Source organism: Lactuca sativa, chromosome 4, assembly GCF_002870075.4.
Source record: "Lactuca sativa cultivar Salinas chromosome 4, Lsat_Salinas_v11, whole genome shotgun sequence".
Taxonomy (NCBI): domain Eukaryota; kingdom Viridiplantae; phylum Streptophyta; class Magnoliopsida; order Asterales; family Asteraceae; genus Lactuca; species Lactuca sativa.
The window spans coordinates 82,117,095-82,189,183 of NC_056626.2; the positions used below are offsets into that span (position 1 = coordinate 82,117,095).

General features: G+C 34.7%; 5 protein-coding genes and 1 pseudogene across 10 annotated transcripts in view; 2 read left to right on the forward strand and 4 right to left on the reverse strand.

Moving 5' to 3' along the window:
* Nucleotides 1-7,646: 7,646 nt before the first annotated feature.
* LOC111894986 (homeobox-leucine zipper protein ATHB-52) lies at nt 7,647-8,261 on the reverse strand. Its single transcript, XM_023891074.3, has one exon. The coding sequence runs from the start codon at nt 8,231-8,233 to the stop codon at nt 7,730-7,732; it is 504 nt and encodes a 167-aa protein (XP_023746842.1). The 5' UTR covers nt 8,234-8,261; the 3' UTR covers nt 7,647-7,729.
* An 18,939-nt stretch (nt 8,262-27,200) lies between these two features.
* On the reverse strand, nt 27,201-29,194 carry LOC111894995 (pentatricopeptide repeat-containing protein At5g46100). The gene has a single exon (XM_023891081.3). It carries the CDS (start codon nt 28,744-28,746, stop codon nt 27,325-27,327), a length of 1,422 nt encoding a protein of 473 aa, XP_023746849.1. The 5' UTR covers nt 28,747-29,194; the 3' UTR covers nt 27,201-27,324.
* A 1,247-nt stretch (nt 29,195-30,441) lies between these two features.
* On the forward strand, nt 30,442-31,396 carry LOC111894987 (uncharacterized). The gene has a single exon (XM_023891075.3). The coding sequence runs from the start codon at nt 30,496-30,498 to the stop codon at nt 30,925-30,927; it is 432 nt and encodes a 143-aa protein (XP_023746843.1). The 5' UTR covers nt 30,442-30,495; the 3' UTR covers nt 30,928-31,396.
* Nucleotides 31,397-40,573: 9,177 nt separating this feature from the next.
* Nucleotides 40,574-41,391, reverse strand: LOC122197470 (photosystem I P700 chlorophyll a apoprotein A1-like; annotated as a pseudogene).
* Nucleotides 41,392-41,998: 607 nt separating this feature from the next.
* On the forward strand, nt 41,999-43,610 carry LOC111894998 (protein NUCLEAR FUSION DEFECTIVE 6, mitochondrial). 6 transcript variants are annotated; one of them, XM_023891083.3, is made up of 4 exons: nt 41,999-42,215; nt 42,501-42,625; nt 43,123-43,183; nt 43,338-43,610. In XM_023891083.3, the coding sequence occupies exons 1-3, from the start codon at nt 42,046-42,048 to the stop codon at nt 43,140-43,142; spliced, it is 315 nt and encodes a 104-aa protein (XP_023746851.1). In that variant the 5' UTR covers nt 41,999-42,045; the 3' UTR covers nt 43,143-43,183; nt 43,338-43,610. The 6 variants fall into 6 exon arrangements, with proteins under 6 accessions (XP_023746851.1, XP_023746853.1, XP_023746852.1 ...); XM_023891085.3 differs by having other exon boundaries at nt 43,424-43,610; XM_023891084.3 differs by having other exon boundaries at nt 43,123-43,179.
* A 28,194-nt stretch (nt 43,611-71,804) lies between these two features.
* The window catches only part of LOC111894985 (uncharacterized protein At4g28440), a 981-nt gene continuing 696 nt past the window's right edge, over nt 71,805-72,089 (reverse strand). The window contains exon 2 of the mRNA XM_023891073.2: nt 71,805-72,089. This exon is cut by the window's right edge and continues 103 nt beyond it. Coding sequence (XP_023746841.1) covers nt 72,005-72,089 — 85 coding nt within the window. The 3' untranslated portion in view covers nt 71,805-72,004.

Below are 72,089 nucleotides of genomic sequence, written 5' to 3' on the forward strand. Positions count from 1 at the left end.
ATGTACAATTCAAGCCCAACCACGTAGACCTATTCGTGTAATTTACTATTTACTTTCTTGTGAACTTCATCTTCAAATAGTTATAAAGTGATGCGTAAAGACCTAATAAAACTTAGGTTCGTATCAACATATTTTTTTTCTTATATATTTATTTTTGAGTTGTCATATCACCTTTGGCTTTCCTATGTGATTTTGCATTATTATCCTTATCAAGTATTGTCATATAAAGACATATATTTGACTATATTGCATACTATTAGGTGTAAAATAAATGAAAATACAACGGTAGGGTTGGCTGATTTGTAGGGATCAAATAGTGGTTGGGGCCATGAACATTTCATTGTGTTAGTTGACGGATTGTTTTGTATGCATTAATAAAATACTATAATGTAAATTTGGTCCAATATAAAAGAAATAATGGATAAGGTCTAAATTTTATTGAACTTGCATGACAATCTGAAATCATATTACTATTTTTTTTTTTTTTTGGTATCATACCCTCTTAATTTGACATTCGCAATTTTTCTATATATTTTAATATTTTTATAATTTAAAAATAAAAAAATATCAACCCGTGGTTACCTCTCTCTCTCTCTCATACTTAAACCTAATGTCGTCAGCAGCTTCAACCTCCCATCTCTTTTCCTTTCGTATTCCTCATCTATCATCACCCAACCTCATCAGCAAACACCCACTAGTTGTCCTCAAACACATACATGAACAAAGAATCATCAGATCAATGAGTTCGATTTGATGATGGTGTTTCTATCAAAATTAGATGTTATTGGCCCTTTAGGAACAAGTGTGATTTTATAATGAGATGATGGAATAGATGCGTCTACACTCAACATATACGTTAGATGATAGTCGGGGGTATGGGACCACAAAGATATTATTTATTGTTCAAAATACAAGAAATTTGTTGTCGGTGATAGAGAAAGAGGGCATTTGACAAACAGAGGAAAAAAAGAGGATAGACAGAGACATGTTTCCTTTGTTTCTGGTGGGTATGTTCTTCGCCAGATTCTTCTCCTAGAAGCCGAAGTTTTGATGTCCTTGGCATAAGTTGTAATCATAATCACCATCATAATCAAAGTCACCAAAACCTCATGGGGGCCATTAGGGTGGTTGATTCCTAGTGAAACTTTCTCACTAGCAACATAGTCAATCGTATAGAGTGTGACTGTGTGATAAACATGTTTACTCTCATGATTGCTTAAGTTGTATATCGATGCTTTGCCGATTTAAGTTTGGGGTATTCTTGTTCTTTTTTGGGTAGGTGTAAATTATGTCGGTCTTTGTGTGGTTCTTGGTGCAAGAGATGAAGAATAATTTGATTGAATAGACGACGGAGAAAGGTGTGAAATGGAGGAGTAAGAAAGAAGATGATAAGATGAATGGGGAAAGAGAGATATAGATATAGATATAGATATAGATATAGATATAGATATAGATATAGATAGAGAGAGAGAGAGAGAGAGAGTGTGTGTGTGTGTGTGTGTGTGTGAGTGAGTGTGTGTGTGTGTGTGTTGGGGGAGGTGGGTAAACGAAGACCATAACTACAAAAAAAGATCTGATTTTGGACCATTAATGCAAGTCCAAAAGATTTTGGACTTCATCTATATTTTATTTCTAACCACATAAATTTTCAGTATAGTTTTAATAATATTAAGATTAAATTATATTTTTGGTCCTTGTGGTTGGCATACATTTATAGTTTTAATCATAATTTGAAAAATTCTTCATCATTGATCTTTATGGTCAGCAAATTCTTCAGTTTTGGTATCTATCTCAATTATCGCCAGTCCACCTCCATTAAGCTCCTATGAAATGACCGTCTTATCCTAGAACCAATCATAAACAAAATCTCAATCATATGGAGCTAATTTGGAAATAAAGACCTAAAAGCCCTAATCAGATTAGTTAACCCACACACTATCCTTTCTCCTATCCACGACTTCACTCAACCACTAGGACTTCTCTCACTTTCTTTAGCGGTCCCCAACAGAACAATCGATGTCACTAACCTCCACTTTTTCTCCATCGCTCAACTCCACATTTCTCTACATGTTGTCTATCCTCCTCTATCTCCCTCTCTCTCTCTCTCTCCTCTTCCACCAGATCTCTCTCTACTTCACGATGTCCCGACGCCTTACAAATCCATTGAATCAATGTTGTCATCTCCTTCTCCGATGATTTAGCTACTATCACCCACCTTCTCGCTTACAACCTCTCCTTCATGTTCGATGGTCAATGACACTACCATCTCTATCCCTGGTCGACGCAACCACTGCCCTTCTCATATTCCACCTGTGATCTCTCTCTCTCTCTCACATATACAAAACCATCATCGAATTGATTTGGTCCGTTTCAGGTGGTAATATACGGTAGTGGTCCATTTCTGATTTTGGTTTATTTCAAGCTATATTGTAATATGATTATGAGTTGCATGACGTGTGTAACGACCGAAAAATTTCAACCAATTTAAATTTTCAAAAACAACCCGATTCCATTAAAGTTATTACAAAAAGGTTTTCAATACAATTTATTTAAAGTATTCCCAGAATCACATCACGAAAAAAACATGAGGAGCGGTACGATCACGTCTTTGCCTTGCCACGGTCTCCTGAAGAACCTGAAAAACATAAAACCACAACTGTAAGCCCGAAAGCTTAGTGAGATATCCCTAAAATACCAACCACATATACCATACATGCAAAACATGTCATAACATATCCGATCACCGAACAGCCATGCATTTCGGGTCTACTGTGTGACTGGTCCGCCGCACCGGCCAACAGTCCACCTGGTCCACCCTCCGAGTCTAGCCATATACATCGAGTCTGCAGAGTGATTGGTCCGCCCGCACCGGGCCTTCAATCCACCTGGTCCACTCTCTGAGTCTACAGTATGACTGGTCCGCCCGCACCGGGCCGTCAGTCGGCTTGGTCCACTCTCCGAGCCTCGGCACGTCTGGTCCGCCCTCTAGGGACCTATAGCCTATCCGGACCGCTCGCTGGGCCTTCGGGACAACCGGTCCGCCCTGGGTATCTTTGCCTACAGCACAAAGCATGACCCGCCTCAACCCAACTCCTTTCCAAACAACCATGTGCACATAAACATACAATCATATAACAATTCACAATCAACAAACCGATCAACAGATCACATAACATATCATCATCCTAACCAGGATACCGACCTAACAGGTCACTAGCATAGCATCACCCTACATCTCAGAATACCGATCTCAACCAGGTCTCTAACATATACCATCCTAGCTACCAGGATGCAACATATCAAAGCAATAACATACAACAAATACCTGGATCTCAATCCGATAAAGGGCCGGCCTTGGTGCCTTAGACCCTGTTGATATAGTGAGGATAACTCACCTCGAAACTGCCGACTGAACAGATAACCCAAGCTGCTCCGATCACTGATACGATCTCCACCACTGGATAACCACCAAGGCACTGAACTCAAAACAATATCTAACAATTACCAAAATGCCCCTGGAAATCACTGGTCAACCCTTGGTCAAAGTCAAAGTCAAAGTCAACCCCTGACTGACTCTACTCGTCGAGTCAACCCGATGACTCGCCGAGTCCCCATGCTCAGAATTTCCCCAATCCGCGACTCAACTCGCCGAATCACCCCGAGACTCGCCGAGTCCAACAACTCTGAGTCCACTCGCACATAACACACCGAGTCATCCCTTGACTCACCGATTCTCGGCTCAACCAGAAAAGATTGGGACTCTTCGACAAGATTCGCCGAGTCCAAGAACAGACTCGCCGAGTCTAAGGCCATCTTCAGCCAACTCGCCGAGTTGTTCTTCCAACTCACCGAGTTCCAGCCTATTTTCAAGCAACTCGCCGAGTCCACCCATGTGACTCATCGAGTTCCACCGGATCTGAATCCATACAGAGGCTTTCCAAGCCATGCAGATGATCCAAACCATAGATCTACCCTTCCTAAGGCCATCCATCACGTAAAGTGGCAAACTTTACGTGAATCCAAGGAGATCTAGGCATTTTCACTCTAGGGTTTGGGTTTGGGACAAGATAGCTCCATCAATCACTCACAAACAGGGACTTTCATGCATTCCAACCCTTCTCCATTCCAGATCTGAGGTAGCAACCTCATATCTAACCTCTAAACTCCAACACATCAAAAGATATGATCTCTAACACCCCCAAAATGATGAATCTAGATAATAACAGCTCAAACAATGAAATATTACCTCAAAAGGAAGCCCCAAGAGAAGGTTAATCCGAATCCTTGCAAAGCCCTTTGACCCAAGACTCTTCTCCTTCAAGATTTCTTCAACAATCACTCCTCCAAGCTTCAAATGCACTCTAATCCCTCAAAATCTCGCCTCAAGGCTTTCTGGACTTCTACAGGGGGTAAAGAGGCTGGGGAGAGAGTATAATGTTCTTTATATAGGGCTCATCCTCCGGATTTAGGGTTTTCTCCACTTAGCGCCTACTCGTCGAGTCCATCCATTGACTCGCCGAGTCGGCCATTTAACACGCGACCAAAGTCGCGACCCTACTCGTCGAGTCCACCCATGGACTCGCCAAGTTCTCCTTTCATACTTACATCTTGAACCCTGAACTTGCACTTCTGAACTCGGGATGTTACGACGTGATGAAAACAATGGTGAAAAATGATAGTGGTGAAAAATGATAGTGATGATGGTGAAAAACAGTAGTGGTGGCCTGTATTGAAAAATAATGTTTTGATATTATTTAATAATAATTATAATGAATAAGAAATATAAATTGGATAAAAGACAAGTTTTTAGATATTTTAATTATTTCATATGCATTTAACATAAAAGTATTTGACAATAAATAAAACAGGGACCAAAACATATAGATTTTTCAATCATACCACTAATATAAAATTTCAAAAATAATTCTAAACTAGCATATTCATGTTAGCCAACCAAAATTTAATTTACTCTAATATTAGTAAAAGATAAATTAAATATTCTTCTATTTTTTGTTTCTATCAATCATCATACATATTTAAATGATGACATATATCACATTAGTATTAATTTTCATTAAATTGATATTAAATATTACATATGTCACCATTTAATTGGATACAAAGATTTATAAAAAATATTTCATTTCTCTTAGTAAAATTATGTTTATACGTGTTTCCTGGGTACAAAGGGTCTAATAGAGTCTTTTAAAGTTTATTCAAAAGTCTTATCATGTTGATATCGAGTTTTAAGACGTATAGTCGTCAAGTTTAAACTATAGGATTCTGGATGATATTATATCATCATTTTATATATTATAAAATTGTTGATACATATCGTACATCACTGAGCACTTCTAATCTTTTTACATGCATGTTTGGAACTGTCTTTGATCACAACAAGAATAATTTTACTTATATGAGCATACCAACGATTCTTAGCTTCTATGATTCAAATAAACATCAATACTCGAGCGCTGCCATTATATGATACTTTCAAGTGGGTCTAAGTAAGGATGGAAATGGGAAAGGTACAAGACGGGTTTGACCATCCATGTTCCCATTCCCAAGCGCGTAACCTCGTCCTCATCCCCGATGGATGCGGGGAATCGAATCCCTTCTGCTTTAAATTTTGGGCTTTTCACCGGCCCATCCCCAACCCATCCTCTCTCTCTCTCTCTCTCTCTCTCTCTCTCTCTATATATATATATATATATATATATATATATATATATATATATATATATATATATATATATATATAGAGAGAGAGAGAGAGAGAGAGGTAGGTTTAAATGTTTTTCACATCTATTATATGTTAGAATGCACCAATAGGAATTTCGTATTAATTATATGTATATTAAATGTTATCCATACTTATAACTCATTTTTATGGAAACTAATTAAATTCGTCATTAATGTCAACAATAATATTCTTTCAAAATAAATTCATATCTAGATGAATAAGAGTGTATTGCAGCAGAATGAGAGTGTATTCTAGTAGAATACACGCTCGTTCTTCATATTCCATACAACTTTATTGTATTTTAAGTGATTGAGTCTTGAAACAAAGTACGAACTCGTATATAAAAACCTAGATGCAAATTCATTCTGAAAGAATGTTATTGCTGGCATTAACGACAGATTTAATTAGTTTCCATAAAAAGAGAATTAGTATTATGGATGTCATTTAATATAAATATAATTATGGAAGTCATTTAATATCTATAATTATTTAATTAAATAATTATTTGATTTACTAAATTTCTATTGGTGTAATCTAACACACAATAAATGTAAAAAACAAAATAACCTAGCCCTATATATATATATATATATATATATATATATATATATATATATATATATATATATATATATATATATATATATATATATATATATATATATATATATATATAATGTCATCAATACGGGGGCGAGGCGGGTTGGGGATTGGTATACTCGGCCCCGACCCCATCCCTAGATTTAGCATAATGGGGATCCCCGGCCCCATTCCCGGTACCCGTTTTTGCGGGGAATGTTCATCCCCAATTGAGGCCTGTCAATCGGGTTTTCCATCGGATCGGATGAAATTTTCATGCTTTGGTCTGAGGTTGAATCATATCATTTTTTATTTGTTTTGTCATTTAGCTTAAGATATATGTTTAGATCATAGATATACCAATATATAGATTGAATTTCAAAGTTCCAAAAATGAATATCTTTATACTTGTCATCCGGTTGTTCTATCTAGTTAAATGTTTGTACTCGACCAACATGATAGTATAAAATTTCCTTCAAAAAAAAAAACTATATAAGTCCGTTTGAAGTAAGTTGTATGTTTTCCATATATAGTTTTCTTAACGCCGTTCTGATAATAGCTTCTTTAACATTGTTTACCATGCATGTAAAAATCACAATATACTATTATCCAAATATAATAATCAAAATATTTACAATATCCTATAAGAATATTGTGTAAGTTCCACAGTCCACACACACAAAGGCGTAAAGTTTGGACCCGTGATTAAAAATATTTAGAGCTATTGTATTTGTACGGGCCAAGTGTATTAATGCTCCAAACATACTTGACCACAATCTTGTTGCCATCGGTGTGATATTTGATTGTTCATGAATAGGATCTATTCACCATAAGTTGTGATGTTGTGTCTACATAGGGAACCCCATCATTAATTTCTCCAAAGGAACAAAACGGTTCGGGTTATGAACCATATATATATTCGTGATTTTTTTGGTTTTCTTACTTAATGACTTGGTAACGTGACTGACATCTCTATGATGATAACATGCATGACCAACATGATAGATGTAAATCATCTTATCCCAAAAAAAACATAAAAGAGTTTAGGTAAAAATACGAGTGAATTTCAAAGATATGCAAGGAAAATATGGATATCACTAAAGTGTGAATTCTGTACATTCTTTGTCATTTAAACAATACTATATTTAACAGAATTGTGAAACAGAAAGTAGAAAAATTATTTTTTTATCAACTACATTTTACTCGGTTTTGACTTTTGACTTGATATATCTGTATCACTTACCAATCAAGTAGTAGTTCGTTCTCGACCATTCGAAATTGCAATTCATATGATTCGACTAACCAACCATGATAGACCTCTCGATCATCAAAAGGAATCAATCAATTAAGCAAAGACTTTTATTTGTTCCAAAAAGCATAGATCTAATCACACACACAAATTGATGATCAAGACATGGTCCTAGCAAAAAAATCATGCCCATTGGATTTATGATCAAATTGATGATCATCAAAACAAACATAGAAATCCCCATGATCACCAAGCAAGCTTGAGCTTCCAACATCATCACAAGAACTTGAAAAGGATGGTAAAGATGCATAATTCATTGACTTTGATGACACCAACAAATCTTTAGCCTTTTCCAACTCACCTTTAAGCCTCTCAACCTCTCTTTCGAGTCGGTTTTTGTCACTTGACACTCGTTCAAGCCGCTGTTGAAGTGTCTTGTGTTCGGTCTCTAGGCTCTGGTTCCTCCAACGAGCTCGTTTGTTTTGGTACCATATGGCAATCTGTCTAGCCGGCACACCAAGTTCTTGAGCGAGTTGACTCTTTCGAGTTGAATCGAGCTTGTTGTTGAAGTTAAAACTTGTTTCTAGGAGCTTTACTTGTTCATTTGTGAGCCTCTTCTTGTTGGCTTTTTGTGGGTGTTTTTTGGGTTGTGAAAAATCCATATTTTTGGGGGTATAATTTAAGAGATAAAATAAGCATTTGCTTAAATAGAAATCTTGGTTCATTGACGATCAGAAAATTGCGATGCCACGTCCTTTTCATGCATGCAATTGGTCACGTGGGGGTGCGGCCCATCTTCATAGTGATGGATGGGATTGGGTTCCATTGAGACCTCTTAATTTCAATCCAGGTCAATTCTAGTCCCTCGTGTTGGCAATGGGCATCCTACATTTATTCTCAATGTAACATATAGCGTTATATTGTTTATTAATTACATATCTTATAATCTAATACAAGTTATAGTTTAAAGATTGTGTAAATAGTGACCTTCTTAATTTTTTCCTAGGTAATCACTAAAAGTTACTATATATTCAAGAGTCATCCCAAATACTAAAATGAAAAAAGCATTTTTTTTCGTGTGATATATCATATATGATTAGCTCATATTTTAGTATGGTTGTAAGGAACAGAATATTTAACAAATAATTAAAGAGTAAGTTTGTATATTAGTAAGCATGTATAACTATTTGTGTTATTTTATACAAACGAACGAAAAGTGACATTAGTCACACTCTTCCATTTACTTTCATAAACATTCGTTTTATACATTATGTTAAGTTATTATTAATTTTATTATCATTATTATATATTGTGTATCTATATGTCTATATGTATGTGATATATATATATATATATATATATATATATATATATATATATATATATATATATATATATATATATATATAAAGTAAGTTCAAATGAGAACGTAAAAACACTATGTTTATTTTGTTATTCTGTAATGAATATTATATATGTATATTGTTGAAATAATTCTAATATGAATATTGACATTTGATTATTCATATATTCATTAGAATGTTATTATTCTGTTATAAATCTATGTTTGTACATTTTTGTAGTAAATTCTAATTTTAGTTTTAACTTGTGACTATTTATTTATTGATTACTAAATAATAACATAAAATTGTGGATACAAAATTCATTGCAGAATAACAACATAAAAATAATGTTTTTACGTTTTCATACTATTTACTGTTTTTATTTGAACTATATATATATATATATATATATATATATATATATATATATATATATATATATATATATATATATATATATATATATATATATATATGATTTAAAAATAAAAACATATGAACATCAGCAAGTTATTTATTTTCTATATAAATCCTTAATTGTTAGCAAAAAATTATAAAAGCTATTTATTATTAATATACGTATAGGGTAAGATTTCAACAGAGAGTCATTATTAACAAAAAAACCAAGGAATCAATCGTGAGCGTCGAAATTTAAAACGATCAATGACCAACAAAATGGATGTACACTTGTACATTGGACGCACATATAATGAATTATACCATAAAACTCACATCTTTACCAAAAAATTCACCTTTTTTTTTCGTTTAATTTTTTTTAAATAATATTTTTTGTTAAAAAATAAAAAATATCTCGTTGTTCATGGTTTTTCTCCATCTTTCCATAGAAATCCATGTTATACATAAAAACAAACTTTTTTTTTTGAAAAAAAAAACTCACTTCTCTTTGTTGTTTTTCTTTAACATTTAAGTTTATATTTATCCAAAACAAACTAATTATACCAAAAATCTCATTTTTTTCCTCTATTAATAAACATCATCAGTGATAAAAATAAATAAATAAATAAATAACTCGATTAGATCAAATTCACATTATTAGTCTAAAATGTAAATATTTCAATTTTAATATTGACAATGTAAATCTGACTTACTATTTCAGCTCTTTGATCATTAACAAATTAAGTGAAATTTACATATGAATCGAAATATATTTCTATTTATTTTTATAATATGTTAACGTTTTGATTACTCGTAAATTGGTTTTGTAAAATCAACAAATAAATTTATTCATATTGTGAATATGAACTGTATATAATTTAGTTTTCAAATTCACAACGTGAATCAGAATTACTATTATTCACATTTAGAATATGTACTAAAATTTCATTTTTTTTATTTTACATCAATAGGAATATATGTTTAAAGAGAAGCAAAAAAATATAAATTTTGATATACTTATTAAATTTTTTCGATAAAAAAATAGGCCTTAACTTTAAAAATAACAAAGAAATGAAGTGAGTTTTTTTGAAAAAAGAATCATTTTTTGTATATCAATATGAGTCTCTATGAAAAAAGGATGAAAAATTATGAACAATGATGTATTCGGTTATTTTTTCGATAAAAACATGGTCTAAAAAATTAAACGAAACAAAAGGAAGTATGTTTTGTTATAAAAGTGGACAACATTTTTTTGTCGTTGATTACTTTAAATATCGACGATTTAAATTGGTTATTTTGCTCATTTATTAATAATGGTTCTTTATTGAATTTTTCTTTATTTTTATATTATTTTCAAATTTTAGGTCAAACAAATAAAATAAAAAAAAATGAATTGTTGAGATAGGTTTTTAAGGTCGAATGTTATGAAGACCTATTCAAATTCTTACAATATTCTAAATTGTGTTATTTAAAAAAAAGATCATTAGTTTAATAATATAATTTTGATAATCGTATTTAATACGTTAGTTATTTATCTATATAATGTAAGAATGAACAAAACCAGACAAAATTAATGTCGGGTTAATCAAACCCATGTTGAATCAAATTATTACAAAACTAGGTGTAAGACCCATGTATTACACGAGTTTATTAAAAATAAAAATTTAATATGAATATATATAAACATTAAATATTTTATAAAATAATGTTTTTCCATAACAAAATGTAATCTTTTGGAACATTTATGAAAGAAATCAAATCGTTTGGAGCATTTATGATAATTTATTATCTAATTAATAGAATGATAACATTATATATATATATATATATATATATATATATATATATATATATATATATATATATATATATATATATATATATCCCATTAGAATTTTTTTGGAAATTTATTTTAAGAAAAATTGAAATCCCCAAAAAATGACAAGTGGAAAATAATAATTTTAAAAATCCTAGAAAATGGCATTTGTCAAGATAAAAAGAAAAGATGACAAATGACAAAAATATTTTCATTTATTAGGTAGGATTAAGGTAGTGTTTGTTTTTTGTCAGCAGATCTGCGTGACCTCTTCAGCTTGCGTCGCGCAGATCACGTGCAGACATTAGCCTCCGCAGACTGTTTGTTTTTTTGAAGACTGCAGACCTAAAAATGTCTGCACGCCCTCTTTTTGGCGCAGATGTGGACCAAAGTCTTCTAACATCTTCAGGTATCTTCTATTCTAAAAAAACATATACATCTTTATTTTTTTAAGTTTTTTTTTATTTATATTTTTTCCAACTTTGTTAATGATAAACAATTTGAAAAAAAAAATACAAAACTTAAAAAAACGTTCGACGATACAAACATGACATTTTTGACAAATTTATGAATAAAGATTTATTACAATAATAATCATTGAAGTTGTTTATATAAATATGAAAAAAAAAAATCATAATATATTCTTATATGTTTTTGCCAAATTTTGTAAAATATTATTTAATACAGTATCGTCAATTTCTCGAGAAAATATTTATGATACGTTTTTAATGGATTTAATTGAAAAAATCGAAGTTTATTTTCATCCATTTATGTATCAAATTCTTTGATCACTAATTATAATGTTTAGTTATAACTTTACAACCAAAGTTGTTGGTTTTTATCAAATATTCATACCATTTTTATTTTTATTTTTTATACAATAATACATAAAAGTTGATCTAGATTCGTTAATTATTTATAACAAAGTCATAAAAATATGAAAAATCACTTTGAGGTTTAAAAAACTCAGTTTATTTAGATTTCAGTTTATTTTAGTAGTCTGCAGATGTTAAAAAAACAAACAATCTTTTTTTTTTAGATTGCAGACGTTTGGTCTACCTCTTCTACTGCAGAGGTCTACAGATATGGTCCACAGACTGCAGACATTTTGTCTCAGAAAAAACAAACAACACCTAACTGTTTCACCAAAACTCGTTAAAAAAAACTCCTTTGAAATACAAATAAATATCTTACACTAATGCCAAGTAACAATGGTGAATTTGTGTAACCTCTAATGGTATGGGGAGTTTTTATGTTAGCCATGATTAAGATTGGGGGTGAAAATGAAAATATATAAAAATGGCCGAATTAGGTGATGTGTCTTTGTTCATAGTGGCATACTCAATTGTGACAGCTATTTAACCTGAAATGGGTTCCACAATTACAAGTCTCGAGCTTTGACTAGTTATGTTTCTTTTAATAAAATTATAATTTTTCCACATGACTTGTTGGCAAAATTAATTGCCATCAACCATCTTAATTCGGTATCGGTGGTAATGATATCGATCGAGTTTCTAGGTCTAAAGTTAAAGTTAGTTTTCAAAAAACAATAACTTCTATCATTAGCGGAGAAAGAGATTGGTGGAGAGAATAGATAAATGACTTGTAAGACCATCTCGGCCGTTCGTGGTTGACGTGGCCACGATAGTGGTCTGTGCACACCAACTCGGCCGTTCGTGGTCTGTCGTGGTCGTGCTCCGATGTGTTGCCCACCACGAATTGAAACGAGCAATCAGAATATTTTAACCATTGAAGGGTTGTTCAACGGCTAATTTTCAAAAAAAGAAAAATGAACTCAAATTTTACCTATAAAAACGACGCTATACACTCATATTTCTTACGCCAGTCTTTTCTTTTTTTATATTACATTACTAGTTTATAACTCGTGGAAACCACGGTTATAGAATTAATTAAACTTTTATAATAAAAAATTATAATTATTAATCAATTATTTTAAATAATTCATTTTAAATAGATTATTAATTAAAAGATATCTCAAAATTTTAAAATTATTATAACTTCAAATTTAACATATAATTAGAAAATGTAAATTTTAATTTTGAAATGAATTACCTAATATATCTACATGAGACATGGCATAATATTAATGAGGTGTTGTGTTAGAATGACTTTTGGCAAAAGAAAATTAAAACTATTCATTTATTAGAATAAGGATAAACACACAATCTTTTTACAACCAAAAAACAAGGATCCCAACCAAAATACCACCCAAACTTTATAAATCGTATATCCGATAACACTTTTTACGTTATATACAACTCGTCAATTCTTGACCATGGAATCACCTTAATGTGGTTTTGTCAATTTGCATCAAAACGATTTCCCTATCCAACAAACATCATTTTTCCAACAACAATTCCAACATTTCCCGGCCTTTCAACAACAATTCCATTAATTTCAACAATTACATCCACAATCGTTACAACCACCACCTTCATAATCGCAACCACCTCATTTGTCGGATTTTGTTTCCGAAACACAACCTTCACTACCACCACCTCAACCAAAAAAGAAAAAAGGAAAAAACCGGCCCACCCCACTACCCAAGAAAGGGTACCATGGACAAAAAGAGGAATAAGAAAAGCTAGCTGAGGCGTAGGATTCAGCTTCTCAAGACCCAATTGAAGGAGATAATCAAACCTTCAATTGTTTTGGGAGAAAGTTCGAAACGTGTTTTATGCGTTAACGGGGAGTGAAAATTGAAATCCCAATCAAATTAAGCTCCAAGTGGCGTGATATTCGACTAAAATGCATCGAATTTGGATGAATTTACAACCACCTCCAAAACATATGCAAAAGGGGTCAAACGATTTCAATGTCTTCAAGGCAGCATTGGATCAATTTAAAAAAACAACGTCAACCCGCAAAACTTTTCTGTATGTGAAATTGTGCCTAAAATTGAAAGACGCTCCAAAATGGAAAGAGCAAACGGAAGGAACTTCACAAACCTTTTTCGGTTTAAAACGTTTAAGAAACTCAGATGCAACTTCCCAAAAATCAGACGGATAAACACACATCGACATCAACGATGATCTACTCGATCTTGAAGACGAGCAACATCTTCGTCGGCCGGTTGGAAGAAATAAAGCAAAAAAGCGGGTTCATTGGCTTCAGGTTCTAGCATTATCGATTATTTTAGAGAGAATTTTGATCGATATTTCCCCATTCAAGAAACTAAGATGGAGATGTTGAGTCGGGTGGAGCAAAAAATGATAGAAGCACAAACATCATTCCAAGAGGTGCAAACAACAATTCAAACAAAAACCGACATGGAGATTTTGAAGATGAAAGCAGGCGATCTCGAAGGCTAAGATTTGAAGATTTTCTCGCGATGAAAGAGTCGGTTCGAGCCCGATATAGGAATAGAGGTAGTTTTTTAGTTATGTTTGGCGATTTTAGGAATTTTATTTTTATTTATATTTATATTTATATTTTTTTATTTTTAATTAATGTAATTTTTTTAATGTAATGTGGTATTTTAATTTAATGAAAAAATAGTATAAAAATTTTATATGTTTTTTTATGTATTTTTTAATTAATTTTAGTTTAGAATATGAGGTGGATTTGTGTGTTTAGTGGTATCTCACAGTTAGTGGTAAAGAATGTGGTACCACCATTATAGTGGTTAGTGGTGGGTATAACTAATGGCCTAATAATTTATCATTTTTTTTTCTTTTCATCATTTACAACTAAACTATTTAGGGATTTAGGGAAAACTAGATGAAGACCCGACGTCCCGTTGGCACGGGTTTGGATTGGCCTAGATAAAATTTGTTACGAAAGGATTGAAAGCCCAAAATTATATGAAAGATTAATAAGAGCTTTAATTTTTTTTATAAATATTTACAATAATTGAAAATCCATAGTTATTAAAGAAGTAAAACACATGAATAGAAAAAATCAATAAAGACTAAGCAACTCCATCACGATGTTGTTGAGGTTTCTTCTTGTTCCAAATCATCTTATGTACTTACCTTTTGAAAAAAATTCAAAGACCAGGCAACCATGCAGCTAATTCCTGCTCAAACTTTTTCAGTCCCTTAATAACTTACTGCATTTCTTCTGTTAATCACTTAAATTGTATCTGCAAGTTCACTTATGTTTTAGGTAAATAATATAGAGAAACAAAAGAATATCAATCCACCATACTGGCTCCAACATATAACCACAGCCTCCTAAGCCTTTTTAACAATTAAGAAGCAGTCAAAACCACCAAAACATAAATTAATCAAAAGAACCCCTCAACTTCCGATAAGAATCGATCAAAGTTGAACTCAATTATCACGAAATGTATAACTAAAAAATTATACCAAAATTTCTTTTGTATAAGAAACTATCTATCATCAGTGTTGCATTTATGGAAATGAAATTGAAATAGTCAACAACGTAACAGCCCGAATTTCCAGGTATCCTTTATGTTTCTAATTTTGATGTTTTGTGAGTGGACTCGGCAAGTTGGAGCTCAGACTCGCCGAGTAGGGTCGCGATTCTGGACGCGGGTTCGCGTCTGGACTCGACGAGTCCACGCTGTTTAATGAAACCCTAATTTCTCGGGTTTGGGACCTATTTAAAGGGCCTTATGGCCATCATTTGTGCTCACCAGTCCCTTGAGTGAAACCCTAATCGAGTGTGAGCGTTTGGAGCAAAGAAGGAGGCCATTATTGATCCTGGAAGTGTCATCTTGCAAGGGAAAGGGAGGATCAGCTAAGGGGAAAGCAAGAGGAGCCATTTTTGAGGGTTTGGAGTCCAGAGCATCGCTATTGTGGTAATATCTTCGAGCTATCCTCTTCTATGTTGATGTTTTCATTGATTTAGGGCTTATTGAGGCCTCTTGTGGCTAGATCTAGTGCTCCCTTGGTCCCTTAAGCGTTTTAGACCATAGATCTGGACCCTTGGGGGTCCAGAGTGTCCCTTTGCCCAAGCTTTCTGTGAATTAATGGAGGTTTTGGATTGGAATCCTTATGCCTTGGGCCAAAGTGCCATTTATGAGACATGGAATGTATTGTGAACAACAAGATAAGGGCTTTACGTGATGAATCAGTCTAGGAAGGCCAAATCTATGAATTGTTGGAGCAGATCTGACCTTAGAAGCGAGTTTGAGTGATTGCATGGCATGGACTCGCCGAGTCCGATGAGCAGACTCGGCGAGTAGCTTGAAGATTGCCCTTGGATCGGCCAGTGAGTGGTCCAGTCGAGTCGTGGATTGACTCAGTGAGTCAGGGCGAGTTAGAGAGGGTTGACAGGTGGACTGAGTCGAACTGGGACTCGCCGAGTTGTTCTTGAGACTCGGCGAGTTGAGTCGGGGTGGCCCCGCGATTCTTCCAGGTGGAACCCGTCGAGTCAGGGGAGTACTCGACGTGTCAAAAGGGAATCCTAGAGAGTTGGTGGAAACGTCTAGACTCGCCGAGTCGCCCTAGTGCACTCGCCGAGTCCGGTCAAAGTTGACCGTTGACCAAGAGTTGACTAGTGTTGACTTAAAAAGGGTAGTCAACCTTAGTGGTAAAAGTGTTAATAAGAGATGTATGATGATATAGGGAGATTGTAGCTCGGAGGATCGAGCACGAGTGATTTCGGGATTTGCTAGCGATCAATATTCACGAGGTGAGTCTTCTCACTATATTGTACCCGGAAGGGTTTGACTGTGTGACCGGAAGGTCGGATATGATATGAGACTTATGTGCTATATGTGATAAGTAAATTGTTATATGTGCTATGTATGATATGCTTAATGTGGGCCGGAAGGCATTATGTTATGGGCCGGAAGGCGTATATGTTATGGGCCAGAAGGCGTTGTAATGTGGACCGAAGGGTTGGCGTGGGTAGGACCGGAAGGTTTACCCAGTAGGGACGGAAGTCCCCTGAGACACATGAACCGGAAGGTCAGGGCATGGAAAGGCGTATGTGCGTAGGTTGTATTTTGGGGAACTCACTAAGCATTTATGCTTACAGTTGTTGTGTATGTGTTTCAGGTACTAGCGAGGACCGTGGGAAGGCGCCGGCGTGATCTGTACACACTGATGGATGATTTATGATCTTGGGATTTGTATTATGACATGATACGTTGGATATTTATGCTTTGCTTTGGATGAAATTACATTTTAGAAATGAAAATTTTGTTTTAAAATTTCTGTTGTTACAAACAATTTCTAGAAAGTCACTGAAAACTTACTGGCGTGCATAGCAGAGGTACTAGCCCTTTGTGGACCTTTCTTCATTTTATGTATTATATGCATACCTATAAAGATGAACCAAAAGATTTAGAACCCTGCCATATAACCTGAAAACTTGTCAATTTTCCTGTTAGCCTTATCTTCATAATTCATTCAAGCAGAAAAAAAGACTGTCAAATCCCAGAAATACATATTTATAAGCATCAACGAATCAATAGAGGTCAAGATGAAGAAGAGGTTTGATTTAAGGGTTGAATGGATTTAAGGCTTCAATATGCAGCGACTCAAAATACAGACAATCGACGGTTTCTTGTTCAGTTATTTGCTGTATAGGATTATCAAGTGTTATAAAAGCTACACATGAATAACCATCCGTCATCCCTTCAAAAAAATGTGAAGTAATCAGAGTTTGATATGCTTATACAAAGACGTAAATGTCTTCCTCATACTTATGACATGGTTCTAGTTTCCCTTGCATTTGTTTCCAGCATCAAATGTTGTCTTTGTGTCTGTTTCTGAACCTTCCTTTGTAAAATGAAGGATACTAAGTTAACAAAATCAGGCACACTTATAGCATTATACTTTCATTTTTTTCTCATTGGGACATTGTACTTTGGAATATCTAATAAGAAGAAATGAAAGTATGTTTCTCTTTCTTGCATTAAAGAAAAGAAAAAATAAAAAAATAAAAAATAAAAAGCATACCAAATAGTGACGTGGTTGATGGCCTTACAATTTTCATCCCTGAAATTTAAAATTCTAATTGTAACTAACTCACAAAAATATATAACAAACCTTGTTTTCTGACTAAGAAGAAGGAATGATAACATGTAAGCACAAGTGTTTAGGAAAAGTCTCATTTTCTACATCTTTTAAGTAGAGACAACAACATTAATTTTCTTGACTTTCACCTTCTTGAGAAAACCTTTTTCATTATTGAAAAAAAAAATTAATGATTTTAGTAACTTAAGATTTAAGAACATTTGGCAGACAGAGCAATAAAGGAAGTAATTACATATCATTGTTACATATTGGAGTCTTGTTAAAACAATAACCAATTACTGTAAATTATGGAATAACAAAAATTTCAAAATCAGATGAAATTACATTAACAAGTAAATTATTTCATGTATGAAGAGGCAGAATAAATTAATAACAAAAAGAAAAAGTTAAATTTTGTTATAATTAGTATGTAAACCCATGTTTTTTCGTTTTATGTGGATAAAATGTTAGCTTGTATAAATAATGTTTAACAAAATATTTGAGGAAACTTACTGCTTCGGTAAAACCAAATAAAAGGTTAAAAAAATCTATCCAAAAATGCTTCAACTGATTGTCTAATGTCTCATCTGTGAAATAAATACATTTATTTTCAAACATTTTCTTGAAAATCAACATTTCTTTAAAGAAATTGATTAAAATGTTACCAGAAATGCAAGAAAAGCAAATTGTAGCACTCCAAGAACCAACTCTTTCGTCCCTTCATATTATTTAATCGGTATACTATCCGTAATAGTTGTCTACATGGTATTAGAAAAATGTTTCATTTATGTTTGGCAAGGGGTAAATGGTAATCTTGTAATGCATACCTGGTCAAGGTTCGAGGAAGTAAGATATTGGCGTAGATTATTCTCTTCTGTTTGATTAAATGTGGTGTTTTCTATATGAATTTCATAACAAAAGTTATATACACTGTTAAAATGGTATAAAAATTATTTTAACAATGAATATTTAATATTACCGAATTCCATGGGCGTGATGCTTTAGTTTGGTCATTGTTTCTCTTAGATAAAGATATGCACGCCAAAGATCCTCCCAATCCTACACCATAGATAATGAAATAGAATATTCATCTTTTATGACCATTTTACCCTTATATTCTAACAAAAAATCTTTACAATACTTATTAAGTGAGGAATTGAGAGGGAAATAAGAACATCAAATGGGTATATATTAAGCAAGGTATTTTCAGTTTAACCTATTTAGTCATTTGTCTAAATTAAGTAAAAAAGAAACATGTATGTATATTTTTGTAATATATTGTTGGATTAAGTGTCTAAGCTCATAACTATATTTGGTATGTGCTTGAATTGATAGTGGCATGGTCCTTTTGGGTTACTTTACGCGTGTAACTAGACATGATGATTGATTGGGGAAGAGGAAGAATTTATTATTTGATTAATAAATTGGAATAAATGATTTACTGATATGTTATGGAAATAATATATTAATTGACAATCATATTATTAATTAATATTTAATCAGAAATTAATTTTGGATTAAAGGAATTAATTAAAAGTGTGGAGACTAAAAATGCAATTGTTCAATAGTTGAGCAAAAGGGTCTAGAACCTTCCTAGGGGAAGGTGGACGGTTTTTAATATATATGAAAGATTAATCTAGAGTTTCTAGAATATCTTATCATATATGGATAATCGAAGGAGGTGGATAATTACCATAATTGAGATTAGGGTTATCCATAGTATCTTTGGTGCACTATAAATAGAACCCTTAAGTTTGTGAAATTCAGCCACTCTTTGGAAGAAGCAAGAACTGAATTTTTGACCATATCCTCCTCCTCTCTCATATCATTCTCTTGCATTGTGTGTTTGTGATCCATTAGAGGTGTTACAATTGTGACACTAAGTTCTCAAGCTTCAAGATCTACAAGGGAATCATTTTTATTACAATATAACAATCAAGGTATGTAACCGAACCCTAGTTTTATATAGATTTCGAAAATTATAGATACTTCGTAGGGTTTCTCCTTTTGTGTTCAAATTTGCATGTTCAATTAGAGAAAACTTAAATTCAAAGCATTAGGGTTGCATGGACACATAGTAATTGTTGTTATGCTTAAAACTCATCAGTGGTATCAGAGCCTAGGATTAGTTTTATGTTGAATATGATGCAATTGTGAATTGTTCAAAGAAGAAGGGAACAAAATCGTCATTATATTCATCGAACTCGCCGGGTTCATCTTTGAACTCGACGAGTTGCACTATCAGATCCAAAATTTTCGGTTTTGATAATTGTTTCCAGGATTGATTAAGATAATTACCTTAAATTCGCTTTAATTGTTTAAAATTGGATATTTTAATCAGTAATTTTGTATCCTTATCATGAATTCATGATTAGGTTAAAGTTTTTGATGAAGATAAAAATAATTTGTTAATTTAATTATTAAAAATTTAACCTATTCTTTTTGAAAAAAAAATTAAAAATACACCCTTTGGTTTGTCCTAGTTATTAGTTTTCCATAGAATTCTCATATATATATATATATATATATATATATATATATATATATATATATATATATATATATATATATATATATATATATATATATATATATATACTAGGCGAATTTCCACACGTTGCGCATAAATCCTTATATAATTAAAGTTTTTACAAATATATGTTTATTAAAATATAAAAATAACGTTGTTGTTAAATTTGATATAATAATCCGTGTACTAAATTGATATAATATATTCATTATTTTGAATTATATGATAATATATACAACTATTATAACTGCATAATCTCAATCATTTGAATGACTTCTACCCACGAGTTACACATGAATAATATTAAATTTAATATATGGTTTAGTGTTATTTATAGTTGTTGTTATTGTTAATTAATTTTTAAAAATTTATTTGCTTAATATTTTAATTTCTATCATTATAATTATTTAAAACATCAAACATTTTGTTTATTTTAAAGGTAACAATATAATCATTAATGTAAATTATTTTTAACTATTATTATAAGTTAATTTAAGCTACTTATTTGAAAACTTTTAACCATTATAAAAATCTTTAGAAAATATTTTAGTTAAATTGAGATTGCAGTTTAGTTTTTGCATTTATCACTACAATTTATCATTTTTAACTTTTTACAAAATATTCTTTGGTTTTATAAGTGAAACTGAAATTTATATTTACTGTAATGTTATATTTAAATTAACAATTTAAGTGTTTTTTTTATCCAAACTATTTAAAAATTGTAACTTTAAAATGATAATGGTTTACATACAACAACATTTTAAATCTAATAAATTAAGTATAATATGTTAAAAGTTAAAGATATAGCGTTATAAGTAGAAATAAAGATATTATATTAAAATTAAAATTTAGTTTATTTATGATTACACTTTAGGTTGATATTTATTTAACCTTATTAACCAATTTATAATCATTATTAGAATGAAACTGGAATTTACCACTTTTAACTATTTAAAAAATATTTTTTAGGTTTTTTAAGCTAAACTAAAATTTATATTTAAGTTGACCCTATAATGTTATATTTAAATTAATAATTTAAGTATTTTATACAATTTGTTCCAAAATTGTATCTTTAAAATGATAATGGTTTACATCCAACAATATATTAAAACTAATAAATTAAGTATAATATGTTAAAAGTTAAAAAACATAACTTTATAAGTAGAAGTAAAGATATTTTTTTTAATATTGAAATTTAGTTTGTAAATGATTACACTTTATGTTTGATATTTATTTAATCTTACTAACAAACTTATAACCATTATTAGGAAGAAATTGAAAAGTCATGGAAGTTTCAAATGAATATGGTGAAATGAAAAATGCATGGAAGTTTCAAATTAATGTGATGAAAGAAAAAATGTTAGCTTTATAATATACTAGGCGAATGCCCGTGCGTTGCGCAGAAGTATCTATATAGCTTAAATCTTTACAGACATATGTTTTTTAAATATAACGATAATGTTGTTGTTCAATTTGATATAATAATTCTTATACTAAGTTGATATAATATATTGCTTATTTTAAATTATGTGATAATATATACATCTATTAAAACAGCATAATCTCAATCTTTTGAATGGCTTCTGCTTGAGGGTTACTCATAAATAAAATTAAATATAATATATGTTTTAATGTTATTTATAGTTGTTGCTATTGTTAATTAATTTTTTAAAATTTATTTGCTTAACATTTTAATTTCTATTATTGTAATTATTTAAAACATCAAACAATTTTTTTTTATTTTAAAGGTAACAATATAATCAATTATATAGAGTTATTTTCAACTATTGTTATTATAAGTTATTTTAAGTTACTTATTTGAACTCTTTTAACAATTATAAAAATATCGTTAGGAAATATTTTAGCTAAGTTGAGATTATAATTTAGTTTTTACATTTAGCACTTCAATTTATCACTTTTAACTATTCACAAAATATTCTTTGGATTTTTTAAGTGGAATGAAATTTATATTTAAGTTGACACTATAATGTTATATTTAAATTAATAGTTTACGTATTTTGTCCAAACTATTCAAAAGTTGTAGCTTTAAACTGGTACATACAACAACATATTAAATCTAACAAACTAAGTATAATATGTTAGCAATAAAGACATAACTTTATAAGTAGAAGTAAAAAAATATTATTTTAATATTAAATTTTAGTTTATATATGATTACACTTTAGGTTTGATACTTACTTAACTTTATTAACCAGTTTATAATCATTATTAGAAAGACAATACAATTTATCACTTTTAACTATTTACAAAATATTCTTTTGGTTGTTTAAGTAAAACTAAAATTTCTATTTAAGTTGATCCTATAAGGTTATATTTAAATTAACAATTTAAGAAATTTGTATAAATTGTTTAAAAGTTATAGCTTTAAAACGATAATTGTTTACATACAAAGACATATTAGACCTAATAAATTAAGTATAATATGTTAAAAGTTAAAAACATAACTTTATAAGTAGAAGAAAATATATTATTTTAATATTGAAATTTAGTTTATATATGATTACACTTTAGGTTTGATATTTATTTAACTTTATTAAGCAATTTATAATCATTATTATAAAGAAATTGAAAAGTCATGGAAGTTTCAAATGAATGTGGGGAAAGAAAAAAATTTATAGGAGTTTCAAATGAATGTGGTAAAAGGAAAATGCTTCATTTATATATATATATATATATATATATATATATATATATATATATAGGAATGAGTTCTATGGAAAAAAAATAACTAACGCAACATATGCTAGAACCAATGATCAAGTGACACGTATCCATTTCTTTATTCATAAGCAATCTACTATGGAAGTTATTTATGTAGTTATTCCAAAGTGATGTGTTGTCATGCTTTCATTGGTTCCAACATGTGTTGTCCTAATTGTTTATTTTCCATATAACTCTTCCTTATATATATATATATATATATATATATATATATATATATATATATATATATATATATATATATATATATATATATGCGCGCTTAAAAAAAGGAAAAAAGATAAAGATTTTGTTATAAAACTTATAGATAGGGATGAACTTGTATGTTTTTTATTAGCTTTTGATAATGTTTTTTGATTATATAATTGGATTGATAGGTATTTAATAAATTAAAGGGACCCTAAATTAAAGGTAGTTGAACGATCATGTGCCAAAAATAAAGTATAAAAATAAATAAAATTAAATTTTGAAGGTTAACCATTAGATAGGAATGCGTCAATCCATTCTCAATATTAGAGCATTGAATATGGACAAGTGATTATAACACAATTTTGGTATCAACTTATGTCATGTCACCAATAGTGTTATAAAAGCAAGTGACGAAATGGTTATCATCTTAAGAATATGCTATAACATCAATTATTTTCATTTCATAATTTTTTTTTCGAGTTTTCTTTTTCGACTATATTTTTTATTAAAAAATATATTTTAAATAAAACATAATGTTTGAAAAATAAACATAACATAGCATTTAAATTACACATAACATCTAAATTTAGAAAATAATAAATAATAATAAAAAAGCATCACAAGACAAATACACACATATATATATATATATATATATATATATATATATATATATATATATATATATATATATACACACACACACACACACCTTATTTTTCCTAAACAACGCTATTCGACATCGTTATCGTCGAAGATATAATCCGCCAAGTCATCTTGAAGTTTCCTATGTTTATTTGTGTCTTGAATGTAAACAACTCTATGCAAATATTATGCTGCTCCTTGTTGAAATTGAACGTGTCTAGGCTCCGTTTGGATATAGTGTGCAATGTTTCATCATTTATTTTCTACTACCATGTTATGCATTATGATACGCACATACATGATATATCATAGAGTTTCTAAGTCCAATGGACGTGCCGCATGTTCAACTATGTGTCGCTTCAATTTTAGAACTCCAAAAGCACATTCCACATCCTTACATGCTCCTTCTTGTCTTCTCTTAAATAATTTATCTTTTTATTCAACAGAGTGTCAGAATACCTTCACGGATGTGGAATACGGAGGATATATTCCATCTGTAAGGTAATACCCAGGGCCGGTCCTGAGGATTCAAATGCCCAGGACGGGATGCAAAGAAAGGCCCTTAGGCCCTAACGTGTAACGAATTAAATTATATAAATTGAAAGTTTTTTTTTTTTTTTTTTTTTTAACGACGATAAGTTTTAGAAATATGTTTTTCTCATGTGAAAGTCTAAATCATAAGTTGTTTAGAGCAACAAACTTATCTTCAAATCACATAAGGATGAAGTTACGACTTATACTCAAAGTGAAAAGGGCATAAGTTTCAAAAATCTACTTTTCTCATGGGGCAAATGCTATAAAAGCCTTTAAATTTTCTAAAAATTATGGGTTTTACCCTTTGCTGTTTCTTGGATTCATTAAAGTTTGAGATTTTCTTTAATGAGTTCATTTATTGCATTTATCAGGTTTTACTTATTTTTGGTTGTTACCCTCATTTGAAACAATTCGACATCAAGCAAAGGCAAAATCTATGACTGCATCAAAAGGCAGCAAAATCACAAATTTACAAAAGAAAAACAAAATGGTTTGCTAATGCTAGGAAACTGTGATGACAAGATATTGTATCATTCAAGCATCACTTGGAAAGAAAATGAGTTACATTGTAATTTTGGATGTAAGATTTGTTACGTTTAAGCCTCAAACCTTTACCTGTACATGAAGCGATCCAAGACAAGCACTATTGACCTAAAATTTGCAGCAATCCAAATTTACTTAGTGATTAGGGAAACATCCAAAAATTACTTAACCCCAAACCAACAAATTAATCATCGGAATAACATTACGATTCACCACAAAATTAAAATTGATTCAACCAAAAACCATTAGAAATACGTCTCATAGCCTAAGAGGAAAGAATATAATAATCAAATCGGCAGAGATCATATTCATGAAAGGTTAAATTTGATACAGTATCTAACAGTAAAGAAGATCAATCGAAGCATCTAGTTTTTGTATTTAGACGACACTGATAACGAAACTGCTAGAGATACAAAATACTATGATATTGTTACCTCGATCGAACCGAGAACGATGGTATCTGGAATCGGAATCACGACCCTAGCGACGAGATCAGGAGTTTGAAACGCCGAAGTGAATAACATATAAAAAAAATGGGCCTCTAAAATTTTTGGGCCCTGTTCCACTGCTCATCTTGCCCCTGCCCTACACCGGCCATGGTAATACCCAAATTTGTATTCGTTTTCATTATCTGTGAAATGAGCATCCAGGACCTTTCTATTCAAAAAAATAGTTGAATATTGGCGACTGTGACATCGTTGTTGGAACCCACAACCCTAAAAAATGCATGTCAATTTTATAAATCTTGTGAAGCAACAACCTCTAAAATCAACGAAGGCAAACCATGACGATCACTTGCATATTTCCCTTTCCATGCTACTGGACATTTTTTCCATTTCCAGTGTGTGCAATCAATACTTCTAATCATTCCGAGAAACCCATGTCTTTCTTCATGTGCTGCATAAAGTTCTTGCGTATCATGCAACGAAGATTTCCGCGAATATACATCTCTGAATGTTTCCACAACATCTTTTGACGATCTATAGAAACTTTCTCGTGCAGTTCTTTCAGATATTCTAATATAATCATCCATGGTGTCGCGTGATTCCTCCATAGTCATCAAACGAATGGCCGCAACATATTTTTGCAACGTTGTGAATCTTCGTCTACCTCTAGCATCATATATCAATTGGAAAAATGTATTCCTTCAATCCATATACACAATTATCAACAAAATAATCACGATATAGATGTTCATGTCCTTCCTCGCGATTTCTATTTACCATCGTACGTCTTGCTAGTAGAGGGGTTGTGTGTGCTTGTAGTAACTCGTTGGTGCAATAATGGTACATCATTTTGATGAATATATCGTCACCGTCATCGCCGGACAAGTCGAAATGATCCATAATTTTTTTTTTTTGAAAAGTTTTGAAATTGTAGAGGATATTGAGAAAGAAGGGAATTGTGTGAATTGAAAAACGTAGACGTTATGAATTTATAGGTAAAAAAAAGGTAACTAATTTTTTTATATTGTTTATATATGCAATCACAAGAAATTATATCATTCGCGATATTTTCAAACGTTCACACAAAAACTTATCATAACTTTGCCCTCTTCCATGCAACATTTACAAAGATGTAACGTCACCATCAACTACATCTATTACACGCAACTTGCATACGGCACCCTTTAAACCACACATTCCTCCCAAAATAGACAAACTTGACCCTAACTCAAAGGATGGCTAATACACGCTTCCTTTTGTAAAGCGTTGGAATGCGATTGACATTCAAATGTTGATTGTGAATTGTGATATACCTTTTTGGGTGGCGTTTTATATCTTCAATCTTCAATTTAAAATAAATATAATGAATATCTTAAGTTCTTAACCATTAAACTAACATTTGCTCATTGTACTCCTCATCATTCATGATTCACATTTCACAGGATCCTTTAGCTTCTACTTATTAAATACTCTTACTCTAAGGCTAGTAAAATTATACGATACTTGAGTTAGTCGTTACACACCCCATACTTAAATTACATCATTAAGCTTATATCCGAGATAATGAGCATACATATGATTAAAATAAGTAATTATAAAGGATTAGATGACTTATGTCAAACTTGATTTCCAAACACAACAAGTTTACTCATCAATTCAACAGCTTCTTGCACATTTTGTTTCCCCAAAACTCTACAAACCAAATCACTCCATGTATCTTCTTCAAGAACACATCCATCAACAACCATGTCATCAAAAACCCTAATCGCCTTCTCAAGATCACGTTTCTCACAATAGAAACCAACAAGAACCTCAAAAGTTTCAACATCAACACAAATCCCCTTACCTCGCATCCTACAATAAGCTTGAAACCCTCTATTTCCATCATTACCCCTACAAAGACCTCTCACCACAGTATTATGTATCTTAACATGAACACCCCAAGTCACTCTCTTTATAGGAATCCCTTCAAACACCATTTCATCAAGAAAGTTTGCAGCTTTATCAAACTTCCCATCATCACAAAACACCTCAATCATCTTCCAATACAATCCTGCATCTGGTTTCAACCCATGAACCTTCATCCTATCAAATATCTCCAAAGATTCCCGAATCTTTTTCTCTTTACATAATCCATGAAGTAAAGTGCTATAAGTTACCATGTTGGGTTTATGTCGTTTGACAATCATACCCTCCAAAATCTCCATAGCCTCCAAACTACGCCCATTCTTACATAGCCCATTTATAATAGAGCTGTAGGTGTATACATTAGGGGTTATAGTTTTAGCTTCCATTTCTTGAAAAAGAGCCAAAGCTTCATCTAAATTGTTTTGGGCTAATCCATGGATTAAGCTAGTGTAGGTGACAACACTTGGAGAACAACCTTTTGTTTCCATTTCTTTAAAAAGCTCTTTGGCTTCTTTAATTTTTGATAATTTACATAACCCATTGATTAAAGTCCCGTATGTGTATGTATCTGGGGTACACCCATGTTTGGGCATCTCACGAAAGATGTTAATGGCTGAATCAATGGTGGAGATGTTCTTGGAAAGAGCTTTGATTAAGACATTAAGTGAAGGGAGATTTGGAGGGAAGCCTAACTGTCTCATGTACCTGTAGAACTTGAAGGCGACTTTCAACTGGTTTTCATCAACGAGAATGGAGAAGACAGTGACGTAAGCTTTCAATGTGGGTTCAGATATCTTCTGGAAAATTCTCATGACATCATGAGGTTTATGGACGCGTCCATAAGCTCTGCATATTGATAAAAGTATGTCTTCGGTGACTTTACAGGATTCTTTTGTCATTCTGTCGATGAAATCTTCTGCTCTTGTGAACTGATTGACAGATAAGAGCTTGGAGATGATGAGGGAGTAAGTGGTGTGGTCATGGCGGAAGCCATTAGCGTACTCTGCTGATGCAGAATCAAAAACGATGACAGCTTTTTCTACATTCCGTTCAGCTTTAATCAGTTGTTCAACTAGAGATGTTGTTACTTGTTTTGGCCATTTGATAATTGCTTTGCTTCTCATCGCCATGTCGCAAATACCCACGAATGTTTTTCAAAACTACCCCATAAGTCTATCGGAGGTACTCAGGTGAAAACTGGATATCTTGGTGCCTGGTATAAAAGATCTTCTTTCTTTCAGACATTTCATCAAACAGTTTGTAGGCATGTTGTCAAACAATCATTTGGGGACACCGAAGTACACGAATGATGGGTTTTAGTATGACAGGAATCGTAAATACGAGAAAGATCTTACTACAATAGATGATGATGCATTCAGAGAGTGATCAAGTTGCTAGATCGTGCTCAGTTTTGAAGTTCTTCGGTGGATGGCTAAAAGTATAGGCTACACTGCTACAGCCGCTATTTGGGTAACTCGTTGTAGTTTGGCAAAGATGGGCTGGAATCATGATTCATTAAAGATAAAATATTATAATTAATTGGAAATAATGGAATAATGAAATGAAGAAACTAATGGGATGAATATTATGTAGGTTTGGTATTAATATTTTTGAAAAAATTATATATAACAAAAGCTTGTTAAAATCTAAAAATATTTTTAATAAAAGTTATGTACTTTCTAGTTACTTTTTGAAAAATAAAAGTTTAATTTTAAATTTCTAAAAAATCATTTTGTTGTTGAAAATTACATAAATAAAAAGGATTACGTTAAACATTTGCAATGAAAATCAACAAAATGAAAAATAAATAAATAAATTCAATAAATGTTCATTTCATTATATAGAATATTATTTTGTTTCATGATATGATATGTTTAGCAAAAATATATTATAATTATAAATTATAATTTTTAACCGTATAAAATTGTTTGTTAAAAATAATTGTGAAGTTTTGAAATTATAAAATACTTTGTAACAGGAGGATGTCATTTTTATTTATGTAAAAGTATTTTTTTTAAATAATTATAAAAACTAGGTATGACACTAATGTATTACATAAGTTTATTTAAAAAAATTAAATATAAAATTTTAACCATTTAAAAAGTTTGAATTTATAAGAAAAATAAAAAAAAATGAATTATTAAAATTAATGAGGTTTTAGTGTATTGAATACATTACATATATAAACTCTTTCTAATAAATACCTTATATATATATTACCTTACAATGATGAATTTTAATTTAATAAAATTAAAAAAATACAATAAAACGACAAGTAGAAAATAAAAAATTAAAAAATTTTAAAAAATGACATGTGTCCAAGTAAAGAAAAAGATGACATGTGACAAAAAGTTTTTTATTTATTATGAAGGACTTTAAATCATAAATTTAAATGAAATATAAAAGATAAAAATTCATAAAGATCTAAAAATCAGTTGAAGTAATTCTTTCTTAGTTTTTTTTTTTTAGAAAGACAAATCTATACTACTCCTAAATTACTCTTAATACCACTTATATCTCTAATGAAACTTGAATCATCAACCTCTAGAAGGAAGAGCAACACCCGGTACAAAATAAAAAATCTAAGCATATATTTCCAGATAATTCTTCTGTTACTTCAAACTTATAATAATAATAATAATAAATAAATAATCAAAAACTCGTTATCAACCACGATCTCAATCTATTTATTATATTTTAAATTTTTGAATTTTGATGGATAACCACATTTATTTATTCAATTATAAACTTTTAACATAGCAACAACAGAACTACCAACACATTTTTCTTTTTTTATATAGATACTTTAATTTTTAACACTTTATACCATATATGTAGTAATATTGACCCATTCAATCCAATCAAAAACAAAAACCCAAATGGAAGAAACGACATGGGAACAAAGACACCATGCCCTAACTCACATCCTAACTCACCATACAACCACCCCATCTCTCCATGCCCAATTCTTCATCGCCACACAAATCCCATGTTACCTCGATTGGGAATACCCTCCAATCCTGTGCCCTAAACACCATGAATTCCGATGGGCTTTAAGTCTTTTCATGAAAAGGGTATCGGTGAAGAAAGCATCTTGGAGGTCAAAGTGCCCTTATCAATTACCCCAACCCTTGGTGCTTGCGAAAGGCGTAGAAGAACCAAAATGGGGTGAAGAAGATAAGATAGAGTATGTGAAGAAGAGACTTAGAAGGAAAAGGTTAGGGAATTATATCAACCCTTGGATTCCAATCTTGTTGCCTAATCTTGTCGTCATGTCTTTTTTGTTTTGGGACCCTTATCAGACTCCATAAACCTAATAATTTCATGCTGCTGTGGTGTTAATCCTCGTAAAATTAGTGAAAAATATAGATTTAATTGGTGAAATTTAAAGACTTTGGATAATGAGAAGCATTCATGGAGTATCATTAGCGACGAAGCCACAAGAAAGCCAAGACCCACCCTCAAATTCTCAAATAAATAAATCCAATCAACACCAAACCAGAAGGTAGAAGCGTGCACATGTTCATCGTCTTCTAAATCTCTTAATCCAAGTTGCAGCGGCCATTGGGAGTGGGAGATCGGAGCAATTGAGCAACAGGTTATTGTACGTTGATCTTTTATATTATGAACAAAGTTAGGGTATATATATTTGACAGAAAATTACGTGGCTTTAACCTATAAATCTACATTGCCACCATGGATGGATCATGGATGGGATAGATATATTTATATTTCCTTGTTGGTTGGTAGATTCAAGTAAATCGAAATATTTTCATTCAATTTATATTTCCCATTCTTTGATCCTTTGTCAATGTTGTATATATATTTGACAGAAATTTAAGTGGCTTTAACCTATAACCTATAAATATTAAATCCACGTTAGAAGAGGTGAATCGAAATATTTATGTACAGATTCTTTGATAATTTGAATGGGATATTAATTACTTATCACTTAAGGGCATGGATAAATATTTAAGGAACACCCTAAAAAAAATTAGGGAAAACGATTTTGGAGGGAAACGAACTATCGGTTTTGTTCACATTTGCTCGTTTTTTTTTTTGTACTCTATTTACCATTAAACTTGTTTTTGATGTTTATAAAAACCATTATGACCGGCTATTGTAGGTTTAGCCGGTCAAGTTAAATTTTCCGGCTAATATATGAATTTTCTAGCGAATGTATGATTTTTCCGACGAAGTGATGAACACTATGAATGACTTAAACTTGTTTTTCACATTTAAACACTATGAATGTGAATCTGAAAAACATATATACAAGAAAATCGAAACCCTTGCAAAAATCTGAATCTACAAAAATATAAACACTATGAATGTATGAATATTCCAGAAACCCTTAGTACATGAAAAACATAGAAGAAATCAGTAGGGTTCCAAATCAAAAATCTAGAAATGTATGTGTTTTTAGTTCGTTTGGGAATAAAACCCTAGAACTTGAACTCGAAGCTGCCATGGAAATTGAAAATAAAGTTCGTATTCTAGTTCATGGAACGATTCAAGAAACCCTTGGTTTATATTCATGGAATGCAACCTGAAATCGAACCTTAGAGTACCAAAAAAAAAAAGTTTGAAGTTGCCATGGAAATCGAAGCCGAACGATTTCTTCCATGGATGAACCTTCATTTTCCCCTTTCTATTTTCTAGATGTACAAATTTTTCTGGTGAACATGAACTCGAAGCTGAATGATTTCTTCCATGGATGAACCTTCAACATTCATCTTCCCATTTTAAGGTTTTAATGGTTTTTGTGGGTTTGAAATAACCGGGAAACTCATGTTTGTCGGAGGCTCTGATTGGAGAGTCGTCGGTGTTGATATACTCACAGGTAAACCTTCAATAGCATGTTGCAATGGTTTTTGTAAACATCAAAAACAAGTTCAATGGTAAATATAGAACAAAAAAAGTGATCAAATATGAACAAAATTGATGGTTTTGTTACCCTTCAAAGTCATTTTCCTAAAAAATTGTTAGCTTCCGTCCCGAGTATCATAACTATAAAAATTATAAAATGGTGTTTTAAATAGAGTAAATTACTGAAATCGTCCCTGTGGTTTGATCAAAACTGCACATTTGGTCCCTAACTTTTTTTTTGCACTCGGATCGTCCCCGTGATTTGATTTTGTTGCATTTTTCGTCCCTTACATACATAAAGTTAGGGACCAAACATGCAAGTTTTACCAAACCATAGGGATGAAAAAAGCAACAAAATCAAACTACATGGACGATCCGAGTGCAAAAAAAAAAGTTAAGAACCAAACGTGCAATTTTGACCAAACCACAGGGACTATTTTAGTAATTTACTCTTTAAAATATTTATAGTGGTGAGTTGATTTTATTTATAGTGGTGAGTTGATTATCAAAGAAACTTAAGGACGAATTATGTGTGGGGTCTTGGATGCTATAGCCTATAGGGCAGGCTAGTTGATCACACGGATTAGGCTACTCACCAATTTCTCATGAGGGCCACCTTGTCACGAAATATGTGTGGGGCTCCTATACTTTATACGTGTTTATATGAGTTTGAAAGGATGAGAAGATGAGTTTTTATATGTTAAGCTAATTGGTAAACACTTCACGGAACTGTTTATGGCTTAGGTGGCAATGCCACCACGGTCGTGCACACCACCTTGGATGCCAAGGCCTTGGTGTTTCGGGGTGTTGAAAACGGATCACAACAGCCAATAGGTTTGGATGCATGTGTGTTTCTAGCCGGTAATTGTTATGCTTAAAAAAATTAAATATTAAAATTTACTCTATAAATGAACCAATTCGTTTCAAAAAATTTATACCATTCTTTTCTTCTCCTAACATATATTCAAAGATTGGGCCAACTATGGAATAAAATCCCAACATCTCACCTACAAACCAATCTCGAATTCGTGATGCTGCATTTACATTGGACACAAGTTCCCGACAATTTCTTAGAATGGACTCACCAAAAGGTGGTTTCATGAATTTGTTCCAAGGCTCTCATATCCCGCAACAACAATTCTTCCAACAACCTTTCCCACCATGAAATTATTTCTATCAATCCATTTTCGTCTACCAACAACCCTCTTTCGTCCAACCACCACTATCTCAACCATCACTTTTGCAACCTTTGTTACCCCTTCTTCTCCCGAAGAAGTATAAGAAACGTACAATTCGAGAAACCCAAAAAAGCCAAGCGAAAAGGCAAAAAGCCTAAACCTATTTCAACCGGCGCACGAAATTTGTCAGAAAAGAAGAAATTGTTTTGGCTAAGGCTTGGATTGCGGCTAGCCCTTACCAAGAATGTGCAAACGGGAGTTAGTTTTTGGGAAACACTTAGAAACATTTTCCATGAATAATTGGGAGAAGACGAGTATCGAATGATCAACCAACTAAATTCCAAATGGCGCATCATGAGGCTGAAAATATCGAATTCGATGAAATTCACAACTTGAAGAATATGCACAAAAGTGGGGCGAATGATTTTGACGTATTTGCGGCGGCGCTTAAGCAATACCAAGAGTCACAACTAACATGAATGCCTTTTTCATATGTGGATGCTTGGTATGAGCTAAAAAATGTCACAACTGGCTTCTTAATGAAGAATCGGTTTCATCCAACTCCAAACGGTCAAGGAAATCTCAATCGCAACAATCCGACAGACGAACATTTATTATCATAAACGATGAGTCAGATAAATTAGAAGCGGAATAAACTTTATGTCGGCCCATTGGAAAGTGGCTTCCGTTTCTACTTCAAAAAATTCGGAGAGTAGTGGTATCGATCATTTTAAAGAGAAATTCGATTGATATGTAAATCCCAAAAAATGGAAGATTGAGATCATGGAAGAAGCGAAAGAAGATTACAAACAAACACAATTTGTGAAGCAAAAAAAATGATTTGGAAACGTTGATGATGAAAGTCGAAGATTAAGAAGGCGAGGATCTTGAGATATTCTTTGCGGTAAAAGAAAGAATAAAAAATAAATATAAGAATATGTAATTTTTTTTCTCAATGTTTGATATTTTTTCTAGGTTAGTTTTTTCGGTTTTTTTTAATCTATGTTCAGCTTTTTTAATGAAAATGTTGTAGTTTTATTTAATTTACTTAATTAAAAAAATATTTACTAAATTAAAAAAAATGAAAAATAAATTGTTTTGATGATGTGGTGTGGCGAGTATACCAACTACAAAGTGGTGATAACTAGTTTGGTGAATATATTTGATGACCTATATCGAATGAGAATGTTGGAAAAAACTTATAAAATAATGTGACAAACTGATAGAGATGTGACCTTAAAATATGAAAGATTGAGGCAAATTGTTTTATGTTTGGCCTACGGATCAACAAAAATAATAAACAAATGACTAAAATTATAAATTTAAAGATAAAATAGTAATTTGTTGTTTTGTACCAATAGAATGTTAGTAAGAGTGACTTGTGTTTAAATCCACTACAACTATTTGAAATAGTAATCAAGTTTCCTAGCCTGAATCTATTAATCAAAACATATTCTACAAATATTTTGAAACTTGGTTCTTGCAAATGGAAAATGTAAAATTATGAACTCAATAGCTAAATCTCAGTAGATAGACTAGTCTTACGAAAACTTCAACAATAATCATCTCTAATAAATGAATGTTTTTTTGCCACTTGTCACACTCTCATTTAATTTTGTCAAATGTCATTTTGTGGTTATTTTGAATTAATTTTTTTTCCACATGTGATTTTATGAGTTTTTTTATTTTATTAAATTCTACATAACATTTTAATATAATAATTCTAATATATATATAGTAATAAATTGATATTAATTTCATTAATAAACTTACCTTTTAATTTCAAAATTCTCAAAATTAAACGTGCATTGGAACCCATGGTTATGGACCCGAATCCATTATCTCTTTTTTAGTTTCTCTCGCAACAGGAGCTGAATATGCAACAGCAATCCAAGGTCACATACCCAGACGGAAACTAAGCTCCCACTCACGACCCATGTAACAAGCTACACCAAGTAAGAAGTGTAGAACAATTAGTTCATAAGGACCACCATTGTATAACCATTCATCAACGGATGCTGCTTCCCATATTGGGTAAAAATGCAAACCTATAGCTGCAGAAGTAGGAATAATGGCATCTGAAATAATATTGTTTCCATAAAGTAGAGATCCAAAAACAGGTTCACGAATACCAACAATATCCAGTGGAGGAGCAACAATGAAGGTGATAATAAATACAGAAGTTGCTGCATATCTCGCTTGTACATGTCTTCTCTTTGTTTTCGGGGCCTCTAGTGAGTTACAGAGCCGCAATAAATTTGGCTCGCCCCATTTCCCGATTCTAATCCTTTTTCCGGCGAAAGACCTTATTAGGTTAGGGTCCCTTAGAATATCTAATTGTGGGTATGAAAGTGATTTGTGATAATCAAAGACTCTTATTACAAATTTAAACTTCAGTTGAATTTCTGAACATTCTTTTCTATTTCTAGAATTCATTTCTTGGTGTCAAAATAGGATATGTGATATAAAAATGGAGGATCTATTATCTTTTCTCGTTTTTCTTTTTTAAAAAATTATCTTGGAGACCCACGTTCTACCGAACTGAACTAAGAGCGCTTTCTTATCATAAAAGATAAGACTGTAAATAAAAGGATTGGCCCCAATACATCTTGTATGCATACACTATAATAGTATCATAACAATGAAAGATTCTATATGATATGTCCAATGTGAATTGATCTCAAAAAATCCCTCATTACTGCTCAAAGGAGCAGTAATAGGTAGGGCTGCATAGAGGAACTCCCGAACATTTGTCAGATGTGTCGATATCAATGGTGACTCATTATTTCGATGAATCATTTATTCGGACAGAAGAAGATTATGCAAACACTTCCTCGAAATCTCACTTATCAGATTCCTTTGTGGAAGACAGAATTTTTTCTGAAGAATTCGTCATGATATATTTGATCCATGCATAATATCATGATAACTCCAATAATTTCTTTGTTCTCAACGCTTCCCAATTTCCAGGAATTAGTCACTTCAACAGCCTTCGATGGTTATACGGGTATCCAAAATACAAACGAGATGGATGTTTGTTGTCCCAACCATTCTTTTAATCCCAAGCCTGCTAAAGAAAAGGATAATTTATAACAAAGTTTTCATGTTGTTGATTCCTAGATGTAGTGCTTCTTCCCCTCTGCTGCCTATTGGTACTAGTGGACTAGGATTGACCTGTAATATGAAAACGTGACTAAATTGGTCCCAGTTACTCTTTCGGGACGGAGTGGAAGAAGGGAGGGGATTCTCGAACACGGAAAAGGATCCAATAACTTCGAAATAATTAAACGAGGAGCATCCTGCTGAGAGACATTAGCTAATATAGCCTGCCCCTTTTTGCGTAATACCTCTTTCTTGGTATGTGGTCTCCTGCCATTTTTCTAGCACAGTAGTTGCATAAGCAGTCATGTTCAGGGGACGGAGTTCAAGGCGAGTAGTCTCTGGAAGTAGGTTCATCCCCCCCCCCCACTATTCTGCGGTGGGGATTGTAACTTTCCATAAATTTCCCATTTGTCACTCAACGATCGAACTTTGCTTATTTCTTTTTTTGAGGATCGACGAATCAAATGATATTTCTGTTCCAATAGTGACTTTGGTGTGTTATTAAATATAAAAGTCATTCTTTATTTATTTGAAAAGCCTGACTTTGCAGACAGTTCATTATCTCGTAGAGCTTCTTGGGATTATTAAGCTCTATATATAAATTCCGCGGGTTACTTGAACTTAAAAGCCTGTAACGATCATACATTTCACTTGTAGGGCTACTTAGGTAACCACCTGTTAGATCTGACAGACTTACTGCTTTTTCTGTAGTACATTTCCAGTCTAAGGGTGGGAACACCATTAGCAAGCTAAGCTTTATTGGTAATAATGAGAGGATTTGAACCAAGGGCTTACGCCTTACCATGTCATTACTCTACCACTGAGTTAAAAGAAAAGGGTTTGGTTCATGGAATTCCTAAACGGGTCACTTTACTATCTAGGTAAAATATATCTATATAACAAGATATATACCTACTTCTTATATAAGTATAAGAAGTCCATCTACACATAGACAGAAGCGCCTCGACAAAAGGTCCATTTATATATAATAATATTAATAAGGAAGCACTTAACTTAGGGCAGCCAGTCTCACTTCACACAGCACAGCGCCTTGCTATTTGCATCAATCCTTGTAACTTACCGAAGCGAGGATCTCATGCTATCATTGAACGGCTACCAAACCGCCATACTCAGGTAACCGGTCTAGGTTCCAATTACATCAACACTCCATAGCTACTTAGGGCCGCTACGCAATAAGGCTTTTCGCTCTAGTTGGGCAATGCAAGGAGGCCTCTTTCGCCATTCTTTCTAAATGAGAAACTTTTATTAGTTCAGTTTGGTATAACATCGATGAAAGGATAATTTTTTAACAGAAGCATATGATTGCCCCTCAATCGCCAGGTGGCTCGCTCCAGGTGCATGAGTAGCTTTGTTGGCTCTTATAGTGGCTTTTCTTATTATTGGGCATATGTATAGAACTAATTTTGGGATTGGGAACAGTATGAAAGATCTTTTAGATGCACATATCCCTCCGGGAGGGTGATTGGGACGTGGGCATAAGGGCCTTTATGACACAATTAATAATTCGCTTCATTTTCAATTAGGACGTGCTCTAGCTTCTTTAGGGGTTATTACTTCTTTGGTAGCTCAACACATGTACTCTTTACCCGCTTCTGCATTTATAGCAGTTTCTTTGTGAAAATGTATGTATAGCAAAAAAAGGACCGCATTTAAAATCGGGTCAAGTTTTAATTGTTCAAGTTGACTTTGTGGTAATACGATTAGCTAAGCCTTTTGGCTACTCCATGAGCAACATTTCATGGACATTATGGGGAAATCCTTTACGAAGGCGATACATTAGTTACATTTATATATGAAAAATCAAGATCTGGTGATATAACGCAAGGTCTTCCAAAAGTGGAACAGGTGTTAGAAGTGCGTTTGATTGATTCAATATCGATGAATCTCGAAAAGAGGATTGAGGGTTGGAACAAATCTATAACAAGAATTCTTGGAATTCCTTGGGCATTCTTGATTGGTGCTGAACTAACTACAGTGCAAAGTCGTATCTCTTTGGTTAATAAGGTCCAAAAGGTTTATCGCTCCCAGGGGGTGCAGAGTGTAATAGGAGCATTCGTCGACAAAAGGATCACCCTAAGATGATCATCTCATGGCTATTGAGAACGAATCAAATCAGATGGTTCTACTTTCTGACTTGCTCCTACGGAACCAAGATCGAAAAGATTGAAAAAATCAGTCATTCACAACCACTGATGAAGGATTCCTCAAAAAGTTAAGGATTAGTAATCTTTTTTAGAAATCGAATGGATTCGGTCTTATACATACACTAGGAAGGTAATCAAACAATTCCCAATCTCGTAGTTCCTACGGGGTGGAGATGATGGGGTCGGTCCATGGATTTCCTTCCTTTTGCCGCATTTCACTCAAAGGGTTGAAGGGAGATAGTGCATCAAGCTGTTCGCAAGGGCCAACTTGATCCTCTTCCCCAGGGATCCCCGATAAGGGAACCCTAGGAGAGCCGCCGACTCCAACTACTGTCCATGTACGATCCATACTAGATCTGACCAACTGCCCATCCTACCTCCTCTACGTTCTTGACGTTCTTGACAGCCCATCTAATAAAGAAGGGTGCATGATCTCGCGAATTACTTCTGAATAAATTCAGAAATCATATGTAAGAACTATAGCATTTCATAATTTATTGGAAAATCCACTTTGATTCTCTATCAACCAGTAATGTGGGACCATTCACATGGTTAAAGCTAAACTGTTTGAAGTCCAGACGCAGCATGGTACTCTTTCGACCACTATGTTAATGTTAATATAGAGATGGCTAGTTCAAGACGCCGAACAACAAAGTATTATTTTGGAAAAATTACCAAACTAAAGTTTTTGTTACTTTTTTCGAACCTTCTTTACCCCATAGAGATATTGAATAGAAGGGGGTATTCCTTTTTCCACTATAATTTTGAAAATGAACGTTTAAATGTCCTTCAAAAGTAAGTAAATAAATCCGACACATATAAAATGCGGTTAATCCCGCCGTAGACCAAGCTATTATTCCAAAAATAGGTGAATACAACCAACTATCATTAAGAATTTCATCTTTGGAGAAGTTTGGTTTCAAACTCCGGTTCGAACAGGAGGAGTACGCCATGCTAATGTGCCTTGGATGATCCACATCTCAGGGTCAGGCGCCGATGAGCACATTGAACTATCCATGTGGTTGAGAGCCCTTCATAGCCCAGACACAACGACGCAATTATCAGGGGCGCGCTCTACCCACTGAGCTAATAGCCCGTCGTGCGAGCCCCCCACTGGGGGCCCACTATGCCAAAAGCGAGAGAAACCTCATCTCTTTCTTTCCTTTTTTCGCCCCCATGTCGCTACACAGGGGGCATAGGGACGTAAAAAGGGGGATCCTATCAACTTGTTCCGACCTGAGATAATAAGCTCATGAGCTTGGTCTTACTTCACTGTCGAGAAACGAAAGAAGACTTCCATCTCCTTCAGATTGACTATCATCGCGCTTGAAGTCCACCCAAGAGAGTTCCCCGGCTTCTCGTGATGAGCGCAGCGCAGCAAACGGTGTTTGCGCCAGAGTATGGTGGTGAGAACCGTTGAGCCATTGGCTTGCTGAGCTTTTCTGATTTGGGTTTCTCACCCACATCACCGAGAGGAGGGCTTTTTTCATTATAGAAAAGAAAGGTCAATGAAAGGATTCAGTAATGACGCCATGCATCACCATTGAGTGTTGTGCTGAAGAGAAAAAAACCGAAAAAAGTTCCCCACATTGGGAGAGAAAAGAGAAGACTGCGGTCAATGATCAACTGTGCACATCTGGCAGCTATCTGGCATTGGGTGTATTGGGATCTAGAAATATTTTCTGATGAACGTACAGGAAAACCTTCTTTGGATTTGCCCAAGATCTTTGGAATACATTTATTTCTTGCAGGTGTGGCTTGCTTTGGTTTTGGTGCATTTCACGTAACAGGTTTGTATGGTCCTGGCATATGGGTGTCAGAAAAAGAATTGCAATAGCTAAATGATGGTGTGTCGTATCAGTTAGCCATAGACCTCCAGTTATCGGGTCTAATCCTCCACGAAATATAAGAAAGTCCGCATATTTTGACCAATTCAATGTGAAAAATGGGGTTGCTCCCTCGGCAAAACTGGGATAAAGTTGAGCCAAAAGATCCCGATTCAAGATAAATTCATGAGGAAGTGGTATTTCTTTCGGATCTACTCCAACGTTTAGAAATTGGTTAATCGGTAAAGATACACGTACTTGATGCCCCGCCCAAGAGAGAGACCTAAGTCCTAGAAGCCCTGCTAAATGGTGATTCAACATAGATTCTACATCTTGATACCAAGCCAATTTTGGAGCAGCATTATGATAATGAAAGCAATCAGCAAAAAGCATTAACGCCGCAAAGACCAATCCACCAATTACAGTACAGTAGAGTTGTAATTCGCTAGTTATTCCAAATGCTCGCCAAATCTACCAGAGGTTATTTGTATTCCTTGGAAGCCCCCGCCCACATCACCATTCAATATTTCTTGGCCCACTATCGGCCAAACCACTTGGGCACTAGGCCTAATGTGAGTCGGATCGCTTAGCCATGCTTCATAATTGGAAAAACGAGCACCGTGGAAATACTTCATTAGTTTGTTTCTTTATTTAAATTATTTGTTTAAATTTAAAAGATAAAAAACATTCTCATTATAATAAATCATTATTTTTCTTATTTTCTTATAATGCAAAGTTCTCAAATATTTTGATCATTATATTTAATTTTTTTTAAATAACTCATTTAATACATGAGTCTCACAACTAATATTTTTATAATTTGAGATTGTTATTTTCTTAAGATCGCATAGTTTAAAGTTTAAATCAAGTAATCTTACTCCAAACATCTCGTTGTTCAGGAGTTCTCACTTCAAGGATTCAATTGTAATATTTTTCTGAATAATGTTGCATAAAGAAAGAAAGAAAAAATGAAGAACTAAAAAAACTATTAATAACTAGTCCACTTGGTAGAGGTGGAAGCTTGTTAAACAGGAGGTCTTGGGTTTAAACCTAGGTATAGGTGATTTTACTTGGTGAATTTAACATCTAATAATTAACCGGTCGTTCAAAAAAAACTATTAAATTTAAAAAAAAAAAAAAAAAAAAAAAAAAAAAAAAAAAGTTGAAGAAGGACTTGATTAGAAAAGATTGAAAACTAAGGGACCAAAAGTGTCGATATTTCCACTCCAAAACCAAAACCCCTGTTGTACAGATCCCAAACCCCAATACATTTTGTTTCGACGAACTACATGGCAACAGCCGTCGCAGCTAGGTCCGTCTTCCGCTCCGCCTCCACCTTCACCACCGTTGGCAGGGCGGCTTCTAGAATCTCCGCTGGCGCCAAACCCAATGCGACGTCGTCAGCACGCTCTCCCTTCCGTCTCCCCTCTCAAAACCCCCTTTCCCATCGCATTTTCAGGTTATTACTATGATACGTCGTATATGCTTATTTTCTGCTACTGATTATTCCTCGAATTTTAACGCAATATGTTATTCGTGTTCTTCATGATATATAAATTTGAATTTACATCCCAAATATCAATCCTACTCCTACCTGGTGATGATATGATCGCCAAATATTTTGGGTTAAACTACTTAGGTTTTTGAGTAAATCGAATACAGCTGATATTAGGAAATGAGAAATTTGTTTCATTGATCACAAATGGCGCATCTTTAATGTTTATTTTGGATCTAAATTTGTTAGGTCACCGGTTGAGATGAGCTGCGTGTCTATTGAATCAATGCTTCCATTCCACACAGCTACTGCCTCTGCATTGCTGACATCTATGCTTTCAGCTGCTCCAAGGACCTGTGGTTGGACCCTTGAAGGTATATCCGTTTCACTTTGTTTATTACTTTATCCTTCATGTTATATATTATGTTTCAATTCTCATGTTTGCCTTGTGAAAATTAATGGAATTTTGTTCTATTAGAAGAAGCCAATATGTTCTTGTTCTGTGTAACTAATGTTCATAGATGATTCTCCTGTAGATATGTGCTTATTAGTTTGATGTTAGGTAACAATACTTTGACCATAAACATGATAAAAGCTTGTATTTTAGGGTTGTTAACAGGTTCTTTGGAGCTTATATTCAAAGTACTACAATCCACTAATATGATTTTAAAATTATTAAACTTAGTCTTTTACTCTATTTAAAGCAAATTTCCACTACCCATTTAGTTAAGTGTCCTTGTATTGCTATGTATTAAAAAGTTTTAGTTTTTAACATAAAGGAGATAAACTTAATTTGTAGAAGATATTGATCAAGTTGAGATAAGTTATCATAGTTATAAAAGTATGATGCTAATTTAGTACTTGTAATCAGATATGAACGACGATGTATGATGACTTGTTGGAAGGCTCTGGACCTACTACAAGAAAAGCAAGTCTGGATTCCCTTTCATTTTTGTTTTTTTTTTTTTAATCTTAATTATGATAATATTGGCCATAACTAAAATTGAAGTTTTAGACTTTTAGATCTTATTTGAGTTTGTAGCAAACATAGCATATATTATTTGACATGGGGTTTTGTTTGTTTAGGGCTGTGATTGGTTGACTTGTTGACTTGGGGCATCAAGAATTAGCATATGGTTTTTTCATTCGGGTAAATTGTTTGTTGATTGTAGATGGATGATTTTATGCATTTGATCGCTAGCTCTCAAGATGTCGCCCATTGTTATGGTAGTCACATCCTCCATTTTTATTGTTTGTACTTTTAAAAAAAAAAAAAAACATGAAATCTAATGATCTTTATACTCTCAAATGTTGATGGTTATTCATTCCCTTGATTAAGATAAGATGATGTTATGAGTATATTATTAGTTTGGTAATCATGTTTTAAAGTTTTTTTTTTCATTGATGGAGATGAAGCATTTAAGTAAGCTTAGGCAAGAGATGAAGATATCAAGTCCTTGTCCTGTCTTTTTGTATGTACTTTCTCATTTTTGCTTTCTTTGGAGACTTGTTCACTGAAATGACCATAAAAAATTCATATTTCATTATAACCACGGGTTTTTTGGGATTTTAAATAATGACCTCAAACCTTATGAAAAATCATATTAACTTAAAACTAGTATTTAAGTCATGACATGCATTGCAGCGGAGACTTCGTTTGCAATTAATGAAAACGAAAATTATAAAAAATATGAGGGACCAAAATGTAATTTTAACGTGTGTGCAATTAATGAAAACGAAAATTATAAAAAAATATGAGGGACCAAAACGTAATTTTAATGTGTGGGCTGTTTTCTTTGTAATTCGTATGTACCATGGGATTTATAAATGTTAACAGTGCAAATATACTGTGGTGATGGTTATACCACATTAAATAGACTATAAAAGTATGAAATAAAATTTTGATCGAAACAATTATGTACGGAGGAAATATAGGAAAATAAGATTTCAAAGTGTATCTTAGGAAAATTAATAAAAATGAAAACTATAAAAAGAAATTATGTAAGGGACGAAAACATAACTTTAGCGTAAAATAACTCATTTGTAATTTGTATATAGAATTTGATTTACAAATATCAAAAGTTCACATATATTACGGTTACGATTATGCCATATCAAGTGGACCACAAAATTATCAAAATGAAGTTTCTATCAAAAGAATTATGTATGGTAGAGACGAACAAAAATAAAGATTGAAAATGTATATTACGAAAACTAATAATAATGAAAATTATAAAATCAAATTATGTAAGAGACGAAAAATATAACTTTAAAATATAATAAAGAGCCAAAATAATAACATATAAAATACAATAATTTAACTTTAAAGTTATAAACAATCAAAATTGTTATATAAAAATAATTGAAGAAAAAAAATGTGAAATCTTCATAATATATGTTGTAATCGTTGTAATTTGATTGGGTTTCGTAATTTGTGTTTTGGAAATAAGCAACCCACATGAACGGTAAATGTTTCTCACAAACCTTATTTGTTTATATATATATATATATATATATATATATATATATATATATATATATATATATATATATATATAGAGAGAGAGAGAGAGAGAGAGAAAGAGAGAGGGAAGAGTTATATGTAAAATGAATCATTAGAGCAACACATATTTGAACCAATGAAAACATGACAACACATCACTTCTACAATAACTTCCACAATACATTACTTGTGAAGAAAGAAATGGACACGTGTCATTTGATTATTGGTTCCGATAGATGTTGCCTTAGTTATTTGTTTTCCATAAAACTCATTCCTATATATATATATATATATATATATATATATATATATATATATATATATATATATATATATATATATATATAGCCAGATGAACGGTAAATGTTTATCGTAAACCTTATTTGTTTATATATATAACTATATATATATATATATATATATATATATATATATATATATATATATATATATATATATATATATATATATATATATATATATATATTTAGGTTCAAATGTTTTCACTATCTATTGTGTGCATATATGACTGATTATGGACCAATCATTTTAGTTATTTTAAAAAATTAATTAATGCATATTAAATGCTGAAGATGTAATTAATACCTTATTATATCTTCAGCATTTAATATGCATTAATTATTTTCTTAAAATAACTAAAATGATTAGTCCATAATCAGTCATACATGCACACAATAGATAGTGAAAACAAAATAACCTAACCCTATATATATATATATATATATATATATATATATATATATATATATATATATATATATATATATATATATATATATATATATATATATATATATATATATATATATATGAACTACTTATTCTGCTAAATTATTACGGTAATAAACAAAAAGATATCTCCAAAAAAAAAAAGGCTCAAAGTTTTGGTCCAGATTATGTTTTAGTCTCAAATTAATTATTTTAACGGAAAAAAAAAAATACCGGTTAATATAATGAGATCAACCCTTTTTACCTACTGAATAAATAAATTGCCTAAATGGCATGCCAAATAGGACATGTTAACGTGACGCTGATATATGATCTGTCACGTCACCATGTATAATTTGTATGAAAAAAAAAATCAGATTTTAAATTGTAAAAAGAGAGTTTTGATACTTCAACATTCAGCACACTAAAAAAGCGTTTTACCACTAAACTACAACCAACTTGATGCTTTAGTTACTGACGGAAAATTCACGGTTTCTTCCATCAGAAATCTTATAGACTGTCACACTCTTGAACGTTTGGATTTTCATACTTACTGGAACAAGTCGACTCCCAATAAAGCAAATGTACTATTTTGGAGAACAAGGTTGGGTCGTTTACTAACCTTGTCGAATTTGGCAGTGAGAAGTTCTCAAATCAAATCCACATATTTCCTTTTGTGCCATAGTTTCGAGGAGACGGAGAACCACTTGTTTACCAGGTGTTCAACGGCTAAGGAAGTTATCGCTCTAAATAATATGTGGAGTCATGAGTTTCCAACTGACAAGGTTACCATTGAAGATTTGTTCCAAACTATTCAGAAGAGGGATGCAGATAAGAAGGATAAAAGCAACAGATTAGGAGTGATTTTACTGGCTTTCATATGGGTTTTATGGGGGTATAGAAACAACAAGATTATCAATGGCATGGTCATGAATTGTAATTCCATTTTCTGAGAAATTAAAACCACCTCCTTTTCGTAGATAAAAAGTAGAGTTAGAAAATATAAATTTTTGTCATAGGATAGCCGGAACATTAGTCCCTTTTGACATTGTATTTTTGTTGATGTTCACTAGCATCTTGTTTGTGTTGCTTTAATAAATTTTGTACTGTTCAAAAAAAGTTAATGAACAAATTCCATTAATTCTCAACTTAAAAAACATTGAAAAATGCAAAATAAGAAGGCTTGAACTTTGCGTACGGTATAGGGTGGCAAAAGCTGGCACGACACGACAAAATAGACGACACAAAACGAAATTGGGATGAAATCGAAATTTGAATTGATGTTTGTGTCATGTATAAGAAACACGGCGTCGTGTCGTGTTCATATTTAAATTTCAACACGAAATTAACCCAACTGTAACACGAAAATAAAACAATAATGACACGAAATATAGACCGAAAAATAAAACGATTATGACATAAAAATAATCTGATTTAAATCTTATTTAGTATTATATATAAAATTAAAAGTTTTAAATTTATTTTTAACTTGAAAAGTAAAACATTACTTTGAATTTTTATCCTCTTTGAACAACTTAATCGACAAACACATTCCAATGAACGATGACTCCAAATGCCCAACTCTTTACTTTTCCCAATAAACGACACCTTTGTGCTCGACTTTTCTTCTATTAATCAGAATCCAATCAAACGATGGTAGGTTGGTACTATGAAACTCTCAGTTGTTCTGTTGTTGTTTTCGGACTCAAATTTTCAGTCCACGATTCAATCTCATTCTCCTGAAGACACCTCCGTGCTCAACCACAATCGATTATCAACCTCAATCGCTGAAGAGAGAATGTTGCTTACCAATCACCGCCAGTCGCTACTGAATCATACAGTTAGTTTGAAAAAACTTAGGGTGCGTTTGGTTGTGGAAATTTTTCCAGTTTTCTAGGAAAATTTTCCAAAAAAACGGAAATTTTGAAAACGCGTTTGGTTCGTTCAGTTTTCCAAAGTTCTCTAAGAAAATGAAAATTTTCAGTTTTCCAAACTGTATGTAAATTAGAAAAGTGATTTTTACAGTTTTCCAAATTTCTAAGATGGAAAATGAAAACTCCACTCGTTCCAACCAAACGCGTTTTCATTGAAAATTGCAAAAGAAAACTCAACCCTATTTTTTGAAAACATTTTCATAGAAAATGAAAACAGTTTTTCACAACCAAACACACCCTTAGTGTGCGTTTGGTTGTGAATTTTTTTTTCAGTTTTCTAGGAAAATTTTCCAAGAAAAACGGAAATTTTGAAAACGTGTTTGGTTCGTTCACTTTTCCAAAGTTTTCTAAGAAAATGAAAATTTTCAGTTTTTCAAATTGTATGTAAATTAGAAAAGTGATTTTTACAATTTTCCAAAGTTTTCCAAATTTGTAAGATAGAAAATGAAAACTTCACCCGTTCCAACCAAAGGGGTTTTCATTGAAAATTGAAAATGAAAACTCAACCCTATTTTCTGTAAACATTTTCATAGAAAATGAAAACAGTTTTTTACAACCAAACACATCCTTAGCTTCCCTGATTTGTTGGACGAATCATGACATTTTGATAGACGTTTGTTGTTGCATTAGCCACTGTTTTCTTTTTCTTCTCTTATAATTTTAGTGAATTATAGAGTTAGTTTGATAGACATTTGTTGTTGAATAATCTGCTGAATAGCAAATAAGTTTCAATTGGTAGCTGATTTGATTGAATATTCAAGAAGTGGTTCAGATTGGAGAAGTCAGTAAACCTTGAACATGAATGTCTTTTTATTAAACTGATGTTGTTAACTTTGGATAAGTTTATAAACTTCGAACATCGTGGTAGGCACTTCTATAAAGAGTAATGAATGAAATAACTAATACAATCTAATTTTTATATGTTAGTACATCTTGTTATACAAAGTTGTGTTTATTAATTAGACTACTTTGAACTAATCGCCTATGTCCTGATGAGATTGTTAACTTCACATGAAAATGAAGAAAATACATAGTCATTAAGTACTTGTTTGCATAGGTATATAAAGTATAAACAATCTTATTTTTCAAACTTCATATGATTTATGTCATATTGATTATTATATTCAATTTCATAATATCTTCACTAATTTCTTATAAACAATCATAAGTTTATATTTATTTATAGCAAGGACAAAGATGAAAGCATAAGTTGAATTGATTTTTTTATATCATAAGTTCGAAGATATTTATAAACAAATGGACATGTTATCATGTTATGTCATTTTTTGTCGTGTTCGTCGTTTTTTTAATTGGGTCGTGTTCGCGTTAGTAAAAAAACACGACTTCCTGTCGTGTCGTGTTCGGGTTATGAAAACGAGTTTTATTTCGTGTAGTGTTAGACAAAAACAAAAAACTACCGCCCCGTTTACCACCCAAATACGGCATCCCTAAACAAATGCTTCTAACAACTTGGGCTACACAACTTTCATTAATTTATTCCTTTATACTTATATATAATCTACAAATTGCTGACCATTATTTTTATTATTATTATGGTTTAGATTATTATTATTATTATTATTATTATTATTATTATTATAAAAGAAATAGGTCTTTAAAGACATTTTCAAAAATATGTTTCCAATACGTTTTCCAAAATTTGTTCTAAATACGTTGTCAAAAATATATTTTTGAAAACGTATTTTGGGAATTTATTTTGACAACATTTTTTTAAAAAAATATTTTTTGACAACATATTTTGAAATGTATTTTTCATCATATTTCCAAAAACATGTTTTCAAAAAACATATTTAAAAATGGATTTTTGAAAATTTATTTTGACAACGTAATTAAAAACATATTTTGAAATGTATTTTGCAACGTACTTCCAAAAACGTGCTTTCAAAAAACATATTTAAAAATGGATTTTTGAAAATGTATTTAGAAACACATTTTTTAAAATGTTTAAAAAAACAATTTTAAAAACGTATTCTATACAATGTATTTAAACACATATTTATATTTGTTTTCTTTTTGACGACGATGATGATGATAATAATAATAATAATAATTATTATTATTATTATTATTATTATTTTAATGCTCAGTAAATAATAGTTATATATGTGTAAGAGTTTATATATATATATATATATATATATATATATATATATATATATATATATATATATATATAAGTTCAGCAAATAAAGCATCAAAAGCGTTCTAGCTAAGGGGTTAAGTGTGTTACCTTTTGAACCGGAGGTTGCGAGTCCAATACATGTTTCCCCCATTCATCACTGATTAATTTTTAAATAAAACAACGAAGTTTACGTTGCATGTATTATCAGTTGCCATGTTAGCAATTATAGCCAAGTTAGATGTCACATCAGCACTTACCAGTAGGTTAAAAGGGTCAAATTGATTACATTAGCCGGTATTCTGTCCTGTTTTGTTAAAAAAAAAAAAAAATTGGAACCATACAGTAAACTCGGCCAAAACTTTTGGACTTTTTCAGAGATTTCCCTAAACAAAATTAGTTAGTTAACATAAAGTAGATAAAAAACATCAATATTAGTTCATAAACATATTATCAAAAAAACACTAATATTAGTTTTAAACATTTTCCTCGTATTTTTTACTTACAAGAACTATTTCACCGGTCTAAAAGATGTATTGATGTCGTGGTGTTTGGAATGACCTTGTCTGACTTCGATGTTGTTTGATCTAACACTGGATGGTGATCTATAAAGGATATTTTGATAACAATGTTGGCAAATAGGATCAATATAGGTATATCATAATCCATATTTTTGCAAAATCTAAAATTCTTCCGATAGGCATTCACGATTCTCTTAGGATCATTATGGAAAGGTAGAGTTGATGCTGAAATTTAGGCTCGACGAAGTAGATATGTCTTATAAAGAAGTATTGTTGGAAATGGAAATCGGAAAAGATAAATGGAAGGTAATTTGTTGACCTATTCATTTGTTGGTAGTTATTCTACAAGTTTGGAGCCTTTGTACCATCGTGTCTTAATCAAAAGACAATTTGCACGTAAGTTTGGTTAATCCATAATCTCTGGTCGATGTTATATACTTATATTATATACCAAAAAAACCTACACAACGTAAACACTCAACGACAATTCACAATTTGCTCTATGGATGGGGTATGATATAGATAGTTGCATTGGAAACGAACACTTTAATAAATAACATCATGAATTGTGTTGATGATTCATGCCTTGCATTAACATTTCCATGGAAAATTTCACATACAAAAATACACCTTGTGAACACATGAATGGTTTGTGTGTACATGTTTACATTTAAAAGCTCGTGAAAGTGTTGATTGGTGTAAGATGGTACACACAAGATGTTTGAAAATAGGTCTTTTCAATTTTGTACTCCTAAGCAACATGTTATATTAGGTCGTTTGTTCTCTTCTTTTACTTCTTAATCTCTTATTCATCGTCTAAGACAATGAAACATCCCAAAAATACAGTCCAAAAATTTCATTTTTAATTATTAATTAAACCATAGTTATCAACCATCACATGAAAATCATAAGTTATTGTTTCTTGGTGTGTGCACTGCAGTCATCCTGAGCTCTTCCTCTTGCTACCGGAAGTACCTGAAACCAGAACTGAAAACTGTAAGCACAAAACTTAGTGAGCCTTCCAGAACTACCACATATCATACACATAATCATGCTACTAGGAGATACGGGCCTCGCCCACACTCAAGGAGATATGGTCCCCGCCCACACTTCGCTAACTAGGAGATACGGGCCCCACCCACACTCTGCTGACTACAAGATACGAACCTCACCCACACTCGGCTAACTACGAGATACGGACCCCGCCCATACTCGGCTAACTATGAGATACGGGCTCCGCCCACACTCAGCTAATAAGCATACATACAAGTATCACACAGACAACAAGTATAATCAAATCTATCAATCAGCCCTATATCCATACTCAAATAATGCCTATGAGATACAGACCTCACCCACACTCACCTATCTATGAGATACGGGTCTCGCCCACACTCAGCTACTAATCAATACACATAACATATACGGGCCGGCCTTGGTGTCTTCGACCCGTTCAAACCAAGAGGAAACTCACCTCGCACTGCTGAAGTCCCGCGAATAAATCTCAGGCTGATGGCTGACAGACCCAAACTGTCAACATCAAAACAAAACCCAATTAACCATTTTGGTTTCCAATGCATAACCCTAAAATTCCCACTTTGGGTATGTTAGGTGTGTCAAACCCAACAAATAAAGGGGTACAAAATAACTCCTAGAACACTGTTACTTTGCATTAAAAATGTAATACAAGGTAAGCAGGGTCGATCCATAGAGACACGGGACAGATGATTCTACCTTTTTGCGTAAGGTACAAATGTGATCACAAAAGAGGGGGGTTTATATGCAATGATTCAAATAAAGGACTGAAATAATAAGTAGGCAATTGATTAATTAAAGTAAATTCAAGATTTATAAATACTCCAACTCTATGCAAAACTAATTAGCAATGTGATTCAAAGTATGAAAAGATATTTCTTTAATTATATCTAAGTTGGTACTTAGAAATGCTAACAAGCTCTAGCAATTCACATTCACCATTTTAATTAATCAAAATAAGCTCTTTAATTAATTCTAATCTAACCAATCTAATATAAACAAGCTCTTAGAATTAGGTGGAAAGATTGCATTATGCTTTGTGTGAATTTTACCAACAACATTCAATACTCCTCATAAGCGTGGGAGCGTAAGAATGTGTGAATTTGATTTACACCAGAATTATTCTAAGAAATTCAATTTAGTGTTTGTTACTTGTTCTATATTACAAAACAATACGGATTTTGCATAATAGATAACTTGAATGATTCAACCCTAACTCAATTGGCCAAAAATGACTAGAATTGAAATCAAACTTTCAATTAAAACAAAATCAAATTCACTAGATAACATTTAAAAGCAAACATCAAGTCACATGATTGAAGTCACACGCAATAGTCAATACATGAAGTTGGAGAGTCTAGGTTTCTAGCCACACATGACTAGAGCAAAACACAAATCTAAAAAGTGAAATTAAAGTCTTACAAATTGAAATCCAAACGAAATCCAAGTGTTTCCAAGTATTAATTGCCTTCCAAATCTTCCAGAAAATCGCCCTAAGAACTCCTAAAATCGACTTAACTTCTAATGGAACCGGTTGCCCCTTTTTAGAAAGAAGAAAATTGTTTTTAACTCACGACCACGTTTACACGGCCTGTGTAAATTAACACTACCATTTACATGGTCCGTGTAAATACAAGAGTACACTGTGTAAATTGGTCAGGCCTTCAAAGTACAATGCTCAAGATTCTTCGTTTACACGGCCCGTGTAAACACAAGGCTTCCATTTACACGACCATGTAAATCTCTGAAAAGCCAAAATCTTCATTTCTTTGATATCTTCATCCTCGGTGCTCTGCAAGTCTCGAAATTTTGTCCGCAACTCTTATTTACCTTTTCAAACAAGATCCTACCTCCAAAAGTCCTTGAAATATCACAAAAATGTGTGAATGAAATTGTCTCATGAAAAATCCCGAAAACATGCAAAATACATGAGTTTAAGCCTATATATGCAATGCACTTTTATGAAATAAAGCTACAAAAAGGGTGCATAAAATGCACCTAATAGGGTAAAAGGACCATTTTACCCCTAACCTAGCTTGGTCCAAGATTAAGGCCCAAACTCATACTCTGAAGGCCTAAAATCCAAACAATGATCCAAGGCCCAACATATGGCCCAATTTGCCCAAACCTCTACATGGTCTTACCTTAAGGCCCAACCATTTATTCTAGTCCAAACAGTTGGCATTCTGATGGTCGAATGTCTCATAATCATCAAGGCCCAATTATGGCCCATCTATGGCCCAATTTTCCAAATTGGGCCCAAGTCTTTCCAATGGGCCTTTTCCTAAAGCCCAATCCAAATATTCTAGTCCATATACTTGTTCTTGGATAGCCCATCAATAGCCTAATCACCAAAGCCCAACTGAAAAGCCCAACTCAAGGCCCAAACATCCCTCAACCTTCAAAATTCTTTACAAACTAATTCGAAAATTACACTCTTAACCCCCCAACGTCCATATTAAATCATTTAACCCTCAAAACCAACGCCTTGCTAAATGAAACGACCCAAAAATCACGACTAAAAATTTCTTTTAAAACATTACTAAAACCAGATTTATAAAAACGTATCTTAAGTCATAACATAATTTTTAGAATATTAATTCAAAACATAATCTCATTATCACAGTCAAACATCCCCAGGCTAACTGACTATGGTGTGTGCACTGCAATCTTCCCGAGCTCCTCATTTGAAAACCGAGTACCTGAAACCAAAACTGAAAACCGTAAGCACGAAGCTTAGTGAGCTCCCCCAATCTACCACATACCATGCAATAACATATAAAGCACATACTGGGGCCTTGCCCCCTCCATCGGACCGAAATCCGAAGCTAACTGACTGGGACCTTGTCCCCTCCATCGGACCGAAGTCCGAAGCTAACTGACTGGGACCTTGTCCCCTCCATCGGACCGAAGTCCGAAGCTAACTGACTGGGACCTTGTCCCCTCCATCGAACCGAAGTCCGAAGCTAACTGACTGGGACCTTGTCCCCTCCATCGGACCAAAGTCCGAAGCTAACTGACTTAGACCTACGCCCCCTACATCGGACCGAAGTCCGAAGCTAACTGACTGAACATAGCATAATCATATCAACTGGCATAAACGCAATAATCCCGTCTGAATCACGGAGGCATCAAACATACTAACTACTACATCGGATCGAGGTCCGAAGCTGACTGAAAGCTAGACGGGCCGGCATTGTGGCCTTAGACCCGTTCCTACTGGAAGGAAACTCACCTCGTGCTGCAGAAGTCCCGCGAATAATTCTTGGGCTGTTGGCTGATATATCCCTAGACTGTCAAGATCAAAATAAAACCCAATTTAACCATTTAGGTTTCCACCGCATAACTCTAAAATACACACTTGGGATAAAAAGACCATTTACCCCTAACGTAGCTTGGTCCAAGACCAGAGCCCAATTCATACTCTGAAGGCCCAAAATACCAATCGACAACCAAGGCCTAATTATGGCCTAATTTTCCAAATTAGGCCCAACCCCTCATATGGGCCTTACCCTAAAGTCCATACAAATGTTCTAGTTCATATACTTGTTCTTGGATAAACTCACTCACTTATAATTCGTCATCTCCCCCATCATAATTCATATTTATTACCATTACCTAATATTACTCGATCTACATCGAATAACCATGCTTATATAATTTATTATGTCTAACCATATTTAATTAAATATGGGCCATCTAATTGTCATAGCAATTAACCATAAGATAAATGATATATAATCATTCCAATAAAGTTTGCTAGTGCACCCCAATTTCCGAGTCCAATACTAGTTCATCATTTAGCCAATTAGGTTACCAGCCCAATAGATAATTCATTAGCCCAATAGAAATCCTACTTAAGTATCCAAATAGGGGGGAATCAAGGGAGGCGGTACCTTCATCGTTTCCAGCTTTGACGCCAAACAGCTCCTTCCTCCTTGATTGATTCTGTACTCCCACTCCAGCGATAGCCTCACCTCCGACCAAGCTCTCATCTCCGGCACACAATAGTCATTCTCGGAAGCACTCAATAGCCTTCCTCATCGTCTTTGGAGAGAACAAGACTACCCGATCCGTCTCCTATTTCTTGATTCATCACGGCTCCAAGAATGATTTCTTCAAGAGCAAAACGAAAGCCAATCACCCTGGCAGTCGTTATTGACATTGATGGCTTTAAGCGCCGCCATCAATGTTACAGCTCGCCGGAAAAATCATTAGACCAAAAAAAACGTGATTAAAACCCACCAATTACTCTCTCTCTAATCGAAGTCACTAATGCGAGATAAGAAATCAAAAGATGAATCGAGTCTTGCCCACCTTTACTGTTCTAGAGAACATACGGGATTCGCTGGAGACCCACACAATTGTCGGAGAATAATGCATCCAATGGAAGACACCTCCCCATCGGGTTCACGGTGCCGAGCAGAGTGGGTGCTGAAGGATTGATTCCATTCTCGCTAGTCTACCACCACCTCTTCTCTCAAATAATACTCCAGTGAGCTCCGACGGATGCCATAGCCCGGTGGCGGCAACCTCCTCATCTCCGACTTCCTCTTGATTATGGCCCCCTTTCATACCTCTCTCTCTCTCTTACTCTCACTCTCCTTCTCTCTTAACGCCTAAGGAAATATATTCCCCTTCATTCTATCTAAGGATTTTCTCCTTATAACCCGATGATGCGGGTGAAGCAACAAGAGCAGGATACAGCTCTCTCTCCCTCACGCACTGTCCCTTAACAGGGGAACCAGATGTTTAAATTTCTACGGATAGGCATAACTAATCCCTGATGTTTGGTCGCCCTTCACACCTAACCCCTTTCACCTTAAATTCCATTCAAACTAAGATCCATAATTTACCCAAACAGCCCTCCGTTTTGAGAATCTTTTGCAAAACAAATCTGAAAATTATCATTTAGTCCTTACCTTCATGCTTACTTACAAAACTAATCCGTAACTTACACTTTTACCCCCTGACTTCTGAATTCTTCACAAATTAGTCTGGAGCTTATATTTATTAATTTATTTAAATAAACGAGGCGTTACAACTCTCCCCCACTTAAATTAGATTTCGTCCTCGAAATCATTCCTTTCACTTCAAACCACTCTAATAACTTGCTCACCATCCTGGGCACACCTTAGCCTTTCTAGGGTAATTGTAACCAACCCTCTCGACAAGATCACATCTAATTTGGCTGATATATGCTGCCTTGAGATGGTCTGATTCCCTGACAGACCACTCATACCAAAATTATTATCGATGAAACTAGCCTGCTTATCTCTCAACTGACTACTCAACTTCTACTAGCTTGAAAATTCCCACTACAAAACAGGTTCACAAACCTAATTATCCCTGCAGATCACTTATACTTGGCCAATGCTCAGCTATTTCCGCTGTGAGTGACTTGTCACTTCCCAATAAACCAGTTATCCTGTCTGTACTTGCAACTTAGGGCATAATTACTACCATTGCCCAAGAGCTGTAACTGCCTGAAACACTGAACTGCCTGAAACTGTATGCTGCCACATGCCTGCTTCCCAACATCTACAGAGACTTACCTAGATCTCAAATTTTTTTTTTTTTGCCAATCATCTTAAATAACGGGTTCCAGCCCGACTGTGGAGCCAAAGGACACCCTACTTAGTCGCCTCACACGACTTCTAAACAAAATCCTTCTCTGGAACTAGTTGCCACTAGTTTTCATGTCACTGAGGCTCTAACAACCTCCTGATCCAACCGATTGGGTCCATGCGTCGAATCCTGACGTCACCAAACCCAAGGCTAAAAGTGATTGCTACATGACCAATTGTAGCCTTATGTCATAAATGACCTTAAGCAGTCCACTGCTTCCTTGCTCTCATCTCTATAGTGGCACTTCTACAATCTTATCACTGGCTTAACCAGGTCTCATCTGTCTGGGAAAATTCCAAAATCCAATCCGTGGATTTCCATTTCCTCACTGCTACACCCGAACTGGTGGGTACTACTGTTCTTTCTGCATCCTAACAACGCACTCACGCTATCTACCAACCTAGTGAAGGCTGCGGCTACACCCACAAACTCACATCACTCTAGTACTATCTGCTAATCTTGTGAATGCTACGGCTACACCCGCAGACTTACAACACTCTAATACTATCTGACTGCTAGTGAATGCTACGGCTACACCCGCAGACTTACAACACTCTGATACTATCTGACTGCTAGTGAATGCTACGGCTACACCCGCATGCTTACAACACTCTAATACTGGATCGAACACGGGCTTGCCCCGCAATCAGCTGAACTTGTGTCCTAACTGGAATCCCAAACCTGATTCCTTACGGCTTGCTAGTAACATCACGGGAACGCGATCTCCTTACTGACAAGCTTTTCCGAACTTCCATCTCACACTATCCTCAAACCATACAGCCGCTTGGGTTATCTCCCTTCCCAATAAGGATGCAAAACTTATCCTAGTCTCAAAACTGCTCCTGCTTCTGAATCCTTGGGTGATTCTCCCCCACTTTGATTCAGCTAATGCCCTACAACACACAAAAATGGAAGAATTCCCAATCCTTCTTGCCACCCATGACCAATCTACTAGAAACCACACTTACCATTGCTAGTGTTTCAACACTAGCTAATCCAAAAGATCACACAACTTCTAAAAATTCGAATAAATCTCCGTTAATAACATGCTAAACCCAGGAAGTTCCGAATCTCAGTTGGAGACCTCGGAATTCTCCTCTGCATCATGGCCTCTATCTTGGCCGGATCGACTAGAATATCCTTCTGATTGACAAGGTGCCCAAGAAATTGCACCCCGTGCAACCAGAACTCACAATTAGAGGACCTTGCAAAAATTCTCTCCCTCCTCAAAATCTCTAGCACCTCCCTCAGGTGCTTCTTGTGCTGCTCCTCAGTCTTGGAATAAACCAAGGTGACATTGTACTTCCCAATCCCACAAGTGTTGCACCGAATTTGGTCCTGCTGGTCTCTCGAAAGCTAATCTGAAATCTACGGTCTCCTCCCGAGACCCCTCACTATAAGCAACTGATCTGGTTCCCTCTTAACAATGTGCTCCAAGTCAATATCCCGCTCTCGAGCTCTAGAAGTCATATCATTCAGGGTCTTGCACCCCGAGATACTCATGATCTCCCTGCTTTCATTCTACAGTATCTCCTGATAACTTTCCTTCTTCATTTCCTCATCTACTGCATACTGTGGTACCATATAAGCTCTTTCCCGAGGCTTAGCAGTGATCTCTGCCACAGTCTCATTCGTCAGGTGAGGATCTTACAACTCTGGCGCCAACTGTTGCGCCTCAATCGCCTGGGCGCACTCTGCCCATAATCTGATCTGGAAGTCATCCCATGACATAGCATCAACCACATCATCCCTCACTCACTACCAACCTCTTCCTATCAATCTCGTGCTCTATCCCTCAGGAGACAGGAAGTAAGTCAGATCTTGTCTCCTTTCGAGACAACGTCTGGTACGAAAAATGTTGGCAACATCTGCCAGCCATCTGCCGCTAATAATGGGGTCCCTAACCCCCATGACAATCTGAAGCCTCGCAAACTGTGAATTCCCGAAACATCAACGTACAGGTCTCTATCATGACTGCTATCTCAGTGCAGAATGCACTCGGTCTCTCATCATAAATCTCCAAAATGCTCTCCTTGATCACACTGAGGATCACAGGAGTCTGGTCAGTGATACTGCGCAAAATTCTCAAATGAAATGAACTCTCTCATCTGGTCATCAATCTGCCCGGCTCCAGAGTCCGAGCCTGATCCCCTGTCGACACCAGAACTACCATCTGATCTATCGCGTAGCGTCACTATACTCGGCAACTTGCCATCACTAACATCCTAATACTCATCCAAACTCGAGGGATCTCACACACTACTGCTGAGGGATCTCTCACACCCTCTACTAGTTCCCTGGTTTTGCCTTGGCCCCTCTTGAATCGAGTACGGATCCTCTGCTTTCAGTAGTATGGGCCCCTACTACCTTCCACATCTATCCGTACTTTCCTCAAGAGTTACCTCAACTCCACCAAATCCCTTTTTTTTTCTACTACTGATCTCTGCTACTCTCATCCTAGGCTTGCCCTAGGGAACCTCTGACTCTACCCAAACAGTCCTCAGCTACTGAAGGCCTCCTCGTAATGCCACTTAGCCACCACCTGAATACCATCACATGCAATGAGGCTCGGATAATCCTTCGAGTAAAAGTCTCGTCCCTACAACGGTTGGACTCAGACAAGAGCTGCGCAATAGGGCCAAATCTAGCACTCTGAGATTATTCAACCCTGATCACATGTGATGTGACGTATTCACCTAATGGCTAACTCCCATCACTCAGAGTCCCACAAAGCACAAAGCAAGCAGCATTCGGATAAGGAAACATTCTCATGCAAAACTATTCTCATAACAAGAAACTGCACTAGCATACAATGTTAAGCTCACACTATCAGGCATAACCTACGCAGGCTATCCTACTACTGTCTACTTAATACTAGCATGCAATTCTTATCAAGCTGAAACACATAAAGCAGGCACATAAGGCATCATCCTAGATCCTTAGTCATATTCTAGCATGCTGTTCTACTGAAGCTGAAACTGAAACTGACACTCATAACATAACTTGTATGGGTAAATTCGGAGTAGTTACTTGAGCTCGGCTGATTGCATGCACCACACCCTTTTCTCTTTTCAAAACTCTTTTCGCTTTTTCTAAAATTGTTTTCTTTTCTCAAGATCCTTTTGTAACCATGGTTTTTCTTTTGAAAACTCTATACCACTTCCTTAGTTTGAGTTCAGACACACTCGGGAGTGTGCCCGAATCCCTCAAACCAAGGCTCTGATACCAACTTGAAACGACCCAAAAATCACGACTAAAAATTTCTTTTAAAACATTACTAAAACCAGATTTATAAAAACGTATCTTAAGTCATAACATAATTTTTAGAATATTAATTCAAAACATAATCTCATTATCACAGTCAAACATCCCCAGGCTAACTGACTATGGTGTGTGCACTGCAATCTTCCCGAGCTCCTCATTTGAAAACCGAGTACCTGAAACCAAAACTGAAAACCGTAAGCACGAAGCTTAGTGAGCTCCCCCAATCTACCACATACCATGCAATAACATATAAAGCACATACTGGGGCCTTGCCTCCTCCATCGGACCGAAGTCCGAAGCTAACTGACTGGGACCTTGTCCCCTCCATCGGACCGAAGTCCGAAGCTAACTGACTGGGACCTTGTCCCCTCCATCGGACCGAAGTCCGAAGCTAACTGACTGGGACCTACGTCCCCTACATCGGACCGAAGTCCGAAGCTAACTGACTGAACATAGCATAATCATATCAACTGGCATAAACGCAATAATCCCGTCTGAATCACGGAGGCATCAAACATACTAACTACTACATCGGATCGAGGTCCGAAGCTGACTGAAAGCTAGACGGGCCGGCATTGTGGCCTTAGACCCGTTCCTACTGGAAGGAAACTCACCTCGTGCTGCAGAAGTCCCGCGAATAATTCTTGGGCTGCTGGCTGATATATCCCTAGACTGTCAAGATCAAAATAAAACCCAATTTAACCATTTAGGTTTCCACCGCATAACTCTAAAATACACACTTGGGATAAAAAGACCATTTACCCCTAACGTAGCTTGGTCCAAGACCAGAGCCCAATTCATACTCTGAAGGCCCAAAATACCAATCGACAACCAATGCCTAATTATGGCCTAATTTTCCAAATTAGGCCCAACCCCTCATATGGGCCTTACCCTAAAGTCCATACAAATGTTCTAGTTCATATACTTGTTCTTGGATAAACTCACTCACTTATAATTCGTCATCTCCCCCATCATAATTCATATTTATTACCATTACCTAATATTACTCGATCTACATCGAATAACCATGCTTATATAATTTATTATGTCTAACCATATTTAATTAAATATGGGCCATCTAATTGTCATAGCAATTAACCATAAGATAAATGATATATAATCATTCCAATAAAGTTTGCTAGTGCACCCCAATTTCCGAGTCCAATACTAGTTCATCATTTAGCCAATTAGGTTACCAGCCCAATAGATAATTCATTAGCCCAATAGAAATCCTACTTAAGTATCCAAACAGGGGGGAATCAAGGGAGGCGGTACCTTCATCGTTTCCAGCTTTGACGCCAAACAGCTCCTTCCTCCTTGATTGATTCTGTACTCCCACTCCAGCGATAGCCTCACCTCCGACCAAGCTCTCATCTCCGGCACACAATAGTCATTCTCGGAAGCACTCAATAGCCTTCCTCATCGTCTTTGGAGAGAACAAGACTACCCGATCCGTCTCCTATTTCTTGATTCATCACGGCTCCAAGAATGATTTCTTCAAGAGCAAAACGAAAGCCAATCACCCTGGCAGTCGTTATTGACATTGATGGCTTTAAGCGCCGCCATCAATGTTACAGCTCGCCGGAAAAATCATTAGACCAAAAAAAAACGTGATTAAAACCCACCAATTACTCTCTCTCTAATCGAAGTCACTAATGCGAGATAAGAAATCAAAAGATGAATCGAGTCTTGCCCACCTTTACTGTTCTAGAGAACATACGGGATTCGCTGGAGACCCACACAATTGTCGGAGAATAATGCATCCAATGGAAGACACCTCCCCATCGGGTTCACGGTGCCGAGCAGAGTGGGTGCTGAAGGATTGATTCCATTCTCGCTAGTCTACCACCACCTCTTCTCTCAAATAATACTCCAGTGAGCTCCGACGGATGCCATAGCCCGGTGGCGGCAACCTCCTCATCTCCGACTTCCTCTTGATTATGGCCCCCTTTCATACCTCTCTCTCTCTCTTACTCTCACTATCCTTCTCTCTTAACGCCTAAGGAAATATATTCCCCTTCATTCTATCTAAGGATTTTCTCCTTATAACCCGATGATGCGGGTGAAGCAACAAGAGCAGGATACAGCTCTCTCTCCCTCACGCACTGTCCCTTAACAGGGGAACCAGATGTTTAAATTTCTACGGATAGGCATAACTAATCCCTGATGTTTGGTCGCCCTTCACACCTAACCCCTTTCACCTTAAATTCCATTCAAACTAAGATCCATAATTTACCCAAACAGCCCTCCGTTTTGAGAATCTTTTGCAAAACAAATCTGAAAATTATCATTTAGTCCTTACCTTCATGCTTACTTACAAAACTAATCCGTAACTTACACTTTTACCCCCTGACTTCTGAATTCTTCACAAATTAGTCTGGAGCTTATATTTATTAATTTATTTAAATAAACGAGGCGTTACAACTCTCCCCCACTTAAATTAGATTTCGTCCTCGAAATCATTCCTTTCACTTCAAACCACTCTAATAACTTGCTCACCATACTGGGCACACCTTAGCCTTTCTAGGGTAACTGTAACCAACCCTCTCGACAAGATCACATCTAATTTGGCTGATATATGCTGCCTTGAGATGGTCTGATTCCCTGACAGACCACTCATACCAAAATTATTATCGATGAAACTAGCCTGCTTATCTCTCAACTGACTACTCAACTTCTACTAGCTTGAAAATTCCCACTACAAAACAGGTTCACAAACCTAATTATCCCTGCAGATCACTTATACTTGGCCAATGCTCAGCTATTTCCGCTGTGAGTGACTTGTCACTTCCCAATAAACCAGTTATCCTGTCTGTACTTGCAACTTAGGGCATAATTACTACCATTGCCCAAGAGCTGTAACTGCCTGAAACACTGAACTGCCTGAAACTGTATGCTGCCACATGCCTGCTTCCCAACATCTACAGAGACTTACCTAGATCTCAAATTTTTTTTTTTTGCCAATCATCTTAAATAACGGGTTCCAGCCCGACTGTGGAGCCAAAGGACACCCTACTTAGTCGCCTCACACGACTTCTAAACAAAATCCTTCTCTGGAACTAGTTGCCACTAGTTTTCATGTCACTGAGGCTCTAACAACCTCCTGATCCAACCGATTGGGTCCATGCGTCGAATCCTGACGTCACCAAACCCAAGGCTAAAAGTGATTGCTACATGACCAATTGTAGCCTTATGTCATAAATGACCTTAAGCAGTCCACTGCTTCCTTGCTCTCATCTCTATAGTGGCACTTCTACAATCTTATCACTGGCTTAACCAGGTCTCATCTGTCTGGGAAAATTCCAAAATCCAATCCGTGGATTTCCATTTCCTCACTGCTACACCCGAACTGGTGGGTACTACTGTTCTTTCTGCATCCTAACAACGCACTCACGCTATCTACCAACCTAGTGAAGGCTGCGGCTACACCCACAAACTCACATCACTCTAGTACTATCTGCTAATCTTGTGAATGCTACGGCTACACCCGCAGACTTACAACACTCTAATACTATCTGACTGCTAGTGAATGCTACGGCTACACCCGCAGACTTACAACACTCTGATACTATCTGACTGCTAGTGAATGCTACGGCTACACCCGCATGCTTACAACACTCTAATACTGGATCGAACACGGGCTTGCCCCGCAATCAGCTGAACTTGTGTCCTAACTGGAATCCCAAACCTGATTCCTTACGGCTTGCTAGTAACATCACGGGAACGCGATCTCCTTACTGACAAGCTTTTCCGAACTTCCATCTCACACTATCCTCAAACCATACAGCCGCTTGGGTTATCTCCCTTCCCAATAAGGATGCAAAACTTATCCTAGTCTCAAAACTGCTCCTGCTTCTGAATCCTTGGGTGATTCTCCCCCACTTTGATTCAGCTAATGCCCTACAACACACAAAAATGGAAGAATTCCCAATCCTTCTTGCCACCCATGACCAATCTACTAGAAACCACACTTACCATTGCTAGTGTTTCAACACTAGCTAATCCAAAAGATCACACAACTTCTAAAAATTCGAATAAATCTCCGTTAATAACATGCTAAACCCAGGAAGTTCCGAATCTCAGTTGGAGACCTCGGAATTCTCCTCTGCATCATGGCCTCTATCTTGGCCGGATCGACTAGAATATCCTTCTGATTGACAAGGTGCCCAAGAAATTGCACCCCGTGCAACCAGAACTCACAATTAGAGGACCTTGCAAAAATTCTCTCCCTCCTCAAAATCTCTAGCACCTCCCTCAGGTGCTTCTTGTGCTGCTCCTCAGTCTTGGAATAAACCAAGGTGACATTGTACTTCCCAATCCCACAAGTGTTGCACCGAATTTGGTCCTGCTGGTCTCTCGAAAGCTAATCTGAAATCTACGGTCTCCTCCCGAGACCCCTCACTATAAGCAACTGATCTGGTTCCCTCTTAACAATGTGCTCCAAGTCAATATCCCGCTCTCGAGCTCTAGAAGTCATATCATTCAGGGTCTTGCACCCCGAGATACTCATGATCTCCCTGCTTTCATTCTACAGTATCTCCTGATAACTTTCCTTCTTCATTTCCTCATCTACTGCATACTGTGGTACCATATAAGCTCTTTCCCGAGGCTTAGCAGTGATCTCTGCCACAGTCTCATTCGTCAGGTGAGGATCTTACAACTCTGGCGCCAACTGTTGCGCCTCAATCGCCTGGGCGCACTCTGCCCATAATCTGATCTGGAAGTCATCCCATGACATAGCATCAACCACATCATCCCTCACTCACTACCAACCTCTTCCTATCAATCTCGTGCTCTATCCCTCAGGAGACAGGAAGTAAGTCAGATCTTGTCTCCTTTCGAGACAACGTCTGGTACGAAAAATGTTGGCAACATCTGCCAGCCATCTGCCGCTAATAATGGGGTCCCTAACCCCCATGACAATCTGAAGCCTCGCAAACTGTGAATTCCCGAAACATCAACGTACAGGTCTCTATCATGACTGCTATCTCAGTGCAGAATGCACTCGGTCTCTCATCATAAATCTCCAAAATGCTCTCCTTGATCACACTGAGGATCACAGGAGTCTGGTCAGTGATACTGCGCAAAATTCTCAAATGAAATGAACTCTCTCATCTGGTCATCAATCTGCCCGGCTCCAGAGTCCGAGCCTGATCCCCTGTCGACACCAGAACTACCATCTGATCTATCGCGTAGCGTCACTATACTCGGCAACTTGCCATCACTAACATCCTAATACTCATCCAAACTCGAGGGATCTCACACACTACTGCTGAGGGATCTCTCACACCCTCTACTAGTTCCCTGGTTTTGCCTTGGCCCCTCTTGAATCGAGTACGGATCCTCTGCTTTCAGTAGTATGGGCCCCTACTACCTTCCACATCTATCCGTACTTTCCTCAAGAGTTACCTCAACTCCACCAAATCCCTTTTTTTTTCTACTACTGATCTCTGCTACTCTCATCCTAGGCTTGCCCTAGGGAACCTCTGACTCTACCCAAACAGTCCTCAGCTGCTGAAGGCCTCCTCGTAATGCCACTTAGCCACCACCTGAATACCATCACATGCAATGAGGCTCGGATAATCCTTCGAGTAAAAGTCTCGTCCCTACAACGGTTGGACTCAGACAAGAGCTGCGCAATAGGGCCAAATCTAGCACTCTGAGATTATTCAACCCTGATCACATGTGATGTGACGTATTCACCTAATGGCTAACTCCCATCACTCAGAGTCCCACAAAGCACAAAGCAAGCAGCATTCGGATAAGGAAACATTCTCATGCAAAACTATTCTCATAACAAGAAACTGCACTAGCATACAATGTTAAGCTCACACTATCAGGCATAACCTACGCAGGCTATCCTACTACTGTCTACTTAATACTAGCATGCAATTCTTATCAAGCTGAAACACATAAAGCAGGCACATAAGGCATCATCCTAGATCCTTAGTCATATTCTAGCATGCTGTTCTACTGAAGCTGAAACTGAAACTGACACTCATAACATAACTTGTATGGGTAAATTCGGAGTAGTTACTTGAGCTCGGCTGATTGCATGCACCACACCCTTTTCTCTTTTCAAAACTCTTTTCGCTTTTTCTAAAATTGTTTTCTTTTCTCAAGATCCTTTTGTAACCATGGTTTTTCTTTTGAAAACTCTATACCACTTCCTTAGTTTGAGTTCAGACACACTCGGGAGTGTGCCCGAATCCCTCAAACCAAGGCTCTGATACCAACTTGAAACGACCCAAAAATCACGACTAAAAATTTCTTTTAAAACATTACTAAAACCAGATTTATAAAAACGTATCTTAAGTCATAACATAATTTTTAGAATATTAATTCAAAACATAATCTCATTATCACAGTCAAACATCCCCAGGCTAACTGACTATGGTGTGTGCACTGCAATCTTCCCGAGCTCCTCATTTGAAAACCGAGTACCTGAAACCAAAACTGAAAACCGTAAGCACGAAGCTTAGTGAGCTCCCCCAATCTACCACATACCATGCAATAACATATAAAGCACATACTGGGGCCTTGCCTCCTCCATCGGACCGAAGTCCGAAGCTAACTGACTGGGACCTTGTCCCCTCCATCGGACCGAAGTCCGAAGCTAACTGACTGGGACCTTGTCCCCTCCATCGGACCGAAGTCCGAAGCTAACTGACTGGGACCTATGTCCCCTACATCGGACCGAAGTCCGAAGCTAACTGACTGAACATAGCATAATCATATCAACTGGCATAAACGCAATAATCCCGTCTGAATCACGGAGGCATCAAACATACTAACTACTACATCGGATCGAGGTCCGAAGCTGACTGAAAGCTAGACGGGCCGGCATTGTGGCCTTAGACCCGTTCCTACTGGAAGGAAACTCACCTCGTGCTGCAGAAGTCCCGCGAATAATTCTTGGGCTGCTGGCTGATATATCCCTAGACTGTCAAGATCAAAATAAAACCCAATTTAACCATTTAGGTTTCCACCGCATAACTCTAAAATACACACTTGGGATAAAAAGACCATTTACCCCTAACGTAGCTTGGTCCAAGACCAGAGCCCAATTCATACTCTGAAGGCCCAAAATACCAATCGACAACCAATGCCTAATTATGGCCTAATTTTCCAAATTAGGCCCAACCCCTCATATGGGCCTTACCCTAAAGTCCATACAAATGTTCTAGTTCATATACTTGTTCTTGGATAAACTCACTCACTTATAATTCGTCATCTCCCCCATCATAATTCATATTTATTACCATTACCTAATATTACTCGATCTACATCGAATAACCATGCTTATATAATTTATTATGTCTAACCATATTTAATTAAATATGGGCCATCTAATTGTCATAGCAATTAACCATAAGATAAATGATATATAATCAGTCCAATAAAGTTTGCTAGTGCACCCCAATTTCCGAGTCCAATACTAGTTCATCATTTAGCCAATTAGGTTACCAGCCCAATAGATAATTCATTAGCCCAATAGAAATCCTACTTAAGTATCCAAACAGGGGGGAATCAAGGGAGGCAGTACCTTCATCGTTTCCAGCTTTGACGCCAAACAGCTCCTTCCTCCTTGATTGATTCTGTACTCCCACTCCAGCGATAGCCTCACCTCCGACCAAGCTCTCATCTCCGGCACACAATAGTCATTCTCGGAAGCACTCAATAGCCTTCCTCATCGTCTTTGGAGAGAACAAGACTACCTGATCCGTCTCCTATTTCTTGATTCATCACGGCTCCAAGAATGATTTCTTCAAGAGCAAAACGAAAGCCAATCACCCTGGCAGTCGTTATTGACATTGATGGCTTTAAGCGTCGCCATCGATGTTACAGCTCGCTGGAAAAATCATTAGACCAAAAAAAACGTGATTAAAACCCACCAATTACTCTCTCTCTAATCGAAGTCACTAATGCGAGATAAGAAATCAAAAGATGAATCGAGTCTTACCCACCTTTACTGTTCTAGAGAACATACGGGATTCGCTGGAGACCCACACAATTTTCGGAGAATAATGCATCCAATGGAAGACACCTCCCCATCGGGTTCACGGTGCCGAGCAGAGTGGGTGCTGAAGGATTGATTCCATTCTCGCTAGTCTACCACCACCTCTTCTCTCAAATAATACTCCAGTGAGCTCCGACGGATGCCATAGCCCGGTGGCGGCAACCTCCTCATCTCCGACTTCCTCTTGATTATGGCCCCCTTTCATACCTCTCTCTCTTACTCTCACTCTCCTTCTCTCTTAACGCCTAAGGAAATATATTCCCCTTCATTCTATCTAAGGATTTTCTCCTTATAACCCGATGATGCGGGTGAAGCAACAAGAGCAGGATACATCTCTCTCTCCCTCACGCACTGTCCCTTAACAGGGGAACCAGATGTTTAAATTTCTACGGATAGGCATAACTAATCCCTGATGTTTGGTCGCCCTTCACACCTAACCCCTTTCACCTTAAATTCCATTCAAACTAAGATCCATAATTTACCCAAACAGCCCTCCGTTTTGAGAATCTTTTGCAAAACAAATCTGAAAATTATCATTTAGTCCTTACCTTCATGCTTACTTACAAAACTAATCCGTAACTTACACTTTTACCCCCTGACTTCTGAATTCTTCACAAATTAGTCTGGAGCTTATATTTATTAATTTATTTAAATAAACGAGGCGTTACACTAAAATATTCCAAATTTAGGGCTACTATTCATTTATTAATTTTATCTCTTTATTTATTTAATAAACGGAATGTTACATACAAGCTAACGAAGGAGAAGGTTGTCGACAAGAAGTAGTGAAATCAAAAGGAATCAATGTGATGTCCTAGGTCCATCATTTACATCATGGACCCCCTTGAACCTAATTATGAAGTTTTTTTGATGTCGTTTGTGCAACAAATATTATGGTGGGGATTCTAATGGACCTATAGTATTGTTTATTTCATCTATGTTAAGTGTGATATTTTTATTGGATAAGAGACTAGACAATAAATATTTCAGATTGATAGATGAAGAAGTAAGTTTGCATAACTACATGTGTTTTGCTTCTTGACATGCCAACGAGTTAAAAGATACTTAGTCGGAACCAAAAGAAACACAATTCAAGTTGAAGAAGAAAAACATGAACATAAAACATTTTAAAGTTTGAAGAGCATATATCATAACGAAAGAAAATGCACTTAGAAGAAGCACAACAAAAATATTAGTTTGAAGTTGGAAGACCAAAAGTTTGCAACTGTTATGTTGCTTAAGAGTTTTTTGTATTCATGGTCATAGTGATTTTCATACTGGATTGTATTATAAATTTCGTTTATAAAAATACATGTAATAGCTATAACATAACATTTTATCACTTGAAAGTTGCTTAGCTAATAATTGTTCAGTTTATAACCAACAAAGCACACAAATATATAATCAAATAATCCAAAAAACCAACAAACTTGATAAATGTCAAGTTACATGATTACAATAGAGAATAAACTTTTGTATTACAAATGTTCCATCAAACAATTTAACAAACCAAACAAATAATAAATAAAAGCACAAATGAGTCGATGTCTCAACAATCGTATGAGGAACACTGAGAAAACATGAAATTTTTCTATGTTTTTTTTCTTAATGATTAAATGAGATCATCGGTGTAAATCTCCTACTCATCATCTAAAACAAGCTAACGAAAGAGAAAGTTGTCGGTAAGAAATAATGAAATATAAAGGAATCAATTTGATGTCAAAGGTACATCATTTACATCATGGACCCCTTCAACCTTATTATGAAGTTTTTTGATGTGGTTTGTGCAACACATATTTTGGTAGGGATTGTAATGGACCTATATTATTGTTTATTTCATCTAAGCTAAGTGTGATATTTTTATTGGATAAAAGATCGGACAATAAATGTTTCAAATTGATAGATGATGAAGTAACTTTACAGAACTACATGTGTTTTGCTTCTTGACATGACAACGAGTTAAAAATACTTAGTCGGAACCAAAAGAAACGCAGTTCGAGTTGAAGAAGAACAGGAACTTAAACGACATTTTAAAGTTTGAAGAACATATATCATAACTAAGAACATGCAATTAGAAGAAGCATAACAAAAATATTAGTTTGAAGTTGGAGGACCAAGAGTTTGCAAATGTTATCTTGCTTAGAGTTTTTTTGTATTCATGGTCATAGTGATTTTCACCTTGGATTGTAGTATTAATTTTGTTTATAAAAATACATGTATTGGCTATAACATAGCATTTTATCACTTGAAAGTTGCTTAGCTAATAATTGTTCACTTTATGACCAACAAACCACACAAATATATAATCAAATAATCCAAAAATCCAACAAACTTGATAAATGTCAAGTTACATGATTACAATAGAGAATAAACTTTTGTATTACAAATGTTCCATCAAACAATGTAACAAACCAAACAAATAATAAATAAAAACGCAAACCAGTCACTGTCTTAGTAATCATATGAGGAACACCAAAAAGCATGAAATTTTTCTATATATTTTTTTTTTATTAAATGAGATCATCCATGTTAATCTTTTATTCATCATCTAAAACAAGCTAACGAAGGAGAAGATTGTGATAAGAAATAATGAAACCTAAAGGAATTAATGTGATGTCAAAGGTCCATTTACATCATGGACCCTCTTCAACCTTATGATGAAGTTTTTTGATGTGGTTAGTGCAACAAATATTTTGGTAGAGATTGTAATCGACTTATATTATTGTTAATTTCATCCGTGCAAAGTGTGATGTTTTTTATTGGATAAGCAACCGGACATTAAATATTTCAAATTGATAGATGAGGAACTAACTTTACAGAACTACATGTGTTTTGCTACTTGACAAGCCAACAAGTTAAAAAATACTTAGTTGGAACCAAAAAAACGCAATTCAAGTTGAAGAAGAACATAAACAAAAAACAACATTTTAAAGTTCAAAGAACATATATAACTACAGAAAATGACGTTAGAAGAAGCACAACAAAAATATTAGTTTGAAGTTGAAAGACCAAAAGTTTGCAAATGTTATCTTGATTAGAGTTTTTTGTATTCATGGTCATAGTGATTTTCACCTTGGATTGTAGTATTAATTGCATTTATGAAAATACATGTAAATGTTATCTTGATTAAAGTTTTTTGTATTCATGGTCATAGTAATTTTCACCTTGGATTGTCATTGTAGTATTAATTGCATTTATGAAAATACATGTAATGGCTATAGCATAACATTTATCACTTGAAAGTTGCTTATCCAATAATTGTTCACTTCACACCCAACAAACCACACAAATATATAATCAAATAATCCAAAATCCAACAACCTTGATAAATGGAGAATAAATTTTTATATTACAAATGTTCCATCACACAATCTATTTGTATGAAAATTTTCTATGTTTTTTTCTTAATAATTAAATGAGATCATCGGTGTTAATGTGATTAATTGATTATCACATTGACTTCTACACATTTTTACATACAAATAAATTGAGCATGTAGCCACCATTTTCACGAAAAATGTCAAACTCATCGGATGAAAAGCATTTCACGAAAAATGTTAATCTCACCCAAAGTTTATTTTATTCCAGAGTTCAAGATTAATGTTGAAGAATACAAGTCCATTGTTGCTTAAAGAAATATGGAGATTGAGATTGGATAAACTACTAACATAAAAAGTTGTTAACAACAATAGAGTCATGAAACACATAGTTGCTGAGTTGAATGATGGCATTTTTGACACAAACACAAAGATAAACATGTGAACCACAGCATAAAGAGGTATAAAAAGGATAACAAATTAACACATCTAATAAACCAATGTAAGCACAAAAGCTAAGAAAATTCAAAAGATGATCTTTTTACAGAGTAACCAGTATGAAGGCCATAATGACTTAGTTCCATTACATGTTAAAATAATATCAACAAGAAAAAGACTAAACTGACCTCCATGTTCTTGTATACCAAAACTCCCCCAAATCTTTATTCAGCAACATTCACCAACTCATACTCCACCAGAGACAAGTTGTTATCCTCCTTAACAGTAAAACTTGCAGGCTCGGTCACC

Excerpts from the sequence above, each read along its gene's own strand:
- LOC111894998 (XM_023891083.3), top strand. The coding sequence starts at position 42,046 with ATGGCAACAGCCGTCGCAGCTAGGTCCGTCTTCCGCTCCGCCTCCACC. Across the intron at positions 42,216-42,500 it reads CTTTCCCATCGCATTTTCAG|GTCACCGGTTGAGATGAGCT; the intron begins GTTATTACTATG and ends TAAATTTGTTAG. Across the intron at positions 42,626-43,122 it reads CTGTGGTTGGACCCTTGAAG|ATATGAACGACGATGTATGA; the intron begins GTATATCCGTTT and ends ACTTGTAATCAG.
- LOC111894986 (XM_023891074.3), bottom strand. The coding sequence starts at position 8,233 with ATGGATTTTTCACAACCCAAAAAACACCCACAAAAAGCCAACAAGAAG.
- LOC111894995 (XM_023891081.3), bottom strand. The coding sequence starts at position 28,746 with ATGGCGATGAGAAGCAAAGCAATTATCAAATGGCCAAAACAAGTAACA.
- LOC111894987 (XM_023891075.3), top strand. The coding sequence starts at position 30,496 with ATGGAAGAAACGACATGGGAACAAAGACACCATGCCCTAACTCACATC.